Source organism: Musa acuminata, chromosome BXJ3-5 (assembly GCF_036884655.1).
Source record: "Musa acuminata AAA Group cultivar baxijiao chromosome BXJ3-5, Cavendish_Baxijiao_AAA, whole genome shotgun sequence".
NCBI classification, from domain to species: Eukaryota; Viridiplantae; Streptophyta; class Magnoliopsida; order Zingiberales; family Musaceae; genus Musa; species Musa acuminata.
The window spans coordinates 26,840,583-26,912,671 of record NC_088353.1 but is presented as its reverse complement, the minus strand read 5'-3'; the positions used below and the strand labels follow the sequence as shown (position 1 = coordinate 26,912,671).

General features: G+C 36.1%; 3 protein-coding genes across 3 annotated transcripts; all 3 read left to right on the top strand.

Moving 5' to 3' along the window:
• Positions 1 to 47,687: 47,687 nt before the first annotated feature.
• Positions 47,688 to 51,104, top strand: LOC135637902 (uncharacterized). Its single transcript, XM_065150775.1, has 6 exons — positions 47,688 to 47,944; positions 48,037 to 48,120; positions 48,206 to 48,245; positions 50,139 to 50,207; positions 50,567 to 50,676; positions 50,778 to 51,104. The coding sequence occupies exons 1-6, from the start codon at positions 47,844 to 47,846 to the stop codon at positions 50,911 to 50,913; spliced, it is 540 nt and encodes a 179-aa protein (XP_065006847.1). The 5' UTR covers positions 47,688 to 47,843; the 3' UTR covers positions 50,914 to 51,104.
• Positions 51,105 to 53,417: 2,313 nt separating this feature from the next.
• LOC135584017 (uncharacterized) lies at positions 53,418 to 57,245 on the top strand. The gene is made up of 2 exons (XM_065150321.1): positions 53,418 to 53,557; positions 56,748 to 57,245. The coding sequence occupies exon 2, from the start codon at positions 56,769 to 56,771 to the stop codon at positions 57,006 to 57,008; it is 240 nt and encodes a 79-aa protein (XP_065006393.1). The 5' UTR covers positions 53,418 to 53,557; positions 56,748 to 56,768; the 3' UTR covers positions 57,009 to 57,245.
• Positions 57,246 to 57,642: 397 nt separating this feature from the next.
• LOC103985258 (transcription factor E2FB) lies at positions 57,643 to 63,354 on the top strand. Its single transcript, XM_065151488.1, is given in 12 exon segments — positions 57,643 to 58,331; positions 61,143 to 61,321; positions 61,558 to 61,617; positions 61,718 to 61,824; positions 61,885 to 61,949; positions 62,026 to 62,089; positions 62,232 to 62,284; positions 62,339 to 62,413; positions 62,501 to 62,549; positions 62,652 to 62,717; positions 62,812 to 62,885; positions 63,008 to 63,354. Coding segments are annotated over 11 exon segments (873 nt in total). The 5' UTR covers positions 57,643 to 58,331; positions 61,143 to 61,182; the 3' UTR covers positions 63,129 to 63,354.
• The last annotated feature ends 8,735 nt before the right edge of the window (positions 63,355 to 72,089 follow it).

Sequence of the window (72,089 nt, the reverse complement as noted above, 5' to 3'; positions counted from 1 at the left end):
TCGCCCATTGAAGGAAGGCACCTAGTTGACGTCGGCAACCTCATCGGTGGAGGAAGCCAAAAGTGGAGTAGGTCAAGGCTGACCGAACCACTCTAAATCTCTGGTTTGCGTTTATTTTCGAGCACTTTATCATTACTGCAAACCTCCCTCATCACTACTGCTCTCTGCGCTTTCACGAACAAATTCTAAGTGCTGTTCTTCCAAATCTGCATTCAGATGTAAATTCGTATTTTCATACATTACAGTTTACGTTTACGTTTGATTCTGCAGAACTGTTTTCCGTGCTTTTACTTACGAGCTTCTTTGCAGTTTACGCTTACATTTTAATCCTATTAATAACTGCAATCTGTCCTCTATGATTTTACGAACGAGTTTCAACATTTAGACGCAAAACTGCATTCAGACGTAAATCGGCTTTCCTCGCTCAATCGTCAGATTTCAGTTCACGTTTACGTCTTGATTTCAACTGCATACTGCCTTCTGCGAGTATACAAACGAGTTTCAAAGTTTAGACGTAAATCTGCGTTTAGACGTAAATCTGCGTTTAGACGTAAAACTACGTTTAGACGTAAATCTGCGTTTAGACGTAAAACTGCGTTTAGACGTAAAACTGCGTTTAGACGTAAATCTGCGTTTAGACGTAAATCTGAGTTTAGACGCAAAACTGCGCTTAGACGCAAAACTGCGCTTAAACGCAATCTGCGCTTAGACGCAAACTGCACTTAGATACAAACTGAGAATTTGCTTTTGCATCATAACAGTTTTTGAACGATCGCAGCTTTTGATTTTAATCGCTGTAAGATTTCCGCTGCACTAATTCACCCCCCCCCCTCTTAGTGCTCTCGATCCTAACATATATGTATATATATATATGTATATATATATGTATATATATATATGTATGTATATATGTATATACATATGTATATATGTATATACATATGTATATACATATGTATATACATATATACATATGTATATACATATATACATATGTATATACATATATACATATGTATATACATATATACATACATATATATATATACATACATATATATTTATATACATATATATATATATATATATATGTATATAAGATATTTTTATTATAATTTATATATTTTCATACTTATAAAATATATACATTCATATTTAGCTTATGTTTAGCTTATGATAATTATATCATTTGAAACATGCTTTCCAAAATATATTATGAATATGATAATTTATATGATCACTATTTTGTTATGAATTAAAATTATACTTACCTGATTTAACTCAAAAATAATTTCAATGAAAAACAACATTTCTTAATGATCTAGTTAAAGAGGCATGCACATTTCATATTGCGAGCATAGGGTCACAAGATGCCTTACTTAAGAACATTATCTTTTGAATTATTAATTTATAATAATTTATAATAAAATTCATAGAAATTTTTTGATAAAATCTCTAATAAAATAGACTATAGTCAACCTAAAAATTTATCTAAACTTCATAACTATTTTTTTAATAATTCACTTTATAATCAAATAAATTAGTTAGTATCACTTAAACTATTACATAATTCCATGAAAAAAATTTACTTTACTATATTAACTGACCAAACTATCTTGAATTATCATGAAATTTTATAAAAAAAATTAGGAGACATATAAAAATAAATATATACTAATTTTTAGCTTAAAATAAAATCATTTATAGGCTAAACTAGTCTCATAATTTAACTACTAATGCCTATTATGTTTTGTTGAAACTGAGTTAAGACAATTTGAATTTATAAACCTCATATCTTAATGCATAGAGTGGGTATTCACTCAATTCTAAATCTCATATAACCTTCAGGAAATCGTTTAAAAGATGTCAAAAGGATTAAGTCAAATTATATTTTTAATAGGGTCAATTCAGCTCGAATAAATTCTCTTCTAAAAAAAAAGGAGACTCTGAGTATCTTATATTTGGACACTTATAACTCTATATATCTATCTCAGATGAAAGTCATACCAGGCTTTAGAACTATAAGAATTTATACAAAATAATCTAAAAATCAAATCTAAATTTAATATTTAGATTATTCAAAAGTAGTTGAAAGTCAATCTATAATATGTAAAATCAAAATCCTAGGTATAATAAGGGAATAATTAAGTTTTTCTTACCTTAACCTTTCTTAGAGTTAGGGTTTATGAGCCTTCATGAGAAAACTAAGAGAATATCTAAAGAAAGAGAGAAAATGTCATGCATTATTAAGTCAATAACGGTGATGAAGCCAAAATAAGATAGAGGTGCAGGTGCTTTAGAGGTTACCATAAGATCTATGATTCAATCTCATTGGACCTTATTTTAAGATTTTTTTATTTTATTAATATAATTATAAGGTTATAATAACTTCAATTAAGTCTAATTTAGTTTGACAAAGATAACATATTGGTCTAAAATCATCTTTCAATCTCACTTGTATATCAACTATTTTAGTATAACACTCATCTTTAATTTATATTTTTATTTAATTTTTTATTACTCTATCCATGCCTAAGTAGCTTATTATTCTCTACATACATGATATTTAAAACTCAATCTTTCTAACTTTAATCATGGTTAAACTTATTCAAGCCTTGAGATTCACTTAAGGTCGATTAAAATCCAACCATCACTTCTAGTCACTATATTTATACTTGTTACCATAACTTAATCTCATATTAAAGTCCGCTAGCATATTTTCTCTTATTGCATCGAAAAACTATGCCTTCTTGCTACAAAATATGCTTAAAGTATATATTGATGTTTATGCATACTCAACAATAATTTTATAGAATATTATGAATAACATATTTTGGGAAGCATGTACTTTAATTTTAAAAGCCGAAAACATGAGCATATCATTTATCATATTTATGAAGAATAGATATTACAAATTATATCACTAAGTGAGGGTGTATATATATATATATATATATATATATATATATATATATATATATATATATATATATATATATATATATATATATATATATATATATATATATATATATATATATATATATATATATATATATATATATATATATATATATATTGGCATGTTAGTTATGATTCAATATGCATGAAATTTAGGTACTATAATCTTCCTCTCATAATAAAAATTTTATACTCAAAATTTCTTAACTGAATAGCTCTAGATATTTTTCTTAGATATCTTTTTTCTTTTAGTAAGTTGCTTCGTTCATTGTGTGATTCCTGTATAGCATTTTGATTAAAGCGATCTTCTTATTACGAAATTTTTTCTCCTTTCTATTAAGAATTTATATGGTTTATTCCTCGTATGTCAAATGTTCATCTAATTTGATTGATTGTTCTTCTAGAACATGAGAAAGATATGAAATGTACTTCCTCAATATTGATATATGGAATATATTATGCATCTTTGTTAATGCAATGGGTAAGACTCGTTTATAGGCCACATTACCAATCTTATCGATAATTTTATATGGTCCACCAAGGACCTAACTTACCTTTCTTCCAAAACCTTATAATGTCTTTTATTGGTGCTACTTTTGTGAATACTTTATCACTTATCTCAATTTTCAAAAGTCAAATATTGTTATCGGCATAACATTTCTATATGTTTTGTATTGCCTTTATTCTTTGATCAATCTTTTCTATTACTTCTATTGTTTCTCTCACCAAATCTGGTCTTAAATATTTTCTTTCTCTTATCTTATCTTAATGAATAGGTGATATGTAATTTCAACCATAAGTGTTTTAAATGGTGTCATCCCAATAGTTGTATGGTAAATGTTATTGTAGGCAAACTCTATCAAACGTAAATATTTACTTCATAAACGCTTAAAGTCCATGATACAAGCTCTTAGCATATCTTCTAATATGTAAATGATTCTTTTTGATTGATAATCTATTTGTAGATGAAAAATAGTGCTAAAAATTAACTTTATTCCTAGTGCCTTATGAAAGCTCCTCTAAAATCTTAATATGAATATATAGTCTCTATCTAATATAATAGAAATGGGTACACCATGGAGTTTAATTATCTCTTAGATATATAATTAAGTATATTAATTCATGAAATAGTTACCACGAATATATAGAAAGTGGGTTGTTTGAGTTAATTTAGTGATCTAAAATTTATCATATCTTTCGCTAGTCTTAGACAAATCTATGACAAAATTAATGCTGACCTCTTACAATTTTCATTGAGGTTACCATGGATTTAAAGTACTTGCTAGCATCTGATATTATATTTTGATTTATTGACATCTAAGATACTTTTCAATAAATTGGATAACATCTCTATTCATTTCAGGCGGTAGTAATGCTCTTTTAGATCATTGTATATCTTAGTTGTTTCGAGGTGCATTGAGTATAAAAATGAGTGTGTCTTTATTAAAATTTCTTATTTTATGCCAAGCTCCTTCGGTACACACAATCTACTCAAAAATATTTTTTTTTTTCTTCACCAATGTAAAAATCTTCTCATTTCCCTGTCTCAATCTTATACTTCAATCAGTTCAAATAAGACTCCTTAATTTATAACTTTTTAATTTTTTAAAAAAATATTTGGTTGTAGTGATAGTATCGTCAATCTCCTAATTAAACTTTTAATGATTATCTCAGATTCAAAATTTTATATTTCTATATGGAGAGGTCCTTGAACTGTTAATAAAGTAACTAAATTGGTTGACTTTCTACTTAATGTACATTCACTTTTCTATGATAGTAATTGATCACATAATAATATTTTGTTAACTCTAGCCATCTTCTTTGTCTTATATTCAACTCTTTTTGAGTAAAGAATTATTTCAAACTCTTATGATTAATGTATATTTTGTATTTCTCCCCATAAATATAATATCATCAAATTTTTAGAGCAAACACTACCACTGTTAATTCTAAATTATGGGTTGGATAGCTCTTATAATATTTTAGTTATCAATAGGCACAAGCTATAACTCTGTTATTATGTATCAAAAATACATCGTAGTATATTTCTAAATGCATCATTAAACATCATGAATCTTTTTGACCTAGATGATATAGTAAGAATTGGAGCTGAAATCAGTCTCTTTTTTAGTTCTTAAAAACTATTTTTATAAGTATCAGTCTATCTAAATTTAATATTCTTGCATGTTAATTGGGTAAGAGGTGATGCTATCTTAGAGAATCTTTCTACAGCACATATATAATAACTTGCCATCCTACTAAAACTCATTATCTTAGTTACAATAGTTGGCTTTGGCCAACTACTAACTGCTTCCACCCTAGTTGGATCCATTAAGATTCCTTCCATAGATACATTATGCATAAGGAATGCTATTTTCTCTAATCAAGATTCATACTTCTTTAACTTTACATACAATTATTCCTTCAAGATACTCAAGGTTATTATTAAATGTTCTATATGTTCCTCCTTAGAGTATGAGCATATATAAATGTTATCAATAAAATTTATCATAAATTTATCAGATACTCTTTGAATACCCAATTCATTAAGTCTATAAAGTTGGCTAGTACATTTGTTAAACTAAATGACATTACTATAAATTCAAAAGTGTCCATATCTAGTCCTAAAAGTGATATTGTGAATGTCCTCCTTGATTTTTAGTTGATGATATACTGCTCTCAAATTAATTTTGAAAAACACTGATATATCTTGTAATTGATCAAATAAATTATCAATTATGGGGAGTGTATTTTTGTTCTTAATAGTCACCGTATTCAAAAATTCTTGGGAGTGTGTTTTTGTTCTTAATAGTTATCTTATTCAACTCCTTGTAATTTATGCACAATCACATTGTCTCATCTTTTTTCTTTAAAAATAGGGCTGGTGCTCCCCATAGCGAAAAGATAAGGCGAATGAACACTTTATCAAAGAGCTCCTACAATTGCATCTTTAACTCCTTTGGTTCTACTAGAGCAATCCTATAAGGTGCTTTGAAAATAGATTTAGTGTCCAGTATTAAGTCATTGACAAATTCAATCTTCCTATCTAGTGGTAATCAAGGGAGGTCTTTTGGAAATACCTAAAGGAATTCACTAATAATTAACACATCCTTTGGCTCAACCTTTATTTCCACCTTAGTGTCAATCACATTTACTAGATATCATATGCTTCCACCTTTTAAGAATCTCCATGCTTTTATTGTCGAGATAAAAAGGATTGATGTGTTTTTTAAGAATAATAAATATAAACTTTATTGACCTTAAAGGTTGAAATAAAAGCATGATGTTTAGACAATTAGTCCATGCCTAATATAATATCAAAGTCTTGTATATTCAATAATGTTATATCTATAACTAATTTTTTGCCAATAATCTGAATTTGATAAAATCTCAATCCCTAACTTGAATACATTATATCTCCCGATGGAACAATTATATAATACATCACATCCGGTCCTTTAGTTGGTTTATCTAGTTTCTCCAAGCAACCTAATGATATAAAAGAATGTGTGGTGCTATAATCAATTAATGCATACAAAAAAATATCATAAATATATATCTTACCTAAGATAACTAAGGGGCTAGCCTTTGCTTCTCTCTTAGTCATCACAAAGACTTCATTCGATATTCTTTTCTATTCTGATGAGATTGTTGTGCAATCCATTGCTAAATGTCTTAGCTTTTTAGATAAAAAATGTAACCATTTTCCTTTAATGCATTCTCCCATACGATGCTTCCTACATTTAGGATAAGTGGACCCACTTGCTGATTAAGAAGACTGGGATGTCTAACCTATTTTTTCTTGTATAGGGCATTTAGGTTGCTCCTATTATTGTCCATGATCTAAGTGCCAATTTCTTTCATTGCCCAGAATCTGTTGTAGAGGCCTGTTATCAAAAATAATATAATTCCTTAGCATATCATGGCTACAACATATTTGTTATGCTTAAAAAATTCTTTACTCTGCCTCCTCTACCTCTAAGGTTTATTTTGCTACTATGGTATAGGGAATATTTGGAATATTTATTGTCATCTTTAAATCCCAATAAATTTTGTACTAAGTCTTTGTCAAAATTAATCTACTCTCAAGATATTAGTGCTAACGATGTGGGGTGCAAATCGGGATAACTCTTCAAACTTTTTAATGTAATCGATCATCGATTTGTCTTCTTGTTTGAGGTTAATAAATTCTATCATTTTGGCAGATCATTAATAACTTTTTAATGTAATCGATCAAAATATTTTTGGTAAAAGATCTTTTTAAATCATTCCCAAGTCATTTGTTCAACATCTACAATTCCCTTTCTTGCATCCCACTAATGACAGACATCTTCTTAAAGCATATAAATTTATACAAATAATTTTATCTTCACTTAGAAATCTTTACATACTAAAAAATTCTCTCAATATTTCTTATCCACTCTTTGGCTATTAGTAGATCTGTATCACTTTCAAAGATCAGTGGTTCATTCTTTCTAAATCTCATAATTGATAATTCTAAAATATCATGTCCTCGAGCTACTACAAGTATCATCTTATTCTTAAGCCAATAACTAGTTTGGTTTGTGTAGAATATTGTTGCTCCACCAATTCTGTTAGCTTATTAATTATCATATCTCTTTGATCTCCTTATATAGATGTCTCTCTACAATCTGGAGTCTCCTCTTGAATATTATAACTGCTACTAGCTTTGCCTCTTGTTCTTATAGTATCTTTCTGATTAATCACAACTTGTTCATACCTTAGTTGCCAAATATAAAGGCATTATATAATAATAAAAATTAATTTAACTCAATTATTAAAACTTATATGAGAACCGAGTTTTATACTTTTGTAGATACAAATAGTTTATATGACTCATGACTTAGGTTGTGATACCACAACTTGTAATACTCTACTCCTAATCTCACCCATACCCTAGATGCATAACTAAAGTTGGCATATAACTAAAGTTGATGCCTCCTTTTAGTTTTTTTACTATATCAATAAGAGTGTATATAATCTTAAAAGTAAAACATGTTAATTTATTAGACAAAATGACAGGGTTCCCCCTAGTAATTTTGACGCCTATATATAATTATAATATCTAACTAAAATAAAAACACATATACATAATATGTCTAAAATTTATACATATACAAATACCTATAAGTCATTATCCATATCTGTATTAGCATGAGCTCACACGTGCTCACTTTCCGGCTCAATTACTTCGGTGGGTACTAGTATCTTTACTAACAAAATAAGGTCAATAAGTATAAGCCTTTATAGCTTTATTTAGGTGAGCATATATCATGTCATGTATATAATATTTTAAAATTATTGGTAGAAGATATTTAATAGTAAACCCCTCGTCCCATAACATCTTTAGCAAACATAACCCTACAACATGGCATATGTAAAATAAAGAGAAAATTCTACATCAAAATAATTCAAGATGTTTATATGTATATATAGAAAACATAGCAAATATATACATATACGTGCATAACATATACGTGCACTCTCTTATCGCATATCATCATAATATATACGTATACTCTCACATCGTATGTCATAATATATGCATATACTCCTACAACTAACATCATAATATATACATCCATTCCCACACTGCACATCATAGCGTACACATGCATTGCACGTTGTAACATATTTATATACTTTCGCACCACATGTCATCATATATGCATATATACAAGATATTTTTATTATAATTATTTTTTATTTATAAAATATATACATTCACATTTAGCTCAGTTGACAATCACATCATTCGAAATATGCTTTACAAAATATATCATAAATATGATAATTTATATTATTATTATTTTACAATGAATTAAACTTATACTTAACTCAAAAATAAAGATATCAATAAAAGACTATGTTACTTAATGATCAAGTATGATATGATGTAATACATCTATCAAATTGGGAGCATAGGGTTATGAAATGCTTTAATTAAGAATCTTATTTCTTGAATTATTGATTTGTAATAATTCATAAAAAAATTCATAGAAAAAATTTAATAAAATAACTAATGGAATAGACTATTCTCAACTTGAAAATTCATCTAAGTTTCACTACCAACTTCTTAACAATTCGCTCTATAATTAAATAAACTAGTTAGTATCACTCAAACTATTACATAATTATGTAAAAAAAAAATCACTTGATTTATCATAAAAGTTTATAAAACTAAAAGACATATAAAACTAAATACACACTAATTTTTAGCTTAAAATAAAATTATTTAAAAGCTAAACTATCTTCCTAATTCAACTACCAACACTTATTCCATTTTGTTGAAATTGGGTTGGGACTATCTAAATTTATAATCGCATATCTTAGTGCATAGAGGTGGTATCCATTCAATTCTAAATCTTATAGAAGTTTAAGGGAATCTTTTAAAATATATCATAAGGATATACTTTAATCATATCCCTAAGGGGGTTAATTCAGCTCGAATAGAACCCTTTCTTATGGAATAAAAGATTTTGAGTATCTTAGATTGGGACACTCGTAATTCGATGCACCAATCTTTGATTAAAGTTATACTAGAGGTCTTAGAACTATAAGAGATTTGTACAAAAATATATCTAAAAAATAAATATAAATTTAAAATTTATATTATCCAAAAGTAGTTGACAAGATCAGCCTATATTCTATAAAACCAAAATCTTAGGTATAGCTACGGAAGAATTGAGTTTTTTTTTTTTAATCTCAACTTTTCTTATAGCTTGGATTTCTTAACCTCCATAAGAAAAGCTAAAAGAATAACTAAAGAATGAGAGAAAGAGTTATGAGTTATTAGGTTGGTAAAGAGAATAAGGCCAAATAAGATAGAGATGCTTAAGAGGTTACCTTGAGATCTAGGGTTGAATCCCATCGGACCTTATTTTAATTTTTCTTCTTCTTTTACTAATATAACTATAAGGTTATAATAACTTCAATCAAGTTTAATTTGGCCTGACAAAAATGATATATTTGGTATAAACTCATCCTTCAATCTCACTTATGTATCTTAATTTTTTAATATAATACTCATCTTTGATTTATATTTCTATTTAATTTTTTATTATTCCATCTATGCCTAGATAGTTTATTATCCTCAATGTACATAATATTTAAAGCTTAAACTTTCTTACTTTAATCATGGTCAAACTTATTCAAGTCTTAAGATTCACTTAAGGACGATTGAGATTTAACCACCATTGTTAGGCTCGAGTCGGCACTAAGAGAGGTGAATTAGTGCAATAGATAAAAATATTGGTTTGAAATTTCTTCATACGATAAAAATCAATCTCAGAAGATAACTTGAAATTGAATGCTTTTTGTAAGCATACTAAAAGTAAAGTAAGGAGGAAGTGAAACAATTACAAAGTAAGTAAATGACAATAATAGAAATATACACTGATTTTTAGTGGTTCGGTCGTCATGACCTACATCCACTCCCGATTCCTCTTCACTTGAGGGCATCGGCTTCCACTACTGATCTTCTTTCAATGGGCAAAGATCAACTATCATTTTACACTTGATTATCCTTTTGATGGATTTAGGAGAGAACCTTTACACCCCCACCTACTCATCTCTTAAACCACACTAACACTTAGAGCTTGATAGGAGTTCTCACAAGATTACAATAGTGTTTTTATGACCTTTTGCTCTTAATTCATAAGTTTGTTAACTAGGGATGAGAGGGGTATTTATAGGCCTCAAGTTGATTCAAACTTGGAGCCTAAAAGTGTCTCATCCCTGATTTTCGAAGTACTCGCAATACCACCGCTTATAGCATTGACACTGGATGGTACCATCGCCTAGTCTGGTAGTACCATCGCTTGGGAGACTGTGTTTGGGTAGTACAATCGCCTAATAATCTCGAAGACTGAGTCTGGGCAATACCACCGCTTGACATAGTCTCGAAGATTATGCCATCGATGGTTCCATCTGTTGGGTCACTGCTTGGGCCTTTCACTTAGCCCAACATAGCCCAAATTTGGGCCCAACTAACCCCTAATTGAGTTAGCCCAATTCCAACACAATTACACCTAAAACCTACTTCAATCTAGATAATTATTACAAAACTTGAATCAAATATTGTCTGGTATGTTATTGGTTCATCGACGCTTTGTTCGATTCTTCGACGTATGTGGCCATTTGCCCAATCGGCTAGTTGACCTCCGTAACTCTGATTTCCTTAGCATAATTTTCGCTCTTTTTGGCTCGATGCCCAAACCCATGGCCCGAAGCCTTCTGCCAATACGTCGACCGATTCTTCAGCTCGACGTTCAATCTTTTGACATGTTCCACTCCGGCCCAATATAATTCTTCATGCTTTTATTGTCTTTCCCTGATCGAATCTTCCTACGTCACTCAAAACACAGACCAGATCATAAATATATCAATTGATTTCATTATCAAAATCTAAGTTTCAACAACCTCCCCCTTTTTTATGATGACAACCAATTGATGACGGAGTTAACCTCAACTCCCTCTATTAATATGTCATATTGATAGAACCATGAATTCAAATTGAATTCATGTCAAAACAAATTTAATCATGAATATTTCATCATTGCATGCATTATTATCATAAGTTTAAGTATTGCATTCTTAATACCAAGTCATCATATATATTGTCAAAATATAAAATCAAAATTGCATACATGATTCCAAATTATCATACATAATTTCAAATCATCACTTTAGGTATAATATGCATGATTATCATCATACCTTCTCCCCCTTTGTCATCAACAAAAAGGAGAAGTGCATTTAGTAAGTTTTTGAGATATGTAAGTTTTATAACATACAAGCTAGCAACAATTTTGAGTTATGTAAGTTTGCAAATTTTGCTTCTTGAGATAGGTAAGATAGTACTTTTGCTTCTCTTGAGATTACAAGCTAGCAATTCTTGGTGACGTTTAATATAGCAAGTTCTTTCTTCTCTTTTGAGAAGTGCAAGTTAGTAATTTTGCTTCCTAGCAAGTTTTTCTCCTTGCAATTTGTAAGCTAACAAATTTAGTAAGTGTTACATCATATTAGAACATGCAAGCTAGCAAATTTTATCTCCCCTTTTATCATTGTCAAAAAGAAGGGAAGAATAAAATTTTATAATTATTTTCCCTTTACATAAAATTTCATATCATGACAAAGGGAAAGTATCAATCTTATTTCAATATGTTTGTGCATCATTATAGTTTCAAATTAAAACATATATAATTTTGAAACCTTGCATATCATCCTTACTTCATGCATGATACCAAAAATAAATCATCACTATGGGCATATCATACATGATACTCAAGCATTTATGATACATCATTATAGTTTCAAATTAAAACATGTACAATTTTGAAACCTTGCATATCATCCTTACTTCATGCATGATACCAAAAATAAATTATCACTATGGGCATATCATACATGATACTCAAGCATTCATGATACATCATTTTATTAAAAAATCATAGTATTGCATGCATCATTCCAAATCATAAATATTTCAAATCATGATGGTATCAAAATGTCAAATTACATTACATCCTACCATGCATGATCATAACTTCTCATTTGTATGCATCAACATAATATCATAAGTATTTCATGCATAATTTCATATCATCACATGAAGAATATCAAGAAAAATTAATTGGGTGATGAGATATACACTTCATGAATACAAGAGAGTCCCAAACCAAATTTTAAGTTGTGAATATCGAAAAATCAAGAGAAATGTTATGATTCCTTTTGGATGACTCAAATAGCAAAGAGAATAATCATAGTAAATGATCTTGATTCATAAAAAAAAATCTCATGTTATAATTCCAAGAATTCACAAGAAAAATCATGATTCATTTGACAAAAAGATTGTCGATTCATGCAGTTAAATAAATATTTTTTAAAATATCATCACTTCAACTCATCATGCATACTATCAAAATGTAAAATCATCAAATATGATACAAATATTTATCATTATTTTTAACTCATTCAATTTGTCAAATCAACAAAGTCATTTTCAAGATATTTAAAATGAAATAAAGAGATTTATCGATCTCTCGAAATGCAAGTGATTTCCTTTCTCCCCTTTGTCATTGTAAATAAGAAAGAAGAAGAGGGGAATAATAACTTAAGTCATAAATTATCAAGATGTCAAGTAGCATATCATGGTTTAATAGGATAAGTCTCCTTTTTAGTGAATAGCAAGAAGAATCATAGGATAATAAAGTATAAAAAACCTTGATTTATCGAAAGCTTTCAAGTTGTAATCAAAAGAATATTCATGATTCATTTGGATAATTTTTCTCTTTAGTAAATGACAAAAAGAAATATATGAGAAAAAGATTTCAATTCATGTATATGAAATCTTCAATTATCAAGATCATGATTTAGATAAAACTCATTCGAATCTAAATAATCAAAATTACTTTAATTGTCCAAGAGATTCATAAAATAACATTAATAGATTCATTAATCTTTTTTTTAATTGATAAGATAGAGAAAAAAAATTTAAGAAAAATGCTTTCCTCTTTTTACTTGTTTCAATTTAAGTGATTTGATTTCTTACAAGCATGCTCAAGTTTTTACACCAAATCAAAACATATATCATCACAAAGATTATCATGCATAATTTTGAAATATAAACTCATTAAGCATGATTTCAAATTATTATTATATTATTTCATTAAGCATGATTTCATATTTTTAATCAAAATCATTTTGTTTGTTGTAGTAATGTACTTTCCTTCTTTGTATCAATGATTCAATCATATCATGAGATATACAAATCATAAATATAAAGGAATCATGTCATGAAAGATATAAGATCAAAAGTGTAACACGTAATTCCAAAACATAAGATTTTAAATCATTATGCATCATTAAATCTACAAAATGATCATTTTCAATTAAAATTATTAAGTGAATCTAACTCGTCGTACTTAGTGTTAGAAGTTAATATGTAATTGTTATGCTCAAAATTTTTTTTTTCAAAATCACTAGAAAGATAAGCATGATCCCAAAGACTTTTAACATTTTCATTACATCATGCAATTTTTAAAAAATATATATAATTTTCTAAACTAATTTAAAAATAACTCATGAAATGCATCATGTAATTTCGAAATAAAATAAAGGGATTTTGGTTACCTCATCGTCAAAAGCCATTAAGACATAGTTTGCCATCTCACCTTTGTTGGATTGTTCTTCATCTTCGGATGAACTTGATTCGTCCTAAGCCACCTTAGTATTTTCTTCTTCTTTTTAGATTCATTTTTGTTCTTAGATTCTTGTTTTAAGAATTTTTTAAGTTCTATAATCAAGAGTTCAAAGTCATCATCACTTGTGCTTTCACTCGAGTGATTTTCATTTGTTCCAAGTGTCAAATTCTTCCTATTCTTTGGAAGGTTGTTCTCAAGCTCTTCATGAGCTATACAACTCATTTCATAGGTCATCAATGACTCAATCAATTCTTCAATGGGAAAATGGTTCAACTCCTTTGACTCTTGTATTGTCACGATTTTAGGATCCTAACTTTTTGGAAGGGATCTAAATATCTTGTTAATAAGTTTAAAATTTGAAAAACATTTGTCAAGAGCTTTTAAATTATTGACGACATCCGTTAAACGGGTGTACATGTCAACAATAGTTTCGCTTGGCTTCATACAAAATAATTTAAAATCATACATCAAAAGATTAACTTTAGAATCTTTTACCCTACTTGTGCCTTCGTGTGTGATTTCGAGTGTATGCCAAATATCAAAAATTGTTTCACAAATAGAAACTCGATTGAATTCAGTTTTATTTAAGGCGCAAAATAAGACATGTTAGGATCGGAGCGGCACTAAGAGGGGGGGGGGGGGGGGTGAATTAGTGTAGCGGATTAAAACGTCGGTTTTGACATATCTTTCGTACGATAAAAATCGAACTCAGAAGTGCTTAACTTGAAAGCGTATTCGTAAAGTTGTACAGCAAAGATAATGAGAAAATAAAGCAAGTAAGAAGGTTTGCATTAATGTAAATAGCAGTAATGAAATGCAAACTAGAGATTACGCCGATTTTAAAGTGGTTCGGTCAAATGACCTACATCCACTTGCGAGGCCCCTCTTCGATGAGGCTCCCACCTTCCACTAGCAAATCTCTTGAAGGGGAAGGGTAAATACCCCTCTTACAACTTTTTACAATCGGTTCACTCTCTTATAGATTTTCAGCAAGAAAGAAGGAGGTGAACACTAGAAAATTGAAAACAAGACTAGCTATGACTTTTCTAAGACCTTTCTCTCAATCAATTGCTTCTCAAAAAGTTGTAATCTCAGCTGAGATTTGAGGGGTATTTATAGGCCTCAAGAGGATTTAAATTTGGGCTCCAAAATTTGAATTCTCTTTGGTTCCCGATGTTGGCGGTGCCACCGCCTGTTAGTGGCGGTGCCACCGCCTGTCAGTGTCTGACACTGACAGTGGACTGGCGGTGCCACCGCCTAGCCAAGCAGTGCCACCGCCCAGCTCTCGAGTGATGGGCGGTGCCACCGCCTAGGCCAATTCAGCTCATTGGTTGGGCTCCAAACTTGGCCCAAACCAGTCCGAACTCGGGCCCAATTGCCCCCTACTTGGGTTATAGGATTAACACCTAATCCTAACCCTAATTAACATGCTAACTATGAATTTAAAGACATTTTCTAAGCTATTACAAAGTCCTTAAGTCAAGACTTCTTCCTGCGAGCTTCCGACGAACTTCCGACGGTCTTCTGATAAACTCTCGGAAACCATTCTGCGGACTCTAGGCAAGCTCCTAGACTTTACGATTTGATCTTGGCGAGTTCCAACGAGCTTCTTCGGCAAGCTCCGATCTTTCTCGGCGAGCTCCGCGAACTTCCAACGAACCTTTTGGCGAGCTTCCGAAAAACCCTTCGGCAAGCTCCCTATTCATTCTCAGCTAGTTCCGGCAGCATTCCCGATGAACCTTCGTACTTCCGTCGAACTCTCGAACTCGCAACAAATCCTTTGTGCTTGACTCCGACACTTTGTTTTGCTTTATGTCTTCGTCGTTATCGTAGTTAATCCTGCACACACAAGCCAAAACTCTACTCCGATCTAGACAATTATTACAACACGAATTGACAATCTATTGCTCGGCACGTTATTGGTTAGCGCTTCGTCCGATTCTTCAGCGCATCGTCCTCTCTTGCGGCTTGTTGCCCAATCGACGGTTGACCTCCGCAACCCCAATATCCTTGGCGTAATTCCGCTCTTGGCCCGATGCCCGACGTCCGAAGTCTTCTGCCATCCAATATCCTAGCGTGATCTCCTCCAACGCAACGTTAATTCCTCCTGCGTTAACTGTCTAATCCTGATCGAGTAGACCTGCATCACTCAAAATGCAGTTTAAATTATAAACACATATCAAGTGGTTTCATCATCAAAATACGAGATTCAACAAGACATTCATAGATTTGGCATTTAAAGATAAAATCTTCTTCTCTAACTCATTCCAATCATTCATTGAATTATTTATATTAATTATTATTAAGTTATATACATTTAACTAATTTTTTAAGGTGTGAAGTTATGCTTGAATAACCCATTCCTCCTTCACCATCCCCTCATTCACCACTCTGTGCTTCCTCAATTACCATGTCATCCTCTTGATAATTTATAATTAATGATCATAGTTACATCGATTATTTTTTGTGTTTTCTTTGTGAATCGAGTGCTAGGAATCAAGACCATATAATATCTATTTTCCTTAGGCTATATCATCTACGTGTTCTTAAGAGGATATATTTTCATCATATAGTAGATATTCCTAACATTCCTACGTAGCAATTTACTTTGTAAAGTATTTTGGAACATTAGACTAAGGGATGCGCTTTTACATTTGGTGGTGTCCTAGTTGAGTTTAGCCTAAATAGTATTGCTTTGATTTTGGGGGTTCTTATCCATAGATAAGTGATAGATGTTGAAGTAACAATTTCGGGTTATATATTTGAGAAATAGTTTATAGACAAAATATATAATATCTTATCTGTAGGCTAGTTTTGAGTGATGAGAAGGTTGACATTGTCAACTTTTATTAGTTATATATTTTATACATTTTTGTTTAAGTTTTGTTTTGTCAAACAAACTATACTTCACCCCGTACGTTATTATCTTATGTTAATGATTTGGATTCATTGACAAACTATAATTGGATGATGGTTGTTCATTCTTATATTGTTGTTAAGGTTATAACTATTGACGCTTCGATACAGAAGTTGAAGGTTAAGGGTAGCACAAAGACTATTGGATATCTCATAGGGTGTGCTTTGATATCAATGGTAAATTAAATCTTATTTTTCAACATATATACAATAAGCCCTATATAAATTATTTTTGAATCTTACTTTTGCTGATATGACTATGTGAGCATGTGGATACGTTTATACCATCTCAAATCATCCCCGATTGTAAAGAAAGAGTTAGGTGAGTGTTAGTAATTGTAATGTTGTCAACTTAAGATTGCAGCCAACAATTGATGATAATGTAATTATTTATTTATAAATACTTGTTTATTTGGAGATATGAATATGTGCTTTATAATTTTGTATACACTTGGTATGTAGGTATCTAAGTATTTTCATGACTCATACTTAATCTTATCTACTAATAGTTGAGAATAATGAGGTACAATAATTTAGTTTTTTATTATATATATATATTAAATGTGTTACTTTATTTAATATATTATTTTATTTGTAGGATACATATATTGGTGAGGGACAAGAATGCGCAAAGTGTAAAAATAATAAAAATAAAATTAAAATATTATATAAGATATTCAAAGATCATAAACCTAGTTATTTTGTAACCCCATGCCTAAAGGAAGTCCATATCTTCAACAATGATCCATTATCTTCCATAGTGCATTCCGCCACACCAAACATCCAAAAGGATCAATCATGTATTACTTTATTGGTAGTCCGTATAGGCTTAAAATATATCAAACTTTAAAATATAGCTCATATTTCTTTAGAAAGAGGAAGTTACCTAAACGAATATGTCATTAGAGATAAGCGACGAAAAGCTCATATTTCAAAAGCCTTTAAAGACAAGGTTAATAATCATTTAGCCCTACCGGAGGTGAAAAGAGAAAATTTTATAAAGGTAATGGAACTAATTATATTAATAATTAATTTGATTATATTTATTAATATTTTTCATCTGATAGATTTATGATAAGATGGGAACCGACGAAGAAAACGCTATCAATTTGGGTTTGAAACTAAAGACTTTATCGTAAGTCTTTCAGATAATTTGATTGCTAAATTAGTTTTGCTATAACTGATTAATTATCATTCATTATTTATAGTGTAAGTTGTTTGACATTTTCAAAAGATGAAATGTTTTAGTTTGAATATAAATCTCTTTGGTCTTTATATAGAATGTGCGAGAATTTAATTATAAGAGGTTATATATGCTTATGAGTCTATTCATTGTCGTGACGTTTTATAATTTAGACAAATTTTGTCATCATTCTTATGGAGTGGTTTTGACGTAAACTAGTATATTTATATATTATTATAGAATTATTTTACTTTATAATGAATTGACTAATATTTTTGTTGGTTTTCAATTATAAGGAGCATGTCGTTCATTTAAGATGAAGAATTGCAATATCACCCTAGATGGCTTGATTCAATATATTTTTTGATGGAAAACTAAGGTAGTGAAATGTCCTCAATAAGATGGATCATCTGTGAATCATGTTATTCATATCACTCAGTTATAGTAATTATTGTACTAATTGATTTTTCTATTTTGTAGTAATAATCTATGAATCATGTTATTCATATCACTTAGGTATAAAATTTTGAGAAAATATTCTTTGTAGATTTATTTCATCTCCATCCTGGTATTTCAAAGAAATTTGTAAATAAAAGATGGAAGACTAAGGTAGTGAAATGTCCTCAATAAGATGGATCATCTGTGAATCATGTTATTCATATCACTCAATTATAATGATTATTGTACTAATTGATTTTTTATTTTGTAATAATGATTGCATGATATTCGTGATAAAATACATGAATAACTTATTGATGGATAAAGAAATGCACTTTAGTCAAAGGGACATGTTATTGTATCGCCTCCGAATTATCAATGCTATATTGGCAAAGTAAGAAGAGATTTGATCCCCCTCCCAATTTGAGTTTATGTTGAAACATTACGGTATAATATGTGTAGTCTTATTTGATGGTCTATGTTCTTGTACAAATTGTTTGACAATGTGACTTCAGGTTGGTAATATGATTAATGTTGTGAATATTTCGTATGTGTTTGCTTTATAGTAATTGAATATGTATTTTTATTATGATTCATTATATATTGTTATGATGTTTTCCGCTCATATATGTATTTAAGATGCTTTATTTTCAAAATAAGATATTTTGAGTTGAATTTATTATCAAGTTTAACTCGAGTGTAAATCATAATTATAAGATATTTAGTATCTAAATTTGTCTAGCACTATAATGACATGGTTCTAATATGTTTAGTATCACTTAATTTGTCTTGATTTTAGGGTGATTAATTTTTTAAATATGAGACTTTTTGGGTGAAACTGTAATTCAGTGGAACACGAGAATAACATGAGTGAAACCCAAGTATAGCTCAAATGTAAATCCTTGACTTTTCTTTATATCTATCCAAACTTCTATATAACTAACATGATGTGATTCTAAATAGATTTTAGCACCTTTTTTTTTTTATGAATTTTAGGTGATTAATTTTTCAAATAGGGGATCTTTGTGTCAATTCTATAATTGAGTGTAACTCAATTATAAATTATTAAAATTTTATCAATCTTATCCAAATATTTTTATAACTATCATAACATTATTCTACTATATCTAGTATCATTTTTTCTAATTTAGTATAATTATATGATGTATATCATTAAATTTTCATTAATGATATCTAAACTTTTTCATAACTATAATAACATGATTCTAATATGTGGAGTATCACTTTTTTTTTTATTGATTTTAGGATGATGCTTCAAAATAGGTATTTTTCATGATATAATTTATGGTTAAGTATAACTCAAGTATACTCAAGTGTAAATCATTGAATTTTCATTGATCCTATCTAAATTTCTTCATAAGTATAATAATATGATTCAAATATTTTTAGTATTACTTTTCTTATTTTTAATTAATTTTAGGATACTTCAATTTTAAAATAAATATTTTTTTAGGTAGAATCTATGTTCAAGTATAAGTGTAACGGAAGTGTAACTCTAGTGTAAATCATTGAATTTTGATTAATCCTATCTAAACTTTTTCATAAGTATAATAACATGTTTTTAATATCTGTAATATTATATTTCTTATTTTTATTGATTTTAAGATAATTAACGTTTGAAATAGGTGTTTTTGGGGTAGAATCTATAATCTAACTTATTAAATTTTTACTAAACTGTCCAAACTTATACATAAGTACATAACATAATTATAATATGTATAATATTACTTTTCCCATTTCTTTTGTGATTTTAGTATGTAATTTTTAAAATAATTTTTTTTAGATTGAATCTATGGTCGAGTGTAACATGAATGTAACTCAAGTGTAAGATGGTGAATAATCCTCCAATCTATCTAAACTTCTCCATAAGAACCATAATATGATTATAATATTTATAGTATCACTTTTACCTTATGTTGAGATTTTAGGGTAAACTTTCTAATTTGGTGATTTTTTTTATGGATCTATGAATGAGTGTAACTCAAGTTAAATTTTATCAAACCAAACCAAACTTCTTTAGGATTAGTGTGACATGATTATAAGTTAATTAATATCAATTTTAGTATAGTTAATAGAATTTGGTGTGCAATGATTCAAATTTTAGATGGTAACTATCCAATTTGTAACTTTAGTATAACTCATTAAATTATACCAAATCAAATTTCAAGTTGTAATCCTATCTAATTCGTAACTCAAGTATAACTCAAGTTAAATTCCATCAAACCAAACCAAACTTCACCAAGACTAGCATAACATGATTTCAAGTTGACTAGTATTAATTTTTTTTTTATTTTTTGATAATTTTATTATAATTAATTAAATTTGACACGTGGTGATCCGAACAAAACATATCTTAATAAAAAAATGATCCTAACTTGATTAAAATCAATTCTACAAACTTAACTATGTTAGGATCGAGAGCACTAAGAGGGGGGGGGGGGGGGGGGGGGTGAATTAGTGCAGCAGAAATCTTTCAGCGATTAAAAACGAAAGCTGCATTCGTTCGATAAAAACTATTTTGATGCAAAAGCCGATTCTAAGATTACTTATGATTAAGTGCAGTTTACGTCCAAACACAGTTTGCGTATAAGCGCAGTTTACGCAGTTTGCGTCTAAATGCAGATTGCGTCTAAGCGCAGTTTGCATCTAAGCGCAGTTTGCGTCTAAGCGCAGTTTGCGTCTAAGCGCAGTTTGCGTCTAAACACAGTTTGCGTCTAAGCGCAGTTTACGTCTAAGCTCAGATTCGGAAAGATCTGAACTTAGACACTCGTTCGTAAAAGCGCAGAAGGCAGTTTGCAGTTATAAATGGAATCAAAACGTAAACGTAAACTACAAAGAAACTCGTTCGTAAAAGCGTAGAAGACAGTTTGCAGTTATAAATAGAATCAAAACGTAAATGTAAACTACAATGTAAAGATCGTACGAAAACACCGATTTACGTCTGAATGCATATTCGGAAAGATCAGACCTTAGAAACTTGTTCGTAAAAGCGCAGAGAGCAATAGCTATGTAGGAGGTTTGCAGTAATGATAAAGTGCTCAAAATAAAAGCAAACCAGAGATTTAGAGTGGTTCGGTCAGTCTTGACCTACTCCACTTTTGGCGTCCTCCACCGACGAGGTCACCGACGTCAACTAGAGGCCTTCCTTCAATAGGCGAAGGCCAACTGCCCTTTTACAGTTTCACTCCTTTTGACGGGCTTAGGAGACAACCCTTACAGAACCTTTCTCTCCTCTCTTTACAACTCAAGACTTGAAGAACGGAAAGAGGAGAACTTTTGGACTTTACACAAATTTGAGCTCTTAGAATCATAGAAAAGATCAAGAATTCGGTGTAGGTCTGTATATTTTCAGTGCTGAATGGGTGGGGTATTTATAGGCCCCAACCCAGTTCAAATTTGGAGCTCAAAACGATCAAATCCGAGAATTCCGGGATCAAGCGGTTGCACCTCCTGACTGGGACGGTTGCACCTCTCTACCAGAGCTCGAAGACTGAGCTCAGGCGGTTGCACCGCCTGACTGGAGAGGTTGCACCGCCCAATCTCGCTCGGAGACTGAGCCCTGGGCGGTTGCACCTCTTGGCTAGGGCGGTTGCACCGCCCAGTCTCGTTGGGAGACATAGCCTGGGCGGTGCTACCTCCCTGCCTGGGCGGTTGCACCTCCCACAGCAACCTGAGTCCGAATGGGTTGAACCATTCGACCCAATTTGAGTTCTTCAGGGGCCCAATTGCCCCAGGATTAAGCTAATGGGATCACCTCCCATTTCTAACTTAATCAAAGTGCTAACTACAATTATTTCCTAAGACATATTCTGCAGCTTGCTTCGGTGCGTCACTCTCGCTTCTTCCGGCGAGTTTCCGGCAAACTTTCGTCGATCATCCGATGAACCCTCGGTGATGCTCCTGCGGACTTCCGGCAAACTCCTGGACTGCGACGATCCACTTGGCAAGTTCCGACGAGCTCCTTTGGCAAGCTTCTGGACTTCTCGGATTTGTTCCCGCAGAACCTCCGACGACTGTCCGAACTTCCGTCGAGCTCTCGAACTCCCAACGTGATCATTGTCATGACTCCGGCGCAACTCCTGCTGCATGTCTTACTTTCGTCGTAGTTAATCCTGCACACTTATCTCAACACATACATTAGATAACAAATGATAATTGACTTCATCATCAAAATCCGAGATTCAACAATCTCCCCCTTTTTTATGATGACAATCAATTGATAATGGAGTTAACCTTAACTCCCCCTGTCTATATGCCATACTTCTTGAATTTAAAAAATTTATAAATTCAAGAGACATATTCCCATCATGATTCCTATCATAATGTATCTCTTTGAAGATGATGTCAAGGCTTGACATACATTTTCAAATGTAACAAGTTTGAATGATGGTTATTGTAGCAATTCATCATATTGTAAGATATCGACATGTAAAGCTGTGAAGCAAGATTTTGATATCATTACATGATGTACACATTTCGAATATTTTAGCAAGTGTAGCATTGCATCATATGGTAAGATATCAGTTCGTACGATGCAGATTTTTGTTTGATATCTTGATACAGGGCATATGGCAATCATATATTTCTTGGTGATGCAAGTATGGCCTAATCATAGCATCAGTGATAGCAACCATATCAACATCAGTAATAGCAACCATATCATTATCAGTGATAGCAGGTGTGGCCTAATCATAGCATCAGTAATAGCAACCATATCAATTCATATTTTTCTCCCCCTTTGTCATCAACAAAAAGCATGGTAGCATTATCAAAAAGCATGGTAGATGTGATTCCAGCAGGTTATCAAGCACATAAAGGAAGGCATGACACATATAATACTTTGAATATCTCTTCTCCTTGTTATGTTATAGTTCGTTGCTTGAAGGAGGAAACTCATTTTTCAAAAAGTTTTCATAAGAGTGTACAGGAAAATCCTATTTTTAGCATTCAAACCGAAAATAAGATGAACTTCTTACATGCATTCGGATACGAGTAAGCTACTGATTTTCAAAAACATTTGTCACATAATTTCCAACATGTAATTTGATCAAGTGATACCAAGGCATGTAATAGTAATCAATAACGTCCGAAAAATAATTTTAACTAGTTTAAGTATTCGGACACATCAATATTCCTAATTCTCTTCTTATGAAATCAAATTGTTCTTCACTTAGAGGTTTTGTAAAGGTATCAGCTAGTTGATGTTTCATATCAATGTCATATTGCTGACTTATAAACTACATTGGTATGTCACTTTATATTTATCAAGGCATAAGGTTTTCAAAACATTTAGTTTCAATGTAAAATCCGAGATAAACAACAAGAGATGTTTGTAACTTTGCATATGCTTACAGATCAAGGTAAAGAGTAACATATGGAGTTTACAACATATCAGGTAACCATATCAAAGACAAAGTCCTTCATGATGAGTAACATAAGGAGTTTACAACATGCCATATCAAAGACAAAGTCCATGAGGAGTTTATAACAACAACGGATGATTGTGTTCATACAAGCTCATTCATGAGGTGGAAGGTTAAAGTGCCTAAATAAAGAGTCAAATTGTCGATGAATTTGCTGCAACTCAGTTAGGATTTGATCTTGTCGAAGTTCAAGTCGTTCTTGTCTTTGTTCGAATCGGTCTATCCGAATCCCAATATCTTCGACAGATGATGTGTGAGTTTGCTCAAACGGATGTGTTTCCTCAAAGGGACAGATCGGAGGAGATTGGGTACCCTTAAAGACTGGTGTTTCCGGTTCTGGTTCAGGTTGAGGGGGATCAGTTCTTCTTGGCATTCTAACCCAGTTGCCGTTTCTATAAAAACATCTTAATCGGTGAAGTAGATTTTTATTAATTATGCTGAATCTATCTACTTTTATTACTTCTTCTTCCGGTGGTATTAGAATATCATAGGTTTTCATTATTCTAGTTATTATACCACCATATGGGAGCATCATGTCTTTCTTAGATAGTTCCAACATGTTTTGTTGGATAAGATAACCAAGACAGATGTCATTTCCTTTCATGATCATATACATAGTTCCTAATTCTAATTGGCTTACTTCATCATGATGATATTGTTTAGGAAGAATGATGCTAGTTAGGATGTGATGAAGTACCTTAGTGTTTAGAGGCAGTAAATGTTCACAACTTTTAGGAACAAATTCTAAGTTCGGATTGGCAAAAATTGTTTGTAGGGCTTCAACGTATGTTGTTCCAACATTTTCATCATCCCATGATCCTCTAAAGTAAAGTCCTCTACTTTTCATGGGAATGCCTATCATATCGCAAATGAATCTATCCGTAATTGAAATATGTTGTCCTAGGAGATAGGTGGACATCCTTTTTCTTCATCTACTAGTATGTTGTTGTAAAACAATCTTACTAGTCTTGGATAGATGGGTTCATTAATTTGTAAGATAGAGAGTAGATCTAAGTTTGCAAACCACTGGTTTGTCTCTAAGTCTCTTAGCTCACTTAAATCTACGTATTTTCCCTTGTTGACATTCCTACGTTCAAAAGAGGAAAATTTTTCAGCATGGTATTTTGAATCGAAAAGGGTGGAATCAAAGTCTTCTACTAATCTCCTCTTTCCTTTGTCCCTTGAGGATCTTCTAGATCCCATAACTACTACTGTTTAGAATAATAGTGATGAGCAAAAATAAATGAATCAAGAAACAGAGTTTAAGGGCTTCTTAGAGAGTACCTTAATGAGATCTTCAAGAGAGGGATCTTCAAGAGAGGGAAGGAATGTTGATGCTTTGCTTCGAAATAAAGGGTATTTGGGATGCTAAGATGGGGGAAATGGGGATGGAGGAGGCTTAGGAGAGTAGAGGAGGGAAGGAAATGAGTTGGGGTCGGTTTCACCGCCGGCCCTAGCTTGAGTTATAAAGGGGCAGAGTTGCGGGCGGTTGCACCTCTGGCTGGAGCGGTGCAACCGCTTGCAACACGTGACAGCTGGAGGTGCTACCTCCAACTGGGGCGGTGCCACTGCCTGGTGAACACTTGTTCTGATCTGAGAATTTTTCTGTCTTGAGGAGAGTTTTCATTCCCAGTAATCAACTTTACTTACTTAATTACGTAAGAATTTTCATTTTAAGACAGGGACTTTGGCACGATCAAGGTAGATTTTTAATGTGCACATTCTCAATGTCGTACACATGTTTGTGATAGTTTCTTCAAGTTGATAAGTCTTGCAAGTTCATGACAGAGTTAGTTATTTCATGATATGAGTTAAATTAGAAGGTTATGAAAGGATGAAATTGATGGGTTCGAAAATCCAGGGATATGTGAATTTGGGAATCATACGTTTCTAATTCTTGAAAAGTTAAACAGGATTGTATCTAGATCGCATTTGTAATTTTACCCTTGTTGTTGTTTCCGAAGGTGATATAGCCTTCGTCTTTGCTAGTGAGCTTAGAGAATTGAGATGGATCTCCGGTCATATACCTTGAGCATCCACTATCAAGGTACCATCTCTTGCTCCTAGCTTGCGATGGTGTGGGTTTCTACGAGAAAGGATGATTTTTAGGTACCCATTTGCTTTTGGGTGCCTCAAAGATAGATCTACATTGTTTATCAGGTTGCATAGAGTTTATCATGGTTCCTTTAGGAACCCAAATCAATTTGTTTGGACTAATTTTCTTGAATGGACAATAATGCGTCTTGTGTCCAATTTTGCAACAAAAGTTACATTTTGCTTAGTGTTGAACATGTAAGATGGGGCCTTTTATAAAGGTGGTTGGATTTAGGTGAGGACTTCTCACAAATCCAATTCCACTTCTTTTTGGAACGTGACCCTTGTTTGCAAGGATCATGTTCAATGACTTGCTATCAACCTCGAATTTCTTCGAGGTGTCCTTAAGTAGCAGGTTTTCTTTTTGGAGAGTTTCTAGATCATGACATTTGATACATAAATTTAAACTATCATGATATTCAATTTTTAACTTATCAAAATCACAAGTAAGACTATCATGCTCCTTTTTCAGCAATTTGTATTTTCTATTGATAATCTTGCATTCATCAAATAAGTCATGAAAGGCATTTAATAATTCATCGAAAGATAAATCAGCATCTAATAAATTCGTTACCTCCTCTCCGATGGCCATTAAGGCGTAATGAGCAACTTGCTCGGTGTTAGACTCCTCTTCTTCAGACGCGCTCGAATCATCCCATGTTGCTTTGAGCGCCTTCTTTTTTGTTGTTCTCTTTTTGGCTTGGGGACAATCACTCTTGTAATGTCCCGGCTTTTTGCACTCATAGCAAATAACTTGGTCTTTCTTGGGTTCAAGTTTACTTTTAGTGTCATTCTTAAACTTGTTTCTTTTAATGAATTTTTTAAATTTTCTTGTTAGAAGTGCCAAGTCATCATCACAATCCTCATCACTTTGAGTTTTTTTTCAAGTGATCTTCCAAAGTTCTAAGTGCCATATCCTTCCTATTCTTTGGAAGGATGTCTTCTTGCTCTTCATGAGCTTTGCTAGTCATCTCGTAGGTCATTAATGACCCAATTAGTTTTTCAAGAGGGAAGTTGTTTAGATCTTTTGCCTCTTAAATAGCAGTGACTTTAGGATCCCAACTCTTAGGAAGGGATCTTCGAATCTTATTTACGAGCTCAAAATCCGAAAAACTTTTTCCGAGTCCTTTTAGACCGTTGACAACATCTGTGAAACGGGTAAACATGTTGCCAATAGTCTCACTCGGTTTCATTCGAAAAAGTTCGAAAGAGTGTAACAAAAGATTGATTTTTGACTCTTTCACTCTACTTGTGCCTTCATGAGTCACTTTGAGTGTGTGCCAAATATCAAATGCAGTTTCACAAATCGAAACACGATTAAACTCGTTTTTATCAAGTGCGCAAAATAAGGCATTCATAGCCTTTGCATTAAGAGCGAAAGCCTTCTTCTCCGAATCGTTCCAATCGATCATTGGAAGAGAAGACTTTGAAAAACCATTCTCGACAAGATTCCAAAGTTCAACGTCCATAGAAATAAGAAAGATCCTCATTCGGGTCTTCCAATAGGTGTAGTCCGTCCCATTAAACATGGGTGGACATGTAATAGAATGGCCCTCTTGGTTTCCGGCATAAGCCATCTCTCTTGGGTTTTAATCCGTTTGAGAGTTAACCTGGCTCTGATACCAATTGTTAGGATCGAGAGCACTAAGAGGGGGGGGGGGTGAATTAGTGCAGCGGAAATCTTTCAGCGATTAAAAACGAAAGTTGCGTTTGTTCGATAAAAACTATTTTGATGCAAAAGCCGATTCTAAGATTACTTATGATTAAGTGCAGTTTACGTCCAAACACAGTTTATGTCTAAGCGCAGTTTACGCAGTTTGCGTCTAAATGCAGATTGCGTCTAAGCGCAGTTTGCATCTAAGTGCAGTTTACATCTAAGCGCAGATTGAGTCTAAGCGCAGTTTGCGTCTAAACACAGTTTGCATCTAAGTGCAGTTTACGTCTAAGCTCAGATTCGGAAAGATCTGAACTTAGACATTCTAGTCATAGGTGCCCAGCAAGCCAATCACGTGAGTGATGGCACGTGTGACTTGATACAGAATCTTTTTGCTTATTATATTTTGGCGTATATCACTTTGTAACTATTGCATAAATGCATATATATATATTGTGATGTCCTTGGATTTGTGCAATGGGAATCGGATCGTGATGAGATCACGATAATGAGATCGATTCACCTTTAAACACATATCCTAAATAATCCCGGTCATAGGTTACTCGAGAGGGACATCGTGAAAACCGGATAGACTGGTGTGCTGTATACCCGTCCATATGATGGATGCAGCTGGTCTCATAGCTGCTCGTGTAGGGACACTAGGGATACAGCACAGGTGCTCATTGGAGAATGAGTTCACTGATTGATCAGCTTACGGAATGTTGGATGGTTGATGATGTCTTATTGTCAGACAGCGATTCCGTAGTCCTAGTGGTGTATCTGGTCCTTAGACTTGAGACACCAAGGATGTCCTGTATGAGTGCTCCACTCTTTGATACCAGACTTATAGGTTTGGCTATCCCAGATCTAGTACAGCTGGTCATTGGGAGTGGTAGTCGACCTTACAAGGGCTATTGAGTGTCGACAGAGGATCATCCACTCTCGGTGTCATGAGAGGAATATCCCATGTGTTCTTGCTCAGACAAATCCTTGGCCAGGGTCATTCAGGTTGAGAGAGAAAGAGTTCTCTGGGAGAATCCGATTAGAGCGAGACTTGAGTAGAAACCGTATGGGTCTGACAGCACCATGCTCGATATACTGTCTCTGGGATATTAGATGGATGAGGGACTATAGGTACATGGTAACTGAGGACAGACAGGTCCAATGAATTGGATTCCCCTGTATCGTTTGGGGACTACGGCGTAGTGGCCTAGTACGTCCGTAGTCGATGAGTCGAGTGAATTATTACAAAGATAATAATTCATTGAGTTAGAAGGAGTTCTGATAGGTATGACTCACGGCCAGCTCGATATTGGGCCTAGAGGGTCACACACATATGGTAGGCATTGCGATGAGTAGAGGTTCAGATATGAGATATCCGACGGAGCCCTTGTCTTATTGGATGCAGATCCAATACCCACTAGGGAAGGACCCATTAGGGTTTGACACGGGATCTCTATAAATAGGAGGGATTCACAGCCTCATAGGCTAGAGTCTTTGCTTGCCTTTCCTATTCTCCTCTCCCTCTCCACCTCAGAGTAGGCCTGGAGTTTTGAGGAGCGTCGTCGCAACCCTATTGTGTGGATCACCGCTAGAGAGGAGGACGCTTGACCTCCTTCACCCTCTCCTAAGGATCTGCAAGGAAACAGGGATATACGATCTCCCTAGGTAACACAATCTCTATACGCAGTTTTGTGTTTTGCGGATTTTTGCGTACCAATCTTCGCACGACGACGAACATCTTTTTGGGAATCGGGGATTTTTGTTTTCTTGTTCTTCCGCTGCGCATATGATGTCGCCCCCATGATTTCCCGACAGTGGTATCAGAGCCAGGTTGTTCGTGCAAATGATTGGTTTTGAACTGCGTGTGTTGTGTTTAGGAAGAATATTGACGTCAAAATCGTTGACGCAAAAGCGAGGAAGGGCAGCAACAGTTGCTGCCCTCGATCTGCATGCCTGCAGCCACCTGCAGCGGCAGCCGCAGCCGCAGCCAGGCAGCACAGCGCCGGCGCATGCGCAAGCGCTGTGCCTGCAGCAGCCGGCCGGCGGTCTGTTTGCAGCAGGCTTGTTGCTAGCGGGGCTGGCAGCCCACGGGCAGAGGTGCCGCAGCTCCCGCGGGCAAAACCCCCCCACAGGGGCGACGACCCTGCGGTATAGCACCGTCTGCGGAGGCAGCGGTGCCCGAAGGGGGCACCCACCAACAGCGGCATCGCCGCCAGCGGGCGTGCCGCTGGCAGGGTGGCGGCGACGACAACAGCGAAAAGGGGAAAGGGTATTAGGGTTTTCTGGGCAAAAAACAGTTTTGCCCCTCGGAATTTGAGAAATTTCAGTTTCTATCTTTTGTCCAAATTACGAAAATACCCTTAAGAATTGAGAAATTCCCTACATGTCCCTGATTTCAGAAAAATATTAATTAATTAAAAGGTTTAGTTGATTATTATTTTTATTATTATCTAGTAGTTCTACATGATGATGATTATTTATACATGTGATGTATGATGTGTGGAAGGATGATCATGGACCGTGTGATGTGTGTACTTGTGATTATTATTATTGAGGTCTGCGAACCTCCATTATATTTCTCGTTTATTGTTGGGCCTGCGTGCCTATGATTAAGTTGTAATCACATGAGGAGGCGCACCGGGAGCGTGGATGCGATAGCGGGACCCACGAGACGGACGATCGTGATGCATGGAGATGCATCAAGATGTCGACGGAACCGACGAGGACGAGATGGACGATCACAGGGCATGGAGATGCACCGTTGCACACATAGATCTTGATGTGAGTGATTAGGCCTACTGGCTCGGGCCTAATCATATTAGGTTGTGGTCCATGATCATCTGATGTGATTGCTTATACACATACTAGATATGTATATATATATTTGCATGCGATGTAGATATATATTAAATATGTATATGTGTGACATGTCATATTAGGAGACCAAATTATAGAAACATCTCTCGATAATATTAAGTCGGTAAATGTGAGGCAATTAGATTGACCCACGTGGCCTTCCATCGTTATGAGTAGGAACTGATTCCCGGTGTAGGTTGAGTTGGTCGAGTCCCTCGAGACTCACCTATATCGCGATTCGCTATCTTGCTTACGACATAGAGATGTCACCGGTGACCTAAGGGCATGGTATGCTTGGTCGAGTCCCTCGAGGGTATATCATCAAATCAGACTCATCTTGTAATGAAGGTGTTGACTTAACCGAGCATCATGGTTGGTCGAGTCCCTCGAGGCCATGGTGATTCGGAGGCTGAACAGGACGGGAATCACAAGGAGTTGTGATCGGCAAGAGTTGCCTACCTTTTAGGCTTAGTGTGATTGGTCGAGTCCCACTAAGACGCTGATTGGATCCTGATCCCCACTAGAAGTCTGTCGGAGACTTCCGTTTCACGTGTTGAGGGTGTCGCGTGACTCGTTAGTAAAATAGTGGGAGTATATTAAGATAGAAGTCCATATCTTGATAGTTTATTTCTTGCAAAATCTGCATGTTATTCATTTCTGCTACATCTTTATTTTCAGAAAATGTCGCTTTCAAATCCCTTACGTGGCATAATTGATGTCAACCGCCTCACTGGTCCAAATTATACGGATTGGCTCCGTAACTTGAGAATTGTTCTCACAGCGGAGAAAATCGTGTACGTCCTTGATACAGTGATGCCTACGCCCGAAGAAGGGGCAAGCGAGGATGAGATCGCTCGCTACGTGAAGTACATTGATGACTCCACTCTTGCTTAGTGCTATATGTTGGGCTCTATGACTCCAGAGTTACAGAGACAACATGAAAAGATGGATGCCAGATCCATTCTCCTACATGTCCGCAAATTGTTTGAGGAACAGGGAAGGACTCAACGATATGAGATATCCAAGAGCCTTTTCCGCACTAGGATGACTGAGGGGACACCGGTTCAGAACCATGTCCTAAAAATGATTGAGTGGATAGAGAAACTCATAGGTCTAGGAATGGTCCTAGAGGATAACTTGTGTGTGGACATTGTGCTTCAGTCCCTACCAGATTCCTTTTCACAGTTCATAATGAATTTTAATATGAACAAGGTTGAGGTGACTCTCCCAGAGCTCCTCAATATGTTGAGGGAGGCAAAGAGTACTATTAAGAAAGAGAAGCCAGTTCTCTACACTGGTGAGACCAGAAAGAAAAGGAAAGCAGAAAGGTCCCTTAAGAAGGGAAAGGGCAAGGGCAAACAAGGTAAAGCAAAGGTTGCTAAGAAAATCCCAGCAAAGGACAAAGGCCAGTGCTTCCACTGTGGTAAAGATGGGCATTGGAAGAGAAACTGCAAAGAGTACCTTGCAGAAAGGGCGAAACAAAAGCTTGATGAAGCTTCAGGTACATTCATGATCAGTCTCCATTTGTCAGACTCTTATGATAACACATGGGTATTGGATACCGGTAGTGCTTATCATATATGCAATTCGTTGCAGGTTCTAGCAAGGCCTAGGAGACTAGAGAGAGGCGAGATGGACCTCAAGATGGGTAATGGAGCAAAAGTTGCTGTATTAGTTGTTGGCGAGGTCGCCCTACATCTGCCTAGTGGAGCATTTATTGCATTAGATGCATGTTATTTTGTTCCTTCTATTATCAAAAACATTATCTCCATTTCATGTTTAACAGTTAGTGGATATAAATTTGTTTTTGAGAACAATGGTTGTTCGATATTATTAGATGATAAGATCATCACGAAAGGAACATTGCATAATGGTTTATTTATTTTAGACACCACTCCATATATCATGAATGTAAATGTGTCCAAAAGGAAACGAGATGAGTTGAACAGTGCATACCTGTGGCATTGTAGGCTAGGTCACATCCATGAAAGAAGGATTCAAAAGTTGCTAAATGATGGATATCTAGATCCATTTGACTATGTGTCATATGCAACTTGTGAGCCTTGCATTCGTGGAATACTGACCAAATCTCCATTTAGTAGAACTGGAGAGAGAGCCAATGAGTTGTTGGAACTCATACATAGTGATGTATGTGGACCCATGTCAACTCATGCCATTGGAGGTTACTCCTACTTCATTGCATTTACTGATGATTTCTCAAGGTATGGATATGTGTACTTAATGAAGTACAAGTCCGAGGCCTTTGAGAAATTCAGAGAGTATAAGAATGAGGTGGAGAACTAGACTGGAAAGAGTATCAAAACTCTTCGATCAGATCGAGGAGGTGAATACTTAAGTATAGAGTTTACTCAGTTCCTCAAGGACCATGGGATATTATCCCAATGGACACCTCCTTATACACCTCAGCTCAATGGTGTCTCTGAAAGGAGAAATCGTACATTATTAGATATGGTACGGTCCATGATGAGTTTCGCTGACCTACCCATCTCATTCTGGGGATATGCCCTAGAAACCGCAGCTTACCTTCTGAATAGAGTTCCAACTAAGTCGGTAGTGTCTACACCATATGAGATATGGAAAGGGAAGAAGCCTGATCTTAAGGTTGTTAAGATTTGGGGCTGCCCTGCCCATGTCAGAAGACACAACCCCGATAAGTTAGAATCAAGGACAGAGCGATGCAAATTTGTGGGATACCCCAAGGAAACTTGTGGGTATTATTTCTATCATCTCGAGGACCAAAAGGTCTTTGTAGCTAAGAGAGCAGTGTTCCTTGAGAAGGAACACATTCTTAACGGAGACAGTGGGAGAATGATAGAATTGAGCAAGGTTGGAGAACCAAGCTCAAGCACCACTCTACAGCCCGAGTTTGTTCAGGTACCTAATACACAAGTATCAACTTTACGCAGGTCTGATAGAGTATCCCATCCTCCTGAGAGATATGTGGGACATATTAGAGCAGAGGATGTAGAGGATATTGATCCTCAGACCTACGAGGAGGCTATTATGAGTATAGACTCCGGGAAGTGGAAAGAAGCCATGAATTCTGAGATGGATTCTATGTACTCCAATAAGGTTTGGAACCTAGTTGATGCGCCCGAAGGTATTGTACCCATCAGTTGCAAGTGGATCTTTAAGAAAAAGATCGGAGTAGATGGAAAGATAGAGACCTATAAAGCATGGCTAGTGGCTAAGGGGTATCGTCAAAGGCAAGGTGTTGACTACGACGAAACTTTCTCACCCGTAGCAATGCTAAAATCCATCAGAATTCTATTGGCTATTGCAGCACACTATGATTATGAGATCTGGCAGATGGATGTGAAAACTGTATTCCTCAATGGGAACCTCGAGGAGGAGGTGTATATGATGCAACCTGAGGGATTCGTGTCCAAGAACTGCCCAGATAAGGTGTGTAGGTTGCTTAGATCCATTTATGGACTAAAGCAAGCTTCCTGAAGTTGGAACATAAGATTTGATGAGGCAATCAGATCTTATGACTTCGTTAAGAACGAAGATGAGCCTTGTGTATACAGAAAGGTAAGTAGGAGCGCTATCACCTTTTTGGTGTTATATGTGGATGACATCCTCATCATTGGGAATGACATAGGAATGCTATCCACAGTAAAGGATTGGTTATCTAGACACTTCTCCATGAAGGACTTAGGGGAAGCATCTTATATCTTGGGGATTAGAATCTATAGAGATAGATCCAAGAGGATGCTTGGCTTGTCCCAGTCCAGGTACATAGAAACTATTGTCAAAAGGTTTGGCATGGAAAATTCCAAGAGAGGTCTCATACCGATGAGACATGGGATATCGCTTTCTACGAGTATGTCCCCAAAGACTCCAGAAGAAAGGGCGAACATGGATATGATACCTTATGCCTCAGCAATAGGGTCTATCATGTATGTCATGCTATGTACTAGGCCTGATATAGCGCATGCTCTGAGTGTCACGAGCAGGTATCAGGCGGATCCAGGCTTGGAGCACTGGAAAGCAGTAAAGTGTATCCTTAAGTACTTGAGAAGGACTAAGGATCTTTTACTAGTATATGGAGGTAATAGCCTTAAGGTTGAAGGCTACACTGACTCAAGTTTTCAGTCTGATGTCGATGATAGCAAGTCGAATTCAGGGTATGTGTACACCTTGAATGAAGGAGCAGTGTGCTAGAAGAGTTCCAAGCAAGATACCACTGCTGACTCGACCACAGAGGCGGAGTACATTGCTGCATCAGATGCAGCAAAGGAGGGAGTCTGGGTGAAGATGTTCATCACAGATTTGGGAGTCGTTCCGAATAGCGATAAGTCGACTTCCTTATATTGCGACAACTATGGGGCGATTACTCAAATAAGGGAACCCGGGTCTCATCAGAAGTGTTCTGAGGAGGTTCCAGCTTATTAGAGAGATCGTAACACGAGGAGATGTAGCAGTGGAAAGAGTTCCATCCGAAGATAACATTGCAGATCCACTGACAAAGCCGTTGTCTCAAATTGTCTTTGAGCGTCACAGGAGTCTGATGGGGATCAGACACATAGGTGATTGGCTTTAGGTCAAGTGGGAGATTGCTACTCATAGGTGCCCAGCAAGCCAATCACGTGAGTGATGGCATGTGTGACTTGATACAGAATCTTTTTGCTTATTATATTTCGGCGTATATCACTTTATAACTATTGCATAAATGCATATATATATTGTGATGTCCTTGGATTTGTGCAATGGGAATCAGATCGTGATGAGATCACGATAATGAGATCGATTCACCTTTAAACACATATCCTAAATAATCCCGGTCATAGGTTACTCGAGAGGGACATCATGATAACCAGATAGACTGGTGTACTGTATACCCGTCCATATGATGGATGCAGCTGGTCTCATAGCTGCTCATGTAGGGACACTAGGGATACAGTACAGGTGCTCATTGGAGAATGAGTTCACTGATTGATCCGCTTACGGAATGCTGGATGGTTGATGATGCCTTATTGTCAAACAGCGATTTTGTAGTCCTAGTGGTGTATCTGGTCCTTAGACTTGAGACACCAAGGATGTCCTGTATGAGTGCTCCACTCTTTGATACCAGACTTATAGGTTTGGCTGTCCCAGATCTAGTACAGCTGGTCATTGGGAGTAGTAGTCGACCTTACGAGGGCTATTGAGTGTCGACAGAGGATCATCCACTCTCGGCGTCATGAGAGGAATATACTATGTGTTCTTGCTCAGACAAATCCCTGGCCAGGGTCATTCGGGTTGAGAGAGAAAGAGTTCTCCGAGAGAATCCGATTAGAGCGAGACTTGAGTAGAAACCGTATGGGTCTGATAGCACCATGCTCGATATACGGTCTCTGGGATATTAGATGGATGAGGGACTATAGGTACATGGTAACTGAGGACAGACAGGTCCAATGGATTGGATTCCCCTGTATCGTCTAGGGACTATGGCGTAGTGGCCTAGTACGTTCGTAGTCGATGAGTCGAGTGAATTATTACAGAGATAATAATTCACTGAGTTATTGGGCCTGACGGGTATGACTCACGGCCAGCTCGATATTGGGCCTAGAGGGTCACACACATATGGTAGGCATTGCGATAAGTAGAGGTTCGGATATGAGATATCCGACGGAGCCCTTGTCTTATTGGATGCAGATCCAATACCCACTAGGGAAGGACCCATTAGGGTTTGACACAGGATCTCTATAAATAGGAGGGATTCACAGCCTCATAAGCTAGAGTCTTTGCTTGCCTTTCCTATTCTCCTCTCCCTCTCCACCTCAGAGTAGGCCTGGAGTTTTGAGGAGCGTCGTCGCAACCCTGCTGTGTGGATCACCGCTAAAGAGGAGGACGCTTGACCTCCTTCACCCTCTCCTAAGGATCTGCAAGGAAATGGGGATATACGATCTCCCTAAGTAACACAATCTCTATACGTAGTTTTGTGTTTTGCGGATTTTTGCGCACCAATCTTCGCACGACGACGAACATCTTTTTGGGAATCGGGGATTTTTGTTTTCTTGTTCTTCCGCTGCGCATATGATGTCGCCCCCCATGATTTCCCAACAAGACACTCGTTCGTAAAAGCACAGAAGGCAGTTTGCAGTTATAAATGGAATCAAAACGTAAATGTAAACTGCAAAGAAACTCGTTCGTAAAAGCGCAGAAGACAGTTTGCAGTTATAAATAGAATCAAAACGTAAATGTAAACTGCAATGTAAAGATCGTACGAAAACACCGATTTACGTCTAAATGCATATTCGGAAAGATCAGAACTTAGAAACTTGTTCGTAAAAGCGCAGAGAGCAGTAGCTATGTAGGAGGTTTGCAGTAATGATAAAGTGCTCAAAATAAAAGCAAACCAGAGATTTAGAGTGGTTTGGTCAGTCTTGACTTACTCCACTTTTGGCTTCCTCCACCGACGAGGTCACCGACGTCAACTAGAGGCCTTCCTTTAATAGGCGAAGGCCAACTGCCCTTTTATAGTTTCACTCTTTTTGACGGGCTCAGGAGACAACCCTTACAGAACCTTTCTCTCCTCTCTTTACAACTCAAGACTTGAAGAACAGAAAGAGGAGAACTTTTGGACTTTACACAAATTTGAGCTCTTAGAATCACAGAAAAGATCATGAATTCAGTGTAGGTCTGTATCTTTTCAGTGCTGAATGGGTGGGGTATTTATAGGCCCCAACCCAGTTCAAATTTGGAGCTCAAAACGATCAAATCCCGGAATTCCGGGATCAAGCGGTTGCACCTCCTGACTGGGGCGGTTGCACTGCCTGGCAGAGCTCGAAGACCGAGCCTCTAGGCGGTGCTACCTCTGTCAGGGGCGGTTGCACCTCTCTGCCAGAGCTCGAAGACCGAGCTCAAGCGGTTGCACCGCCTGACTGGAGAGGTTGCACCGCCTAGCAGAGCTCGAAACTTGAGCTCTGGCGGTGCTACCTCCTGATGTAATATCCCCCATTTTTGAAAATTTAGTAAATGCTTATTTGTAAATATGAGGATTATTTAATAATTTTTTTATATTAAATATTATTATAATAGAAGTTTGATATGATTTATGAAAGTTTCAGATTTAAGTTAAAAAAAAAAAAAATTAGTGGACATGTGTCATTAGCTAACCTAATGGTGCCACCTAAGTTTGCTCTAAGGATGACATCTAGCACTTTTCATGCATGCTTGCCACCTTGAAACTTTGCAACTCTTGTGTTAACCAAAAGTAATTAAATAAGAGATTAAAGGAGAAACTAAATGTAACCTTCAGAATCCAACGTGAGTCTAAGAAGAGAAGAGAAGGGAAGAAGAAGAAGAAGAGGAATTGAAGAAGAAGATTTGATTGAGGTTTTTGCATCAACTCCCCCCATTTGGGAATCAAATTTGTTTAAGGCAAGTGTTCTAACCTCTTCCTACAGAATTCCTAATCTCTGTTTTCCTTTTAATACTTCATAATTCAAAAGATTTCAGCTTAGTACCAAATCGTTCTTTCCTTCTAATACAAAGCCATGAATCTGAATTTTTTTCGGTAATCTGACTTCTATACATTGTTTTGGATCTAACTTTTAGCACTAAACTCTGATTTAGGCAAAACCTAATCCATTTGAAATTAGACTCAATTATCTTTATTTTGACACTAAGATTGAATGATTTGGAGTTTAAATGCCAACTAAGACTTCTATTTCAATTAACCCTACAGATTCTGCAAAATAGGGACTGAAATTTCTGACCTCTTGTTGCTTAACTAGTTATAACTTTATGCAGTGAACTCAGATTCATACAAAGTATGATTTATTCGAAGCTAGACTCAAAATATTTTCTGTATATACCTGATTTGAAATTTTTGGAGTACAATTGCTAACTGAAACATCTGCTTTCATCGACCCTATGGATTCAGTAAAACAGAGCTAATATTTTCAGACCTTTCGCTACGAAATTATCTGTAACTCCCTGTAGTAAATTCCAATTCTTGTTAAACTTGATTTGCCTAAAACTAGATTGATAAAGCTTTCTAATGAAACCTATTTTGTACAAATTGGAGCATAATTGGTTATCAAAATAGTTCATACAATGACCCTATCGAATTCTGCCAGAATCGAGCTTTGGTCGATTTCGGCTTTCCTTGTTTCTTCTCTTTGGAAATCGATTTCGGCAAACACTCTTCAGTTAAGCTTTACATTATTACCTTAAATTCCTGTATACTTTTATCCTTTATTTATTTGTACATTTGCAGCTATCATCTAAAGATCATGTTTGCATCGTAATGATTCGGCACATGCAATCCATTGTTCCGCATTTGCTTTCGATATGTGCCTCTTCCCGTTTCATTTCGTTGGACATTGAATTCACCTAACCTTCTTATTTCAATTGAGCTATATGTGATTTCTTGAAATCCTTGTATGCTCTTGCTTTTGTTTTCTTTCAAATCTGAATACATTTATGAAAGATTATGTTTGTATCGTATTGACTCGAAAGGCATATGTACATTTTGTTGTTCCGCATGTGCTTCTGATATGTGCCAATGTTATTGTTCATACTACCCTTTTGTACTCTGGTGTCTTGTGGGATATTGTGAACCTTTGCCAGAAATGGTAAAGGGAGTTATGCTTAGAGCCCGTGATTGCTCTGCCGGCCCCATTGACTTCACTCAGACGTGGGTGGATGAAGCTCCCAGACGTGGAAGACTTATGCTTGGTGGTCATCCAGAAATGGATGAATCACATTATGTATGTGGTCCCACAGCGCCCTCTATGTTTATTGATATGATATCCAAAGCTTTGTTTATGAGTTTATATTATGCTTTGGATAAAAAAATGGAATGCATGCTACATCAAAAATGACATACAGCTTGTGTTTATTATTCGGTTCACTTGTTATACTTTGAAGTGTTTCGTGTGTCATTATTATGCCCCCAAACACTCTTACGCCTTTGATATGCGCCTAAATGCTTCATGTGTCATTTGATACATGCCTAAATGCTTCTTTTGCCAATGAAATGCTCCAATTTCCTTTCTCCTATTATTATGTCTAATGCCTATTTTTGAACAAGGTAAACCTTTGTGATTTTATATCAAATGAGATGACTTCAAATGAACACTTATATTTCTACTTTTGTATCTTGATACTAAGCCTGCTTGAACTTCTCCTATCGCCATGGATATGTTAGACACTTGCTGAGCTCTTTATGCTTACCCCGTTGCTATATAAATTTTTCAGGGTAGCTTGTCACGCACTGAAAAGCTAGAATTGGGTTAAAGCAGTGAAAGGCTAGAAGATTTTTTAGCTAATTTTGTTGGATGATGGTTTTTGTTGTATAGTAAACTTTACTTCTGATGTAATGTTAAGGATCTGTTGATACTTATGTGTTGTAAAAGTTTAAAGGACCGCTCATGTGTATGGAATGATAAGTTTAAGTTGTATAAGGATAAGAACTCATGGTAAATAATTATCTTTTTTGTTATTGTATATATTTCTATGATTATGGATTTGTGTTGTGGTTGATGTTTAGTTGAGTTGCCTTTAGATTTTGTGAATCTATGAGTGAAGTGGATTATGATTTATGTAACGTTCAGGTTTATGAATTGTGAATATCGATTTTTGAATGATTCTTAGTATCCTCAAATTGTTAGATTGGATCCTGAATTGAATTGATGATGAATTACAATATTATTGATTTTAGATAGGGTCACACCTCTTGAATGTGATAATTCGGGGGGGGGGGGCGTGACACCTGACAAAGGAGGTTGCACCGCCCAGTCTCGCTCGGAGACTGAGCCCTGGGCGGTTGCACCTCTTGGCTGGGGCGGTTGCACCGCCTAGTCTCGCTGGGAGACATAGCCTGGGCGGTGCTACCTCCCTACTTGGGCGGTTGCACCTCCCACAGCAACCTGGGTCCGAATGGGTTGAACCATTCGACCCAATTTGAGTTCTTCAGGGGCCCAATTGCCCCAGGATTAAGCTAATGGGATCACCTCCCATTTCTAACTTAATCAAAGTGCTAACTACGATTATTTCCTAAGACATATTCTGTAGCTTGCTTCGGTGCGTCACTCGCTTCTTCCGGCGAGTTTCCGGCGAACTTCCGTCGATCATCCGATGAACCCTCGGTGATGCTCCTGCGGACTTCCGGCAAACTCCTGGACTGCGACGATCCACTTGGCAAGTTCCGACGAGCTCCTTTGGCAAGCTTCTGGACTTCTCGGATTTGTTCCCGCAGAACCTCCGACGACTGTCCGAACTTCCGTCGAGCTCTCGAACTCCCAACGTGATCATTGTCATGACTCCGGCGCAACTCCTGCTGCATGTCTTACTTTCATCGTAGTTAATCCTACACACTTATCTCAACACATACATTAGACAACAAATGACAATTGACTTCATCATCAAAATCCGAGATTCAACAAACTAAAATAAAAATATACCAAGGATTGTAACATCAATTATGATATTCAAATTTAAAATTATCAAAAGATTATAATGTTTCATAGTGTTATGGCACATTTGTCGAAATCTTATGTTGTATATGTATATTATACACAAAAACACTACCTCCTATAGCCAATATAGATAATAAAAAATTAATCAAAATTAGACTATGTAAAAAAATAAAGATATCATATTGTTTTATATTTGATAATGTCGACTTATATAACTGATGGAAATTTGCATCACCATTAATTATGACCTAATTGTTAATACCTTGAACACCTTCTAGGGATCTTACCATCATGTCTCAATCTTATTATTAGCTTTTTTTATCCAAAAATATTTGTTTCTTATTGGTAATAATATCTTATTATTACTTATGTCTCGGTCTTCTGCAAATATTTTGCTAAAAAGTAATTCTCACAATACTCATATAGATTGAAATTTAGAAATCTAATAACAGCTATTGCATGAGAGCATAAAATATCAAATATATTAAACCACCAAATTCTCTTTTTTAGATCTACTATAACTATCTCAATGGATGTTTGGACTTGAAATATTTTACTCAAATGAGAGTGAATAACATAAAATCTCACCTTATCTTTCAATTTTGATATTTTTTCCTCTATCAGGGGTATCAATGTACTAATTATAGCATTAGCAAACAGATGATGCAAATAAAACCACTCGATAATTTTTCTTCATGTCATCTCGATTATATATGTTATTAGAAGTCCATAAACATCTTTCATTAGTGAATTCATACTTATAGAACCATTTGTTTTTAGCATTACATAGTGTCATTTTGTCATTTTGGAAAAAATATAGTAGCTCACTTCTCTCTATCTAATTTTGAAACGCAACGATAACTTTCAAGATTTTTTTCTATTAGTTTTTGTATATATTCATTAAACTTAAACTAGTAGATGCTCTCATGATAGTCTAAAAGACTCTAGCCACTTTACTACATGTATGTCACTTACTAAATTCTTTGAAAGATGGATCATGCAGCAATCATAATGTGACTTCGAGATTATTTCTTTCACTATTATAAGAATTCCTAAATTTCTATCATTGGTAATACTTAAAGAATTACAATGCATACCAATGAAATTTCTCAACTCAAGAAAGAAATCATTCTCACAACTCTCTCCCCTTAATCTCTACTACTCCAAATGCGACAAATTATAAGTTATTAGATTCATCAATAGTAGTCACCATCATCAAAACACTAGAATACTTTATAAATAAATATACTATATCTATGCCAATAACTAGATGAATGTATTGAATAAAACTATGCAAACATGCACCGAATACCCAAAAAACCCATCGAAAATGTCCATCATATGTAGTCGTTAAAAAAAACTAAACATTTCATAGTCATAATAAATTTTCAACTCATGTAGAAAAGATATTAACTCACTATAATATCTATCAAAGTCTCGATGAACTTCATTTAATGTTATTTCACAGGTAAGATATGCTTTTCTATCTATATATGTCACGCCCCCCGAATTATCACATTCAGGAGGTGTGATCCTGTCTAAAATCAATAATATGATAATTCATCATCAATTCAATCCAGGATCCAATCTAACAATTTGAGGATACTGAGAATCATTCAAAAATTGATATTCACAATTCATAAACCTGTACGTTACATAAATCATAATCCACTTCACTCAGAGATTCACAAAATCTAAAGGCAACTCAACTAAACATCAACCACAACACAAATCCATAATCGTAGAAATATATACAATCACAAAAAGATAATTATTTACCATGAGTTCTTATCCTTATACAACTTAAACTTATCATTCCATACACATGAGCGGTCCTTTAAACTTTTACAACACATAAGTATCAACAGATCCTTAACATTACATTAGAAGTAAAGTATACTATACAACAAAAACCTATCATCCAACAAAGATTAGCTCAAAAATCTTTTAGCCTTTCACTGCTTTAACACAATTCTAGCTTTTCAGTGCGTGACAAGCTACCTGAAAAATTTATATAGTAACGGGGTGAGCATAAAGAGCTCAGCAAGCGGTCTAACATATCCTTGGCGATAGGAGAAGTTCAAGCAGGCTTAGTATCAAGATACAAAAGTAGAAATACAAGTGTTCATTTGAAATCATCTTATTTGATATAAAATCACAAAGGTTTACCTCATTCAAAAACAGGCATTAGACATAACAATAGGAGAAAGGAAATTGGAGCATTTCATTGGCAAAAGAAGCATTTAGGCATGTATCAAATGGCACATGAAGCATTTAGGCGCATATCAAAGGCGTAAGAGTGTTTGAGGGCATAATAATGATAAACGAAATACTTCAAAGTATAACAAGTGAACCGAATAATAAACACAAGCTTGTATGTCATTTTTGATGTAGCATACATTCCATTTTTATCCAAAGCATAATATGAACTCATAAACAAAGCTTTGGATATCATATCAATAAACATAGAGGGCACTGTGGGACCACATACATAATGTGATTCATCCATTTCTGGATGACCACCAAGCATAAGTCTCCCACGATTGGGAGCTCCATCCACTCACGTCTGAGTGAAGTCAATGGGGCCGGTAGAGCAATCGCGGGCTCTAAGCATAACTCCCTTTACCATTTCTGGCAAAGGTTCATAATATTCCACAAGACACTAGAGTACAAAAGGATAGTATTAACAATAACATTGACACATATCAGAAGCACATGCGGAACAACGAAGATATGCATGTGCCTTTATCAAACAAGGAAATGCAAACAAAGCATTACATAATAAATTTCACATATATAATAATTTCAGGATGAATAATACAAGAACTTCAAAGGACTAATATAAAGCTCAATTGAAGAAGAATTTAGCAGAAATCATATTTCCAATAGGATGAAAATTTAATAGGCAAAACCTAACAAAGTTTTCAATTATGATAGAATTTGAATGGTACATTTTCTGAATTGTTTGAGTGACCAAGCATGCTCCAAATCACTAAAAATAAGTGTCATTGGAAATCTGTATCAATCTATTTTTAGATGAACTTAGATTTATAATTTTTTGAGTTCTTAACAAGAAGTTACAACAAATAGAGTAAAGGAATGTCAGAATTGATCATCCCTATTTTGCAGACTTGATAGAATCAATTTAAATAGATGTTTCAGAAGGCAAACATACTTCAAAATTTTCAACTAGGTGTCAAAAGAAAGATATGTGAATCTAATTTCCAAAGAACTAAGCTTTGCATAATTCAGAATTTTCATAGAGCGTTATGAGCAATTTAGTAACAGAAGGTCAGAATTGATCATCTCTATTTTGCAGAATTGATAGAATCAATTTAAACAGATATTTCAAAAGGCAAACATACTTTAAAATTTCCAAATTATGTGTCAAAAGAAAGATAAATAAATCTAGTTTTCAAAAAAATAAGCTTTGTATATTTCAGAATTTTCTCTAGAATTTTCTCTAGAGAGTTATGAGCAATTTAGTAATAGAATGTCAGAAATTTCAGTCCCTATTTTGCAGAATCTATAGGGTTAATTGAAATAGAAGTCTTAGTAGGCATTTAAACTCCAAATCATTCAATCTCAGTGTTAAAATAAAGATATTTGAGTTTACTTTCAAATGGATTATGCTTTGCCTAAATCAGAGTTTAGTGCTAAAAGTTAGATCCAAAACAATGTATAGAAGTCAGATTATCGAAAAATTTTAGATTCATGGCATTGTATCAAAAGGAAAGAAAGGTTTGGTACTAAGCTGAAATCTTTTGAATTATGAAGAATTAAAAGGAAAACAGAGATTAGGAATTCTGTAGTAAGAGGTTAGAACACTTGCCTTAGATGAGTTTGATTCCCAAATATAGGGAGTTTATGCAAAACCTCAAATAAAGTTTCCTCTTCTTCTTCTTCTTCTTCTCTTCTTCTTCTTCTCCTCAAACTAACGTTGGCTGCAAAGTTTCTTTTTAATGGTGCCTTAAATTACTTAGGTTTGACTCATGCTAAAATAGTGAGGTGGCAAACACGCATCGGGGTTTAGGTGTCAAGTTTAGAATAAATGCAAGTGGCTCATCTTTATTAATGATACATGTCCTCCATTTTATTTTATTTTATTTTTATTTACTCAATTCTGAATATTCTATAAATCATATCAAAATTTTAATATTTACTCTTAGATCCTTAGCCATAAACTTTAATATAATATTATTTAATAAAAAAATTATTAAATAATCCTCATATTTACAAACAAGCATTTACTAATTAATTTTTTTAAAAAAAAAATGAGGGATGTTACAATATGAAGCCACTGCTTCAAATATTTTTTGAATATATGCAATGATCATCTTCGAAGTATATTGTTCATTTGTAAGAACTTGTTCTTTGATTTCTTCAGCTATAAACTTGCTAGTGCAAGATAGATAATCTTGATTTTTTCTAGGCATATTACATTAGTGCTTGTTGATGAACTTTGTCTTTAGACATGCATCACCTCAATGAGCAACTATCATCTATCCATAGTGCTCAACCTTATATTGTACTTTAAGCTTATAAATTCTACATGAATTTTTATTTTAAAATTCTTTCTTATAACACATTCTTACAAAGCTCTTTTAAACTCTAAAATATCTGTAAATACCTAAAAAAATATGAAGGACTTATGTGTCAAATATCATAAATAAATTACTATATTAAACATTATAATATGAACAATCATAAATTATTACCTATCCAATATATATCATAATAAGTTCCTCTTCATTTGGAAAGGGAGTTAAAAGTATTAAGGTTGAAATCATATTCTTTCATGACCTTATCCTCTAATAGGTTTTCATACCTATATAGATTAAATTCGATCCGCTCACTAACAATATCATGGGCATCAAATGTATTATGATCCATATCTTCTTCGGCTTCTTTACTATTCTTTACTTAGCTAACTTTCTTCAAATATTTTATAAATATCTTTATAATCATCGATTATGAATGTCTTGTTCAAATCAAAGTTTTAAGTTTGAGATTTCAAGAAGATACTTCAATTTGCTCTTCTAATTTATAATCACTTTCAAAAATAAAGTTTAATGTTTGAAGTTGTGGAGAGGTATATCCTTCTGCTTAGTTTGGTATCGGATGACTACTTATCAAAATTACTTCTAATTTCGATATCCATAAAGCTGGTGTTTCATTTAAACTGTCTATCTTATCTAGAAAATAAAATATTTTATTTAAAAGAGGATCACTCCTATCATAATTAGCCTATATTTAAATGACATTCAAAATTAATAATACCAAACTATAAATATGTATTCATCTAATACTATATTTTTTTTTATTATTACAGTAAATGATTCAATGATGCAATGAATGATAAGCTGATGCAACTAGCGCTTCAGTGACACTACAAATGCTTCACCAATACAATGATCAATCATGTATTGATTCAGCGAGGCTGTGTAAAGTTAAATAAGGTTACGATGATAAACCATGGCTCAACTAACGACCATGACAATAGCCACTAGTAGGATGGTGAACGTCTTGTTAGAAAAAGATGACGACAACCTCTTATCCCATAAGAGACGATGACTATAGAGACTGAACGGGAAGGTGATGGCAACATCCTGCCCCATTAGCGATGATGACCATGGCCATTGATGCTCAACAGGAAGGCGATAACAACCACGATCACCGACGCTTAGTGAGAAGATAACAACGACTTTCTGTCCCATTGGTAATGATCATCACGATCATCGAGGCCCAATAGAAAGGCAACGGCTATAACTTGTTCCATCATTCAATTAGGCCGAAAAATACTCAAAGTTTCCTATTGGCAATAACGATATTTATATTGCATTCGTTGTATTTGCTTCAGCATGATTTTCTTCAATTGAAGAAGAAGGTCAACAATGATTTTCTTTGATGTTTCTATTGCATTCAAGATATGATGGGTTAGTTTTGGAGAAAAAGATGGGGCAATTTAAGCCTAAATTAGATCAAATCAAATAGTTAGGCTTTTATTACATCGCTTTGATTTGGTTGATGTCAAACAGATCGATTCAGTCAAAAAAAAATTTAGAGCCTCTTGATAAAAATTAAATATGTAGATGTAGATTTACCGATAGACATTGGTTATTTTTTTATTTTATAAAGAGCATTTCAGAAAAAAGATGCCTGCGTCATAAATCGGGTGACATCTGATAAATCCTCGTTTCTGAAGACTTTTATATATATATATATATATATATATATATATATATATATATATATATATATATATATATATATATATGGAACGATCAACGGCCACAGAACCATGCAAACCGACGCTATCTCGCCACGCGGCACGCTTCGAATCACCACCTTCTTGTTTCACTGGTGTAATTCGTTTACGCTTTAACAAAAAACCCATAAGAGCCACGAGTGGGAGCCACCTTTAAGCTCCGCACTTGTTGCAGTTACAAGACGGGTACCTGAGATGAGGGTAGCGAAAGGCCACTCCTGCTACCAAACGTGACCGCTGCCTTGGCTTTCTCGCTGTGTTTTCTTCGCTACCACTCTTCCCCCACTCTCTCGATCCGATTGCGATTAGGGTTCCAAAATCTCCTCTTCCATTGATCCACTCCGCTTTAAAGTTCTTGATTGCTTACGATGGATTACGAGCAGCGGGCAAAGGTATTCCAAGACGACAAATCTTTCAGCAACTCCGGAGGAGGCATCTCCGAATTCATCGTCCCCCACCTCCTCAAATTGTCAGTCAATTAATTATGCCTTTTCTTTACCTTCTGGGATATTATCTCTCTTTCTTTGTTGAATTTGTTTTTCTTGTCATGTACATATTCAGATATGGATCGCGTGCCACGGCACGAGACTTTGAAATCTACGCTCCCAATGCAACCTTTGAGGATCCTCTCATGTGCGCTCACGGGTGAGTAGCTAACCACAGTTGGCTTGTCAGGTTTATTGCCTAGTTGTTGCATTGATTAAGTTCGGCTCTCCTTATTTTTTTGCAGAGTGAAGCAGATCAAATCCGCGTTTTATTCACTCCCCAAGGTTTTGATTTGCTTTGTTGGCTTTAGTGTTCTTCGTCATGCTTTTGTCGAGATTGCTTTGATTTTTTATTGGTGCCTGTTGGTCTTTAAGAAGAATGCAATACATAGTAAAAATCTTATCAGACATTAATATTATGACAATAGCTCTAGTAAAATACACAGATTTTAGGAAGGTGCAGTACAACTAAAAGTAACACATGATAAGTTGCTAACAAGCTTATCTCAGTTGGAGAAGGGCCAAAGTTTTCATCTATAGTAGGCAAGATAATAGTGTTCTATATGGACCGCACAATGAATTGGTTGTGCGAAAGCTCTCTGAGAAAACTTCTGACAGGCCTTGTGCTAGAGCCTCAGGTTCGATGTAACCGTTCGATTTAGTCCCACGTTATAAGTGCCAAAGTCTTATATTAACTTATAAGGGTTTACTATTATTAACTTTGGCTTCAATAAAGTTAACACACTGATTTACTCTCACAAGTCGACTTGAGCTTCAGCATTCCGGGCTAGTGGTTCAGGCTTAATAAAGTTTGTTAACCTACCGGATCTAATCATGACAATGTCACTTGTGATAATAATCAGGATAATGGTTACTAGAATTTATATATTCTAGTTTATAGATCATCATGATTTGTTCCACGCTACTTTGACTTGGGAATAGTGTTTCATGTTTCATGGTTTGCTTTGTAATATGCCAAGTGAATGTTGATTGCTTAGTTTAGTGTTCATAATAACACAGTATAGAATTTTCTAATCAAGCTTGACAATTCGCATTTAGGAATCTTGATTGTTTTACAGTTTACTACCTTACTTTCCAATGTCGACCTCTCATGTCTTGTCACCGTTATTTCGAAATACTCAATAGACCAAGAATTAATTTTGTCCTGACTGAGTTCTTGGTAAGGGAAACGTCTTTTTTTCTTCCAACATACGACAAAGACATTCCCCAGGTGGAAAAATATGATATCTACAGACTGTAAAGTGCGGGTGCGTTTTGGAAGTAGGTTTAATACGGTAGTCAGCAGGTGATCAGTTATGTTTCACCTACGAGACTCATGACAGGGCTGTTTATATATATTCACTAATAACAACACATTTGCGATCCACTGAATTGATAGATAAAGATACGAAACGGTCACTGGGTCTCTAAAGTTAATGTGTGATGCAAACCTTTATAGGCGTTCACATAAAAATATGAGAAAACTTTTTAATTTTCTCATTAGGATTATGACATACGTTAGCATTATGAATTTACAAATTTAATTTTCTGAACCATCTAGCCTGGATAAGTAACTACTGTCAGAGTTTCCTGACTTTTTGGCTAACTATTATGTGTATTTTATATCCTCCAAATCAAAATTTGGTTGAATTTACTGACCATTGAGTACTTGGAAACAGATACAAGGACTCATGCAGTCGGATTTATAATTTTATACGTCTTACTTGATAGAAAATTGAAGTACATCATAATAAACTTGACTACTGCTAAACCTCAGTGCTAGTAGATACATTATGTAATTAGATCATGTAGTATTGCAAATTTGATCATTCAGTCTATGCACTTGCCCTTCAGGTGAACCATATTGATGCCATGTATAGCCATGCAGAGTAAGCTTTACTTTGCATTAAGATTGTCATTTATCGTCTATTTATTATTCTTCAAAGATAATTATCCATCTAATTCTATCTTAGATCTATTTTATTAGTATAGGCAGTGCAGTTGATCCTATAAATTTATACCACCATGACACACTTATCTGTGTGTTGCAGCTATCTCTTGTATTTTTAAGTATGTCTGGGTTACGGTTATACCTGATTAATCAATGTTGAAGATGTAAGTTTACCTCTGTATCAACGATATTTTCTATCATCAATTGAGGCAGTCTATGCCTTTCAGGTTTTCAGTGAATCTAGGATTGTTGAATATACAATACAAGAAAATGCAACTGGACCAGGAAAAGCTGAGGTATGTGGTTGTATTTTGCTATGAATCTCTGCATTGCTCTTCCAATATGCTTTTTTGTAACTTTCTTTTTTCCTCAAAAAGTTCAAAAATTATATAATTTAACAAGAACAAAAAGAGCCCTTTATACACACCTAATATATGCACATATGGGACTTTCTTCTTTGAAAATTACTTGCATACACACATAATGCACATGAACCTGCGATTTGCTTGCTGTTCAAGATGCCATATATGCACCATCTAGGTCCCATGATGATTCTACACCAGCACTGGCACACATCGAATCACCTCCATGTTCATACGGAAGTCAACAGAAACCTTTCTCTCTGTAATGACAACCTATTTTGTGTATGTTTCAGATTTTGATTGATAACAAGCAACATTACAAAATTTTCGGAAAAGATATCGATCTAGTATCACTTATTAAGCTGAAAGTTGAAGGGGGGCAAGTTGTCCATCATGAAGACTGGTTAGTCCAAGCTCTCACTGTCTTTTGGCATGCTTTAATTCCAGCATCAGTTTTGATAGATTTTGGTGATAGAAACTAATTCATCATGAATACAAGTGCAGGTGGGATAGGAAGCCTCTAAAGAACAGGGACACAACCAATCTCCCTTTGGTAGGACGGCTTGCAGAATATACACGCAGGGGCTCAATGCTAATTACACATGTCCTCATGGGTTTTGGCAAAGATCCAAGCCATTGAAATTTATCTCCCGAGTACCAGACGTCATGTTAGCTAATCACTAGTTTTGCCACTGCCACTGTTGTGTGCAGCAGATGCAATCTGCAAAGTTCACATAGATTGGATTGTACGCAAATGGTACTTCAGAAAGTATTGCAGACTGGACTGTAAGGAATAAAAGGTAAATATATTCATATTGATGATCTTGATTAGATTTGGCATCCAATGGCAGTAGCTTTCTGATGAGTGTATGAACAAATGCTGGTTGCTATCTCACTCGATATGCATAGCAAATGGAAGATTGTTTCAAGTGATTTCGTCTTGTGCATCATCCAAAGTTCTCAGTCAGGTATGGTACGAGGGCTACTCTGAACACAAATTCTCTTATTTAAATGAAAATGATATATATATATATATATATATATTCTTCAAGTAGCTAATATGTTTACAAAACATCTATGTTTGACCTCTCATAAGCTGAAATTGTTGCATAAAACAAAATAGTTATATGGTCTTATTGGATGTTCCAAACATTCTGTTTCAATCTTAGCGTTAAATCTGATGTATACTGATAAAGTGTTAGGTCACAAATGATATTTTTTATTTTTTTATAACTATTTCTTAATCAATTGAAACTAGTTAAATGCAGAATATTTTTTTTAATAAAAAATTTCATTCAATATGATTTTTTTTTCATAAATCATGAATCCAATTAAGTCGTCTACGAGGGTAAAAAGGTCATTTCATATGATATGGTTATAAATGATGAGATATTGAAGAGTTCCATATAGAGAGATTGGGAGGGGTAATTACACATTACTCCTATAATTAACTTTAGTTAGTATCCCGATCTATATATCTTAAAAAGTAGTATCGGGTCTCTAACCTTACGAAGGTAAAACATTTCATCCTAATTTTTCGTACATTGTTAACTTTGTTGATAGAAAAAATCGCATGTGTTGTTGCAGGCACAAAGAGTGTAAATAAAAAAATAAAAATATGAGTTTATTATTTTTAAATTATTAAATTTATATCCACTTCTCACCTTAACTGATTTCTCTTCCTCTCCACCACTCGCCCATCGCACCCACTTGACCTGCATCGCTCTTGCACTGCTCGACCATCATTGCACCTGTAATGCTCACCGTTATTGCACCTGCACCGCTCGACTATCGCCTCTCTTGACCTGCTCAACCCCATCACCCTGGACTCGCTCAACCACTATCGCTCTTGCACCGCTTGATCGTCGCACCTACATCGCTTGTTGCTATTGCACTAGACCCAACTCGCCTATCGCACCCTGCTCACCTACTGCACCTGCTCACCCGCCACCCCGTCATCCTCGCCATGGCCGACAACGGTCTCATCATTGTCAAAGAAGCTTGCTGCCTATGTGTCTCCTCTTTAGAATCGACCCAATAAGAACTCAGTGTTCCAGCGGTGCGTCGATGCTAAGGTCCAATAGTGGGACGACCTCACCTTTGGGATCGCCTTCTACTGCTGCGACTCGTTCCTCCTCAACCAGAGCCTACAGTTGTTCCCTTACAACAGCCACCTCTCCCTCTCCTCTCGTGACACTCATCATCTTCCACTCCAAGGTCAACAAGATCTCCCTCCTCACTGTCAACACCACCATCAACCCCTCCATATGATTCATTCCCCTTTTTTATCTCCTCTGATTTAATATACATATGAATCGAATATCTCAATCGAGCTAATAAATATGCTTAATTCCACTTGGAATATTACATTAAATCTATTCTTATATTGTTAGACAAATGCATCATCAACCAGACTATTGCTTCTTTGCTTTTCCAAATCAATAGTTGAGGATTCATGGTGGCATGTGCTAGTAGAAAATATGTAGCAATGTCCTCTCCCGTCTTTGTTTGCAACGGTTCATATGCTCCAAATGCTTCAGCGAATGCGCACAATTGTGCGGTAGATGAGCAGGTGTGGCAGTCTATTGAGTGTGACGGTGAGTTGAGTTCGGTGTGGCGACAATGAGCAATGCAGGAGCGATAGTGGTCAAGCGGTGCAGGGGGTCAAGCGATGTAAGTGTGGCGACGACGAGTGATGTAGGTGCAACGGCGACAAGTATTGTAGGTGTGATGATAGTCGAGCAGGTATAGTGGACGAACGATGGGCAAATAGGCAAGAAAGAGGAGAGGAAGAGAAATATTTCAAAAATAAATTTAATAATTTAAATAAATATTTTTTATAAGTGACAATACGTGTAATTTTTTTAATGAAGTTAGCGATATAAGAATTAAGGTTAAATATTTTACAAATATAAGGATCTAATATTATTTTTTAAAATATAAAGATCGAGATGTTAATCATATTTAAATATAGGAATAATCTGTAATTATTCCGATTGGGGGAACTAACATAAATAGCGCTTTTATTCCGACCATCCATCACATCAAGGTCTCGCACAAGTGAACTCTGAAGCATACTGATCCCATGACACAGGATATGAACCTCACATCCCATGTTAGGGTTAGTATTCCTTGGGCATCGAGAATCTTCGGACGGGGGCTAGACGGCTTCAGTTTAACATAGTCTGACGGAGCAGCAGATTGTATTTGGGGATAAAGCTTCGGAGGGCAGGGGATTGATTGCGAACTGTGGCGAGATCGTGCGTCTGGATTGGCAGGAGCAGGTGCGGCAGTCCCACAACGCAATCTTTCGATTATCTTTCTCTTTGTTCTAATTTCGGTTTCTGATTTCTTATTTCTCTTTCCAATCACCTGATGATGTTCCCTCCTTTAAGACGATCTCAATTCACCGCTGAAATAATTGGGTATTTTGTGGAATGCCATGCCTTCAACTTGTTTGGTTAAATGCATATTAGCGTGCAGCATCTTCTTTTACCAGCTGATTTGTCTTTAGAGATAGATGCAATTGGCGTTGCATCACGGGAATTTATGAGTGATTCCAATCAAGTTAACTGTTTAGGATCTGTAGAAAATCTATACTGTGGAAAGAGGAAAAATCAAAGAGTGTCCACAGACCTAGATAATCAATGCAAAATCAGTCAGCGGTAGAATTATAGGTTGGTAATGAGGATGTTGTTGTTTTCGCAACCTTAAGCTGAGATGTCAGTCTGATCTGTGTGCCCATGCAAGCGAGTTACCAACTTCTTTGATCATCTCAGACATGCTAAATATATAAATTTTGCAAGGATTAGGTATTGGTGGACATGTCTTCACTGACCTTGAAAATGTGTCGTGATTTTTTCTGCTTGAAACAGGCAAACGTTGAACATTTGATAAAAATAGTGTTGATGATGCACAACAAAATACAAATAGACAGACATATTAAGTAATAGTTGGAGACAGAAAGGATATTTGAGTTTAAGAAGGCACGCTATGCATTCCCAAGGTACGATCCTGAGCTCGATCTAGAACCCTTCAGCGTCATGCTTGCCAATGGGTTTTAGATGCCCAAGTTCTCAGCTGGTTCTCAAATGAAGTTATGTTATACCAAACAAAAATAGATGGAGACACAGAAAGCTAAAAAAGTCAAGAAGAGTGTTGGTATAGGAGTTATATTTCTGTACATGACTTTGTTTTGTAGAAGAGAAGACCCCCTTATAAGAAAAAGAAGATGAAGGAAATAAGGTGATTATTTTGCACCTGGGAAAAAACTGATCATTTATGGAGGGATTGATGAGAGATTGTGTGTAAGTTATTCCCATTGTCCAAGTGTCTCTCTTGAAACAGTGAAGTAAAGAATATAACACATTACAAAAGGCCAAGTCTAAAGAGATTTACAAAGGCAATATTAAGTTGTTAACCTCTCAAATAAGTGGAATATCTAACAGGAGAACCATGTGCTGAAATTCTACCCAACTTGATTAACTAATCGAACTAACACTGTATAAACTGTTTCATTAGGAAGAGTTATTGAGTGTCCAAGAAGCCTTCTTAGATAGTATATTTATTACTAGCAATGTTCATCCATTTTGAATTTGAAACAAATGTAAAAAAGGAGAGAACTGTTGCCATCAAGAATAAGTCATTCTCGTTTTGTTAGTATGCACAGTTGTTAGCCTATCCGAATGATTGTTACTCATCCGTGTTATTCTCTGAGATGTTTTATGAACCATGGACTTGTCATCGAACTTATATGAAATAACAGTTCTTTCCATGCACTCCTTCCTTTCTCAAACATGTAAAAGGAAACTAACAATTACACAGTGTCACACAGGATACAAATGTTTATGAAGCATGTTCTATGTTAGCAAAACCAGAGTGTGGTTGATGACTTAGTCTTACACGCATCTCCTTGAATTAATATATGAGGATTAATATATTATTGTAGACATATGTAGATAAACGGAGGTGTAGGTTTGATGCAGTAGTTTGACCATTGAAAAGGTTGTCGGGTTCCTTTCAGAATTTATAAATCTAGGTAGTGGGCAAAACATGTATTTCCTCTTACCTTGTCTTTATTAAGTTGACTTCGTTTCTTTAGACCTTAGATGGCTTGAAATCAACAAGAATATACTAGCTTTGTGGAATTCTATTCATTCTTTCTTGGATCATATGTATCAATAGATGAAACTTTATACAAATCCTTTAGCCGATTCATGCTGTCAACTAAGATCACTGCATTAGTGATAGATTTAATGCAGTAGTTTAACCTTTGAAAAGGTTGACAGGTTCTTTTCAGAAGTCATAAACCCAGGTGATAGGTAAAAGGAAAGATGAAGAAAATTAAGAAACTAATGAAATAAGCCATAAGGTTAAAGAACACTAGTGCCTATGAAATGTTAGTGGTGTCATTCACTGAATCTATTGTGATAACAAGTATGAGGTAGTATATCTTGTACTTCTTATTCTGGCAATAGTCAATGGGTCTTAGGATCAGTCGATATTGGACTACATCGATTGGGTTGGTCTCAGTCAGCACACTTGGATTAGGACCTTGGATTTCAAGACCATAATAAATCATGTTTTTTTATTGAAATTTAAGGTATTAGCATACAAAAACTCAGTGGAGAGTCATGTCAACACAATGCTGGGTCATGCCCCCCATGCCTATCCAATACAATTGGCAATGCTATGTTTCACGACACCTGGCAAGGTGTTCCATAAACTTAGAAATTCTGGATAGCCTTTGGGGATAATTGTCAAAACTCTGTAGTTTATGGATTATGTAGTCTTTAAAAAGATTATGAGATACAACAAGAGTTAAATTTAAGAGTACTTGTACCTATTTTGGTTTTGTTGTGGTTTTAATACATGAGTATTCTTCATTGATGGTTTGTTATGCTATCCTGTTTAGTGATGACCTATTGAATGTTCATAGTTGGTGGTATGAATACCAATTAATATGTCAAAAGAGAGTTAAGATCAAAGAATTATGGAATAACACACCCTTATCTTCAGAAATTAATGTTGGTGGTGGGCTGTTTTTTTCTTTCCCCCTCATTCATGTCTTCACCTTTTATTTTTTTGGGAGTGTCCAATTGTGATTGTGATACATGTAGGTTTCTGATAGTAGATCAACATGCAGGCTTATGTGATAGGAAAGTTTTAGTTTTAACGATTTCTTCAAAGATTTTTAGTTATTTATGATGTTCGAGCCTTCTTTGTATGCAGGCTTCTGTGATAGGAAAGTTTTAGTTTTAATGATTTCTTCAAAGATTTTTAGTTATTTATGATGTTCGAGCCTTCTTTGTCGTCTCATTCTTCTATTCACAAAAACAAAATTCTTCATGTGATGCTTATCACTCACTATTTCTGTTTGCTTCTTCAGCAAGCTCTCCATTTTAATTACATAGAGCATGGTATCTAATTGTCCTTGTCCTATTTTATTATGTCTTGTTTTTTTTCCTGCTCCAGCAAAAATCATAATCTGGCGTCATGGGGAATAAGCCTGCAAAGCAAGAGACTAGGAAGGATGAGATCTTTGCAAGAGTCATGCCTCCACTAGACCAAGCCTTTGTTAGATGGCTTGCTCGCGATGTCAAAAGATTGCATGCTTTCGCCCCAAGAAATCCTCGTGCCATAAAACCACCGGATCATTATATAGAGTACATGCGGCTGTATGGTTGGCTGGATCTCGACATGGATGATCCGGACCTGGCTTGTTTGATTAAGTAGTTTGTCTCGCCTTGCTATGTACATGATGCAAGTGTCTCTCTGGTTGTTTAGTGGATTTCACAAATCGAGATTGCAACTTCACTTAATTCTTCTTTGAGAATATGTTGGAGAAAGACAGTCATATCAACTGCTGTGCAGAACATAATCCATAAAGGTAATGTGTATGTAGATTGCAAGTATGATGGTGTCTCGTGATGGAACTCACCACGTATTGATGGAATATGTTTTTGATGCTGAGATCCTCGTTTTGTTTTACATGTTTTGTTGTACCTTTACAGACAAAGCAGAAGATGACTTTTGATTGTGTCAAATTGGAAGGACTATTAGGTTGATGTGGGTCAATAATACGGATTGGATACATGTGTTTGATCTGAGTCAAACTGCAAGGACTATTATGATACTTTATCTAGCTGAATTGTGTATGTGTTTATATGGCTGAATAATCCTATCTACAATTCTCCATGTTGAAGTCAGTGGAAAAGTAACCAACAACTATTAAAGTATTAATGGAAATTGCGGTTTATACCCCAATACTTTGGTATTATCGCCGTAAAACACATACAAGTCAGACGTATGCCTAGAAAAAGAGAACTCGCGGGGATTTGGCGCACGTCGCTGAATCCAACGGCTACCTTCTACGCTTTAGACAACTGTCCCAAAGACTTCCTTCCCTGTTCTCTGGTCGTTCCAACAGCCGAACAGCTGTGTATAGGTGTATAACGTGACCGTCCATGAACGCTGCCTCTCATCCGACGACCGTGCGATGCTAACGGTGGTGTACGAACAAAATTTTAATATATTTAATGAATTATCTAGTTAAATAATTATTTAAATGGGGCCGGAGTGACGCCTCCGCTTCATTTCCGAACCAAGTCTGAACTCTATTATTCCCTCCCGCGCTTTCTAACCTACACACGACCTCATCTCCCTCTCCCTCCTCCTCCTCGTCCACGGATCCCAGACCCCGATCCGCCCCATACCTATCAGCCATCCCCCGCCACCACCTTGGGCGCCGTCGGATCCCCTTCTTCCCGCTTCTTCCGCCGCTGGAATCGGGCCAAGAACCAGGGTTTGGCCTCGGATTCTTTCTTGGAGGACGACCGGGGGTTCCTTTTGTGATTTGGTTTGTTTTGTGCTGGGAGGTCGATGTCTGCCGGCCGAGCAGCTGGAAGCCGCACGCCGCAGCTGCCGAAGCGGTACCTTCCGTTCCCCTATGCAACGCTACCGTTTTTTGCTACAGATGAATACCACCGGCTCCCGGCCCCCGATGGGCGTCGGATCACCGGGGATGAGCTGGCCGATGCCCTAGTTATTAAGACGCCTGTGAGTCTCATGTTGGAATGTTGTCTCCCTATTGATTTGAGCTTGAGATGAATTGAAGCATTTAAACCTCATTGTATGCTAATTTTGCTGCTCGACTTATCATTTCTCTTCTAGATGGACATGATTGTTTGCCCTTGTAATGTGGATTCCCATCTTTTAAGAAACAAAGATATTATAAATTGTGTTCATGCAATGTTTTTTGACGTTGTTGATGTCATAGATCTGCATTTCTTTAGTTTTCTTAGATGTTATGCTAAAACTTGGGAAGGTTATTTGGAATGTCAAATTTGAAGGATTTCATTGCTACTCAGTGAAACTTGGAAATTTAGGAGAATAGTGCAGAAATGTCCAACGATAAGGTGTGCAAAAATTTAGGAGGGCAAGCCTTGGTACAACTGTAAAGTTGCTCATTTGCGACCTAGGAGATCAGGGTTCGAATCACGGAAAGAAGTCTCTTTAGATATTTAAAGGTAAAGTTACGTACATTGACCCTCCCTCCTCTGATCCCGCATTGGTGGGAGCCTTGTGCACTGGATGCAGAAATGTGCAGCTTCTATGAGGACAGTACAAATTTTTAAGTGCTAAAACTTGTTATGCTTAATTGAAACTTTTAGTATCAGAAATATAAATTTTTAAGCTTTGAAGGACACTATGGGTATAAATGGTGCCAATGCTTGCTTTAAATTATGACAAATGATAGTTTATTATAATAGATAGCTTACATGTTTGTAGAATATAAAGGTAGAATCTACATTTAAATTTATAAGATGAAGGGTATGAGTAGGATCAACAGTGATGATCAGGTTTACATGGTATGCATACTTTATCAAGGTATGCAAGATGTTGCAACCTAGTCATTTCTTAAAAAAGAAATTGCTGTTTTCATTCTTATTCTGCAAAATGGTTGGCATTGTATTCTCATATACTTCATGATGGCATGTGTACTTTTCAAGGTATGGAAATGGGATTGTTCCAAATATTTATTTCATCGATCACAAAACTTCTAGTGACAGCTGAAGTTTGATATCCCCACTGAAGTACATTAAGGTGTCAAAAGACTCATGTGGCCTCAATAGAATATCATCCATTTTTGTTTATTCAAAGAGGAGCTTTACTATGTAACAGAGGTTTTGAACATATGGAGACTCAGATCTAGAAGGTAAATGTCAGGATTTTTTGAGAGAGGACTAAGTATGAAGATATTCCAAAGAATATCTATATTGAAGAAATTGCTTTGTTCAATTCGGAGCAAGAACCGTTGGCATGTTCATAACTTGTAACATGTGACTTGGCACTTTCCATATATCCATCTAATTTTAGTCAGCAGCAAGTTCCTATTAGAAATCTGCCAATCTTTTGGCTAGTAATTTTTATTTGAATCTAATTCATCATGTAGATACTAGCTTGTTTCTTGGTATCTTTTATAACAACATCAATGGTTTCATGGCGAATAATGTACTTCTTTAACCACAAGTTTTATGTTGATCAGAGTACAAAATGATAGGTTCAATAATATTTAGGAAATCAAATATTTTTTGTAAAAAGATGTGTCTTCTAGAGTTTTGAGAACTTACAATTATGTAGCCAACCCTAAACTCTTTGGAATATTGTGATGCTGAAAATCCATCATTATGTAGTCATTTTGTCTCTTCCTTCAAAGAGCTCAATAGCATGAAAAGATCTATAATAACCCAAATGATTGCGGCCAGGGTTCATCGTACCACGATGTACTGCTTGGCATGGGCGGTACATATCGATCACATAGGGAACCATTATGGGCGGTACATACTGGTTTGTTGGTATGTCTCATTGTACCATGTGTCAGTACATCGATACATATCATATCGATGATCGATACACTAATATGGACTGGTAAGGCGAATCATGGTTGTAGCATTACATTCATTGTTGTTGGTGGACAACTTAGGGCATCCTGGTTTTATCTTTACATTTATGTTGTGGGAGGATAAGTATTTGATGCATTTTTATAAATGGTTTGATTAATAAAGATTGGCATAAAACAATTAACATATTATTTGTATGACATTAGTGTTTCTAGAGAACTGTCATTACCACCACACCATGTCTCGGTAGCAAGTACTCTAGTGCCAGCGATTTGAAGTAAATAATCTGATATCAAACTTATTCTAGAAAAGGTTAGAAAGAATATGAAGTGTCATGTAAACTCATCTGATATGGGCTTCAACTTAGAATAAGTTATTGACTTATTGGTGATTATGAAGTGTCATGTAAGTAACACAAGAAAGTTGTGCTTCAGCATCTGAATTTTGCTTGAGAAAATTCTATGTTAAACAAGATCTTTGTTCGGACTTGTTTTTCAAGTTGCTCTTGATAGATTGAAAGACACTGCTAGAAGTTATTGGTTCATCTCTTCTAGCCTGTTATTAAATGTAGTTATATGCATAGTAAAACTAGGGCAAGATTTAAGAAAGTTTGAAACTTCTTCAAAATTTTCCAGTGTTTCTGTTAGTTCAGCTAAGCCATCTAGTCATCAGGAAAGATGAGGATGATAAAAAAATATAGGGCTTTCAACTCAAGTTATTGTCTTTGTCCTTACAACAGAATGCAGAAAGTCTTGTATTATAGCTATAATGGATTGACTATTAATCCTTTCAGTTAACCACATCTATCTTACCTTGCTTGTAGATCTAATGTGTATATATATATATATATTTTAATTTTATCAGTATTCCAGATCTTAGGCTTACTTTAATCTTGTGTCATCAAATTTGCTGAGATGTATATTCCTTTATGTAAATTTGAAATTTTAACTTGCTACTCATAATTTAGTGAACAAGAAGATGATGAGGCTGCAGAGTCAAGTGAGTGGATGACGAATCCTTTTAATGCTGAAAGACATAATAATCTTTTCTCACACCAAAATCAGGAAACAGAAGAAAGAAAGCTGGCAGATCCAAGGTTGCGAAGTACAAGAAGTCTTTACCCTCAAGCCCCTATGTCAAACCATGGTGCATAGGTTCACCCTTCCATTATCATCAAAATTTCATACTAGTAATCTCCACTAGGAAAATTCACCCATCAGTTACTTGCATACATGCACCTACCTATCTTTGCAACTGGCTAATGAGATATGCTGTTTCTTTGCCAAATTTCAAGCTTAGATATGATAAATTCCCAATTGAAGGGCTTGGCCTGCATATGATCTACATATGCAAATTTTATCAGTATCATTGTGGTCCTGCAGGTTCACCTTCATGCAACACCTTGACTTCAGTTGGTACTTGCCATTATGACAGCTCTCTAGGTGATCAAAGTCATGGCTAATCTAGAAACTTCAGGCAATATACTGGAAATTTTCTTTGCTTTTTGCTTCTGACAATTGTGTTGTGTAATTTCCTTTTCAGGACTCCTGACCAAAAAGTTCATCAATTTGCTTAAACATGCAGAGGACAGCATCCTTGATTTGAATAATGTTGCGGAAACACTTGAGGTACTGCAGATGCTTAATAACGTAAACGACTCAACTTTGTTTTTGCTATAGTAAGAATTATATTGTGTAGGTGCAGAAGAGGTGGCTAATGTCCTTGTAGGGATTGGACTTATAGAAAAGAAACTCAAGAACAAAATTCATTGGAAGTAATTCATACTTTTTCCTTTTGGAAGTTTATTTTATATCTCAGTGTTCTCGAGGTCTTGGTTCATTGCTTGGCAGGGGACAAGAGTCACAAGACAACACAAGACCAGGAGAAGTTGATACTGATATCTCAGTACTACAGGTATGATGTACATGTGCATGCTCTTTGCAAGACCAAAAAACCACTGTTCTCAGTTTATACTTATCTGTAGAGCCATGTTGTGAAATTCTTTATTGTGAACCAAGTAAACTCATCTGAATTATCCTAGTTTCATATTCTTCAGGTGGATGTTGAAAAATTTGCCCTGCAAGAGTGCGGTTTTGATGATTGTATCAGGTCAGGTCAGGTTTTAATAGAGCTGCTAGGCTACTGAAGTCACACATCCTAACAATGCGTTGAAACACTTTCTTCACAGCAAATTTGTGAAAGACTGAGGGTCCTTATTGAAGATGAAATCAATCAAAAGTAAGTATTTTTCCTCTTGCATTTACATTTTGAATATGTTATCAATCCATGCAATCGCCATATGACATGATATTTTTGTGACTTTAGGTTGGTATATGTGACTGAAGATGACATCAAAGCTCCACCATGCTTTCAGGTGATGGTCTGTTAGCTTGCTTAGTTTATAAACGGCAATAAGGCACTGGCCTCTTCTCCATTATGAATATCATGATATTATCCTCATGTATCTTATCTGCAGGATGAAACATTAATAGCAGTAAAAGCACCTCATAGTACTACCCTGGAAGTTCCAGACCCTGATGAGGTGAGAAGAGGGAAAGCCTTGGAGAAGGACTTGTTTTTAAGTTTTAGCACTTCATTGGTTTGACCATCTTTAAGTCTGTTTCCTCTCTACGCAGGTGAGTAATTATCTGCAGAGATACATGATTGTCCTAAGAAGCACAATGGGCCCGATAGATGTTTAACTTGTTAGGTTATGTTTACCCTTTAGTTTGTCATTCTAGACTGTCAAGCTTTCTACACAATTATTTGAGTTGGGCTCTGCTCTGACCTTCATGTGTTGTCCCTTGGTGTTCTTTTTCTTCTTGTTGCTAGTCAATTTGAGGTGAGTGGTGTTGAGCCATCTCGAAGGCTCGTTTCTGGGAACTCTGGCGAACTCAGGGTCTGTTGCGAACCCATGCTGGCAGAGTTACAACGGAAGAGAGCAGAGGGTTAATCAAGATAGTGACATAAGTTCCTCGCAGGATTTTGGCGGTGGTATTATGAAGATAGTTCCCTCAGATTTTGATGTAAGTACAGTTTTTGGTTATGGAGATATTAAGCCATTATATCTGCATATGCAACTCATCTCTGTGGTCTGCATCATGGACATCACAATAGACCATTCAATTAGGATCCCTTCTACAGTATATGTAATGACTAGCAATTTAAATATAGTTTGACTAGAGTTGAATCTGACTTTGATCTCAATAGATGACTTGTTAAATAAGAATTTTAATTTAATTTATTTTGTTTAAATGATCCCAATCATTTATTTCATGATTGAAATATGATCCTCTTTGGTAATTGATAGTTATTAAAAAAATTTCTAAAAGGATATTTTTATTTTGTGATGATAATCTATTGCAAATATGAGAAATTTATTATGAAATTGATCAGATTAATTTTGTTATGTTATTTAAAATTTAAAAAGTCATGTTATTAATCTATTTTGGAGAGAGAGAAACACTAGAATTCTATGATTTTGTAAGCATAATGTTGATATTTTCGTGACAAAATTTAGTATATATTTTTATTATGATATGTTATTTAATATGAAATCTGTAACATACATTATTTGGTTTTTGTACATATGTCATGCATACACCTCCGTTCATAGGTGTGCACAATCCTTATATACATAAGTGCACTTATATGCATGTATAAATTCTAACCAGTACGATAGTGCATCTATTCAAAACCTAGCTGACCTTAGATGTGGTGCCCATCTCCCATGCTATCCGGAGACCTCCCTCCTTCCCCCTCTTGCAACTCTATTTTCTCTCTCCTCATTCTTCACTTCATTCTTATACTTTCTGAATTTTTCAAAGGTCTCGGACTTATATTTCATTAAGTACACATATTCATATCTTGAAAAATCATCAGTGAAAGTAATGAAGTAGGAGTAACCACCATTAGCATGAGTTGACATAGGTCCACATACATCACTATGTATGAGTTCCAACAGCTCAGTGGCTCTCTCTCCAGTTCCACTAAATGGAGAGTTAGTCATTTTTCACGAAGGCAAGGCTCGTAAGTTGCATATGACTCATAATCGAATGAATCTAAATATCTATCCTTTTGTAACTTTTGAATCCTTCCCTCATGGATGTGACCTAGCTTACAATGTCACACTTATGCACTATTCACCTTATATACTTTCTTCTTAGACACACTTACATTAATGATATGTTGAGTAGTGTCTAGCATAAACAAACCATTATGCAACTATTATTCACTAACTGTCAAACATGAAATGGAGATAATGTTTTCAATAATAGAAGGAACAAAATAATATACATCTAATACAATAATAACTCCACCAAGCAGATGTAAGATGACCTCGTCAATAGCTACTACAGTAACTTTTGCTCCATTGCCCATCTTGAGGTCCATCTCACCTCTCGCAAATCTCCTAGGTCTTGCTAGAACCTGCAACGAATTACATATATGATAAGCACTACTGGTATCCAATACCCATGTGTTATCATAAGAGTATGACAAATGAAGACTGATCATAAATGTACCAAAAGCTTATCCAAGCTTCTGTTTCGCCCTCTCTGCAAGGTACTCTTTGCAGTTCCTCTTCCAGTGCCCATCTTTGTGTTGGGAAATCTTAGGGCGACATCACATGCGCAGCGGAAGAACAAGAAAATAAAATCTCCGATTCCCAAAGAGATGTTCGTCGTCGTGCGAAGATTGGTGCGCAAAATCCGTAAAACTTAAAACTGCATATAGAGTAGATTGTGTTACCTAGGAAGATCGTATATCCATGTTTCCTTGTAGATCCTTAGGAGAGGGTGAAGGAGGTCAAGCATCCTCCTCTCTAGCGGTAATCCACACAGTAGGGTTGCGACGACGCTCCTCAAAACTCCAAGCCTACTTTGAGGTGGAGAGGGAGAGGAGAATAGGAAAGGCAAGCAAAGGCTCTAGCCTATAAGGCTCTGAATCCCTCCTATTTATAGAGGTCCCCTGTCAAACCCTAATGGGTCCTCCCCTAGTGGGTATTGGATCTGCATCCAATAAACAAGGGCTCCGTCGGATATCTCATATCCGAACCTCTACTTATCGTAATACCTACCATATGTGTGTGACCCTCTAGGCCCAATATCGAGCTGGCCATGAGTCATACCTGTCAGAACTCCTTCTAACTTAGTGAATTGTTATCTCTGTAATAATTCACTCGACTCATCGACTACGGACGTACTAGGCCACTACGCCGTAGTCCCCAAACGATACAGGGGAATCCAATCAATTGGACTTGTCTGGCCTTAGTTACCGTGTACCTATAGTCCCTCATCCATCTAATATCCCAGAGATCGTATATCGAGCATGGTGCTATCAGACCCATACGGTTTCTACTCAAGTCTCGCTCTAATCGGATTCTCCCGGAGAACTCTTTCTCTCTCAACCCGAATGACCTTGGCCAGGGATTTGTTTGAGCAAGAACACATGGGATATTCCTCTCAAGACGCCGAGAGTGGATGATCCTCTATCGACACTCAATAGCCCTCGTAAGGTCGACTACCACTCCCAATAACCAGCTCCACTAGATCTGGGACATCCAAACCTATAAGTCTGGTATCAAAGAGTGGAGCACTCATACAGGACATCCTTGGTGTCTCAAATCTAAGGACCAAATACTCCACTAGGACTACGGAATCGTTGTCTGACAATAAGGCATCATCAACCATCCAGCATTCCGTAAGCGGAACAATCAGTGAACTCATTCTCCAATGAGTACCTGTACTGTATCCCTAGTGTCCCTACACGAGCAGCTATGAGACCAGTTGCATCCATCATATGGACGGGTATACAGCACACCAGTCTATCCGGTTATCACGATGTCCCTCTCGAGTAACTTATGACCGGGATTATTTAGGATATGTGTTTAAAGGTGAATCAATCTCATTATCATGATCTCATCACGATCCGATTCCCATTGCACAAATCCAATGACATCACAATATATATATGCATATATGCAATAGTTATAAAGTGATATACGCCAAAATATAATAAGCAAAAAGATTCTGTATCAAATCACACGTGCCATCACTCATGTGATTGGCTTGCTGGGCACCTATGACTAGCACTTTGCCATAGTAGAAGCACTGACCTTTGTCCTTTGTCGAGTCTTTCTCAGCAATATTTGCTTTACTTAGTTTACCCTTATTAAGGGACTTTTTTGCTTTCCTTTTCTTTTTGGTCTCACCAATATAGAGAACTGGCTTCTTTTTCTTGATAGTGCTCTCTGCCTCTCTCAACATATTAAGGAGCTCCGGGAGAGTCACATCAAGTTTGTTCATATTAAAATTCATTATGAATTATGAAAATGAATCTGGTAGGAATTAAAGCACAATGTCCACACACAAGTTATCCTCTAGGACCATTCCTAGACCTGTGAGTTTCTCTATGCACTCAATCATTTTTAGGACATGGTTCTTAATCGGTGTCCCCTTAGTTATCCTAGCACGGAAGAGGCTCTTGGATATCTCATATCGCTGAGTCATTTCCTGTTCCTCAAATACTTTATGGATATATAGGAGAATGGATTTGGAATCCATCTTTTCATGTTGTCTTTGTAACTCAGGAGTCATAAAGCCCAACATGTAACACTAAGCAAGAGTGGAGTTATCAATGTACTTTACGTAGCAAGTGATCTCATCCTTGCTTGCCCCTTCCTCGGGTGTAGGCATCACTGTATCAAGGATGTACGTAATTTTCTCCACCGTGAGAATAATTCTCAAGTTACAGAGCTAATCCGTATAATTTGGACCAGTGAGGTAGTTGATATCAAGTATGCCACGTAAGGGATTTGAAAGCGACATTTTTAAAAAATAAAGATGCAGTAGAAATAAATAACATACAGATTTTATAAAAATAAATAATCAAGATATTAATTTCTATCTTAATAAACTTCCACTATTTTACTAGCGAGTCACACGATACCCTCAGCACGTGAAACGGAAGTCTCTGGCAGACTTTTAGTGGGGATCTGGATCTAATCAGTGTCTTAGTGTAACCTCAAGGGACTCGACTAATCACACTAAGCCCGAAAGGTAGGCAACTCTTACTGTTCACAACTTATTGTGATTTCCATCCTGTTCGGCCTCCGAATCACCATAGTCTCAAGGGACTTGACCAACCATGATGTTCGGTTAAGTCAACACCATCGTTATAAGATGAGTCTGATTCGATGATATACCCTCGAGGGACTCGACCAAGCATACCATGTCCTCATGTCACCGGTGACATCTCTATGTCATAGGCAAGATAGCGAATCGCGATGTAGGTGAGCCTCAAAGGACTCGACCAACTCAACCTACACCGAGAATCGATCCCTACCTATAACAATGGAAGGTCACGTGGGTCAATCTAATTGCCTCATGTTTACCGACTTAATATTATCGAGAGAGGAGTTTCTATGATTTGGTATCCTAATATGACATGTCACACATATACATATTTAATATATATTTACATCACATGCAAATATATATATATATATATATATATATATACATATTTAGTAGATGTATAAGCAATCACAGCAGATAATCATGGATCACAGCCTAATATGATTAGGCCCGAGCCAATGGGCCTAATCACTCACATCAAGATCTATGTGTGTAGCGGTGCATCTCCATGCCTTGTGATCGTCTATCTTGCCCTCGTCGGTTCCGTCAGCATCTCGACGCATCTCCATGCATCGCAATCGTTCGTCTCGTAGGTCCGCTATCGCTTCCACACTCCCGCTGTGCCTCCTCATGTGATTATAACTTAATCATAGGCACGTAGGCCCGACAATAAAGGAGAAATAAAAAATGGAGGCTTGCAGTCTCCAATAATAATAATCATAAGTACACACATCATACGGTCCATGATCATTCGTCCACATATCATACATTACATGTATAAATCATCATCATGTAGGATAACTAGATAATAATAAAAAATAATAATCAATTAAACCTTTTAATTAATTAATATTTTTTGAATTCAGGGACATATAGGGAATTTTTAACTTTTGAGGGGGTATTTTCGTAATTTAGATAAAAGGACAAAAATCGAATTTGTCATATTCATAGGGGCAAAATTATCTTTTTCCCCAAAAACCCTAACCCAATTTTTCCCTTTCCCCTGCTAATGTCGTTGCCGCCGCCACCCTACTGACGGCAGCTTGTGCGGCGGAGGGGCGTGGGGCACCGCCCTTGCCCACGAGCGGCGCCCCCACCTGCGGATGCCCCTGTGGGTGGCGTTGCCCCGCAGCACCCGTAGGCGGTTATGCTCATGGGCGCAACGCCCATAGGCGTCGTTGCCATGGGTCCAACACTCGTAGGCGCGCCGCCCTTGCGCGTGGGGTAGCGGTCGTCGTACCTACGACCCTGCTTGCAAGTGTTGCTGTAGGGGGCCTGCTTGCACGTGGTCGGTCTTGCGGCTGCCGTTGCAGGCGGCCTGCTTACATGCAGATGGCAGCGCTGCCATCTGCGAAGATAGTAAGGGCCAGGTTGTTCGTGTGATAGATAATACCACTGTTGGGAAATCTTTGGGGGCGACATCACATGCACAACGGAAGAATAGAAAATAAAATCCCCTATTCCCAAAGAGATGTTCGTCGTTGTGCGAAGATTGGTGCACAAAAATCTACGAAATATAAAACTGCATATATAACAGATTGTGTTACCTAGGGAGATCATATATCCCTGAATCCTTGCAGATCTCTAGGAGAGGATGAAGGAGGTCAAGCGCCCTCCTCTCTAATGGTGATCTACATAGCAGGGCTACGATGACACTTTTTAAAACTCTAGGCCTGCTCTGAGCTGGAGAGGGGTGTTAGGATCAAAAGCACTAAGGGGGGGGGGGGGGGGGGGGGCGGTGAATTAATGCAGTGGAAAACATTCGACGTTTAAAACTGCATTCGTACGATGAAATCATTTTCGACGTAAAACTATTTTCGGAAACTTAACTTGAAAACGAGTTTGTAAATGAGTGCAGCAAAAGTAATGAGGAAGTAAAGCACATATGGAGGTTTGCAGTAAGGTAAGCAGCAAGAATAAATGTAAACAAGAGAAGACGAGAGTTTATAGTGGTTCGGTCAATCATGACCTACATCCACTCCTCTGATTCCTCTTCCGTCGAGGCTACCGGCATCCACTAACGATCTTCCTTTACTAGGCGAAGATCAACCTCCTTCTTATACCCCTCTTCTCCTTTTACCGGGTTTAGGAGACAACCCTTACAAGCACTCACTCTCCTCTCTTAAATAGAATTCTAACACTTAAGCTAGAGGAGGGAAATTCTAGAGATTATAGCAGCGTTTTCTCTCTTTTAATCTCTCTGTGCTTGTGTGTTTTACCCAGGGATGAGAGGGGTATTTATAGGCTCCAAACTGGTTTATATTTGGAGCTCAAAAATATCATCTCCCGGATTTTCAGGGTCCTAGCGGTACTACCTCCTGACTGGGGCGGTACAACCGCCTGCCAGCTCAGAGACTGAGCCTCTGGGCGGTGCCACTGCTTGATAGGGGCGGTTGCACCGCTTGACAGAGCTCAGAGACCGAGCTCAGGTGGTTCCACCGCTTGTCAAGGGCGGTTGCACCGCCTAGTCTCGCTCGGAGACTGAGCCGAGGTGGTGCCACCGCCTGACTAGGGCGGTTGCATCGCCCAGTCTCGCTCGGAGACTGAGCCCAAGCGGTGCCACCGCCTGACCTGGGCGGTTGCACCGCCCATCTTTCCTGGGAGACCATCTCCTGGGCGGTGCCACCGTCTAGCAGGAATTCTGGTCCGAATGGGTTGATCCATTCGGCCCAATTTGGTTCTATCAAGGGCTCAATTGCCCCCATATTAAGTTAATGGGATTACCTCCCATTCCTAACTTAATCTATATGCTAACTACGACATTTCTTAAGACATTTACTACAGCTTGCTCTGGTGCATCAACCGCTTCTTCCGGCGAGCTTTCGGCGAACTTCCGGCGAACATTCGATGAACCTTTGGCGATGCTCCGGCGGACTTCCGGCAAACTCCTGGACTTGTGATGATCCAATTGGCGAGTTATGATGAGCTTCTTTGGCAAGCTCCTGGACTTCTCGGATTTGTTCTCGCAGAACCTTTGACGAGCGTCCGGACTTCCGTCGAACTCTCGAACTCCCAACGTGATCATAGTCTTGACTCCGGAGCAACTCCTACTATATGTCTTACTTCCATCGTAGTTAATCCTGCATATGTAAAACAAAACTTCGATCGAGACAATTAATCCTAAGCAATTAACCAAGTTGTCCGGCATGTCATTGGTCCCTCAACGCTTCGTTCGATTCTTCGGCGCATCGTCCTCTCCTGTGGCCTATTGCCCAATCGGCCAGTTGACTCCGCAACTTCGATATCCTTGGCACAATACCCGCTCTTCTTAGCCCGGTGCCCGAGTCCACGGCCCAAAGCCTTTTGTCAATACGTCGACCGATCCACCGGCTCGACGTCCAATCTTCTGACATGTTCCTTTGGCACAACATGATTTTTCCTACTTTAATTATCTCATCCTTATCCTGCGTCACTCAAAACGTAGATTAAATCATAAACATATATCAAGTGGTTTCATCATCAAAATACAAGATTCAACAATCTCCCCCTTTTTGATGATGACAACCACTTGATGACATAGTTAACCTTAACTCCCGGAGTTTAAATAAACTCCCCCTATCAATATGCCATATTGATAGAAACTCTGAATAAAAAATCCAAGAAATATGTCATCATAAACTTATGTATAACATGTCATGTCATCAACATACTTCTCCCCCTTTGTCATCAATAAAAAGGAGAAGTACAACTATTCTTGTGTTTGTGATATAAGTTCAACTTATTACATGAAAAACATAATATCAAGTTTTATCATCATGCAGTTTTGAAGCTAGAAAATTTAGCAAGTGTTACATCATGCTTAGAACATTCAAGCTATCAAGTTTTAGATATGTAAGTTTTATAGCATACAAGATATCACTTTTGGTAATGTTCAAGATAGCAAGTTCTACATGAACATGCAAGCTAGCAATTTAGAGATGTTCAAGAAAGCAACTTTTGCTTTTTGAAATATGCAAGTTTTACAAGCTAGCAAATTCAAAGATATGCAAGTTGACATATTTGCTTTTCTTAAGAAAGGCACAATAGCATATTTTTGCTTTTTCTTGAGATTTCAAGCTAGCAATTCTCGGTTGATGTTCAAGATAGCAATTTCTTCTCTTTTGAGAAATGTAATTTTTGCTTTCTTCTTGAATTGTGCAATTTGCTTCTTTTGAGATAGCAACTTTTTGCTTCTCTTTAGATCACAAGCTAGCAATTCTAGCAAATTTTACATCATGCAAGGTAGCAAATTTTTGTGATGTTCAAGATAGCAATTTCTTCTCTTTTGAGAAGTGCAATTTTTGCTTTCTTCTTGAATTGTGCAATTTGCTTCTTTTGAGATAGCAACTTTTTGCTTCTCTTTATATCACAAGCTAGCAATTCTAGCAAATTTTACATTATGCAAGGTAGCAAATTTTTGTGATGTTCAAGATGTCAAGTTCTTTTCCTTGCAATATGTAAGCTAGCAAATATTTGCTTCCTTTGCAAAGTGCATGTTTCTAAATTTTGCAAGATGAGCTAGCGATATTTCTCCCCCTTCGTCAATGTCAAAAAGAAGGGAAGACCCATTGCGTCAATTTCTAAATCATGACAAAGGTAAGTATCAATCTAATCATTATATTTTCAAATTAAAACATGCACATTTTCAAAACCATGCATTTCATTTTTTGTGCATGATACAAATAAATCAATCATTATGAGCATATCATACATGATATTCAAGCATTAAAATTTTTAAGCATTTATCAACATGTTGATCATGATACCAAACATTCATCATTTAAAGCATTCATAATACA

What these genes read in the sequence shown, in the direction of transcription:
- LOC135584017 (XM_065150321.1), top strand. Translation starts at nt 56,769, where the DNA reads ATGGGGAATAAGCCTGCAAAGCAAGAGACTAGGAAGGATGAGATCTTT.
- LOC135637902 (XM_065150775.1), top strand. Translation starts at nt 47,844, where the DNA reads ATGGATTACGAGCAGCGGGCAAAGGTATTCCAAGACGACAAATCTTTC. An exon ending in GTCCCCCACCTCCTCAAATT is followed by an intron (nt 47,945 to 48,036) that starts GTCAGTCAATTA and finishes GTACATATTCAG; the next exon opens with ATATGGATCGCGTGCCACGG. An exon ending in CCTCTCATGTGCGCTCACGG is followed by an intron (nt 48,121 to 48,205) that starts GTGAGTAGCTAA and finishes ATTTTTTTGCAG; the next exon opens with AGTGAAGCAGATCAAATCCG.